The sequence below is a fragment of the Schistosoma mansoni genome, assembly GCF_000237925.1.
Source record: "Schistosoma mansoni, WGS project CABG00000000 data, supercontig 0216, strain Puerto Rico, whole genome shotgun sequence".
Classification (NCBI taxonomy): Eukaryota; Metazoa; Platyhelminthes; class Trematoda; order Strigeidida; family Schistosomatidae; genus Schistosoma; species Schistosoma mansoni.
The window spans coordinates 258,402-330,490 of record NW_017386084.1 but is presented as its reverse complement, the minus strand read 5'-3'; the positions used below and the strand labels follow the sequence as shown (position 1 = coordinate 330,490).

The following is a 72,089-nucleotide window of genomic DNA, read 5'->3' as shown; positions in this document are numbered from 1 at the left end:
TTATTCAGGGTTTTACATATAACCCAGTAAGTTCATGTCTCAAAGTGAGGACTAACGTATATATATATGTATATATATGAATAACGTTTTAAGTATATTTTAGTTTTCATCAGTAAATAGATATTAGATAACTGACTAATACTGTAGTGAACGAGAACATAAGTGGGGACAATCGAATGTGTTTGAACATAAAATTACAGAACATCTTAGTAAAATCTGAGAACAATACAATAAATAATTAATTTGTAAAATGTCAGTCAATTGTCTCAGACTTCACTATTGCTTTTGCAAGTGTCAATCAATCGTCTCAGACTTCACTGTTCTTTCATTTCCACAGCAATCATTCACTGTTTTTGTACTTCTTTCTTTGATCTTCTTAACATTCTGCTGCCAGGTATTTCAATTTCGATTGATGATACACATTACTAATATCTATTAACATTAGTAGCAGACAGCACTATACTATTAATAATACGAACAAATGGGGCGTGAAAGTTGTTTTGCTATTAATTAGCGTAAAATAAATTAAATGAAGGAACCTATAGATAATACATTCTACGGTCTATTTAAGTCGATAGTATTTTGGGAGTCAAATAGTACATTTTACGAAACTTATCATGGATCATTTTTTGATAATATGACGAAATAAAAAGTCATTTCCTCGTTTACAAATCTAGAATGATAGCACGTAAATGGTGACAGAACGATAATGTGTCCTAAATACAGATAAAAAGTTGTACTGTTGAAACACAAGGACTGTGAATATCTTCTTAGATAAAATTAATATTACTCTACGAAAACGTGAGAAGTTTCTTCGAAACTGTTTATATTTGACTGTTATTATGAGTATGAAAAAGTCAAAGGCGAAAATTAAAGCAGAAAGTATTTATGTTAGAACATAAGATAATAAAATTACATATGCTTTAGAAATAATGAATCATCAGTGGAATACCGTTCTACTTTTATATTACATATCGAAAGATTACTTGAGAATAGATCTAGGAAAACGTATGAGAGTGAAATAAGAACTGTTTAGAATTATCTTTTGTTCCGAAAAAACTCATATAAACAATCAGTTTTCAGTGGATTATTCTATTTCGCTTAACTTTTAATATTCTTCTAACCATATTTATCTTATATGAGCTTAATAAAAGTATGAATTTAGCTTGATCAATCATTACTAATGAAAGTTGATGTATCACTATACAACGTATTGTCATAGACTCCATGAATTTTTAACTTGACGACCTCACTGTATGTATGCCGATTTCTACCTCCTTACATCCCATAGAAATGAATGAGTTCTTATCTTGTATTGAAAGGTGGTCTGTTGGTAATGGTCTCTTACTCAATCCATCTAAATGTCAAGCTGTTAATTTTAGCTTGAGACATGGACAGAACCTATACTCTATTTTGGGATCCCATAATGCTTGTACCATTAGAGACTCCTTAATAAACACAGTGTCGAAGGTCAAATATCTTGGTGTCATTTTTTCCTCTGATCTTTCTTGGTATTCTCATATTTTACTGTTATCGAAAAAAGTTTACTGTTTGACATACTACATAAAGAGGCTGCATGCTTTTGGGATTACTCGCCATTTACTCTTACAATTTGTAAATTCCTGCATATTACCTATTATTCTATATTGTTCTCCATTATTCTTTCCCGGGCTTTTGACAAAAGACTTTGCTGTTTTGCGTAGAGTTCTGTAGGCGGTTTGCAAGGTATGTGGTGAATCTTTTGAAGTCATTATTAATATGCTTGTGGACAGACATCTTAGGTCTTGAAAACTCTTGGCAGGTGTTATCTTATCAGATACTAACCATCCGCTTCATTCATATCTTTCTCCTTGTATATCTTCTGGTAGAACGAGACGTAAATACATTAAAATCCATACACGCAAACAAGTCTATAAAAGTTCTGTAATACCTTACCTAGCAAATTTACTTTGTGACGAACAGGCTGTTAGAGTTGACCTAGTAAATAACCTGTACTCTTAAGCATGTCTCAAATTCGATAATTTGTATAAATTCAGTTTTTTTTCTTAAAACGTTTTTTTAATTCGTTTTCTGTTTTTTTTGTTCCTGTTTTTTTTGGTAAAAAACTTGTTGAAATAACCCATGCTGAGAATTCTATATTGTACCAGATTATAATATTGAATAAAGCCATTAATAATAACAATAATCTTTTTGAATAATAGAATAGATAAAAAGCGGTTTTGTGGAGAATTTAGTATTTTCATGGTTGAAATCATGAATTAATTGAAGCTAGACTACCAAGGAAAACCTGGAAGCACTGGACGGCCGTTTCGTCCTATTATGGGACTCTTCAGCAGTCCGCATCCACGATCCCGCACCCGCGAGATTCGAACCCAGAACCTACTAGTCCAGGTCGGTCCAGGTTTTCCATTGTGGTCTAGCTTCAACTGACTCATGATTTCAACTATGAATATAATAGAATAATCAATGGTTACTATAATTTCAAGCTGTTTTTCCATGTTATTTCATAATAAATAATAATATAAAAATTAAAAAGTGGGTTTTGATTTGATTAAACCACAAAAATAATAAAATTGTCTATTTTATTTTTAATTTTTTTTAGAAAAAAATCAAGTTAATCATTAATGAAATAGATACATAAAATAAATTAAAAAAAGGGCTTCACTCATCAATCATTAATTTTTGATTGAATGTAAATGATGTAAAACAGAAAAAAAACAAACAAACAAATATTGTTTAAAATAAATGGTTGTTGAACAATAATTTAGATTTATTACATAATACATTTGTTTTTTTCAATTTTTTTATGATTTCTCAAGGGATATATATATATATATATTGTTGCCTTGATGTATATATATATATATATATATTGCGCTAACGATATTATCTTTTCTGTCCATTCTTAGTTTTATCAACAATATATCACAAAGTAGATATGGAAAAAACAACAGGGAATTTATATCAGGTGATTCAGTGACTTGAATGACTGTGCAGAGAGACTTATTTTGAAAAATTTCATGTTCATAGTTCTTTTTATTATCCTAAAGAGAGCAAGAACGAAGATTGGTACAGAGTAGTAGGAATTCATTTTAATTCGTTAGGTTCTCATCAACTGGTAATATCACACCCTTTTTTATTTATTATGTCACTTATTATTTCAACTCTTCCTGAGGTTTGATAACATTATTGTCATTTTTTTTCAATTCGTATGTGACTGGTTTCAACTCATATCTTTATTATTATTAGTCTGCTTTCAGTTGTTTCATTGTACAAATATCTTATAGCAGCTTACATACAATTGAGTTTGTTCATATCTAATTTAGTTAAGCCTTTTGTTAACTTATTCAACGAACAGAGGCATTCACACAATAACAACCTATCTGTAATATTGTACCTTTATTATGTACGCTTGAGCATTGCTTACTGCCTACGCATGTATTCATTCTGCTAGCCTCACTATTAATCGCTTAATTGATTCAATGATTCATGTATTTCCATTTGTATATATATATATATATATGTACATCTTAATCCTGTTCACTGTACTCGCTTACTCGCTGACTCGATCAATCGATCTCTCGCTCACTTATTCGACTCGCGCGCCAACTCGTTTGCTTTACGGCACTATTCTTTCATGCTTGCTTAACATGCTTGTAATTTTAGATATGTGTGTGGTTCAATAATAAACGCAATCAACACTTCGTAGTAGCCTTCTGATTTATACACCGTTGGGGTTTTATCGAGTAAAGGTCATAAGGACGAATAATATACGAAGTTTAAGGATAAAATCGAATATCGACCACCACGATCCAATGTTTGTTAACTCCATGAGTTCTAATCATTATTTCAATATTCTAGAACTTTCCCTCCCAAACTTTATGCGAAACAAAATTATTTATGACGTTATTAACTCTGTTGAAATCTTAGCAACATCATGATACATATATATTCATCTCTAATCACCCTTGTATTTATAAGTATGTCAATATCTGTAATAACGTTGATTTTAAAATATTATAGGTTGTAAGCAGCTGATGAGAACTTAACGAAATAAAATGAATTCATATTATTCTGCACCAATCTGTGTTCTTGCTCTCTTTAGGAAAATTATTAGACAGTTAAGATTTAATAAGCCTAAATATTAGTTTTCTAATGTTTAGCCAATTTCAGGACCAAATGATCTGTTGATTAACGAAATATGGAAATTATCATTGAGGAAGCTTGTTATATCTGAATATCGTGAGTAAATTTATATTCTGTGCCAAGTGTATATCTTGAATGATGAAAATATAACGATATTATGAAGGAAAGAATTAGCTGCCTTGTACATTAAGATGTATCATTGCTGCACAGTTTGAATCACAATTTCAGGAAGTAGAAAACTATGCTCCTCGATAATGAAAAAATAATTGAACATAGGTCATAGGATTAAATTTAAGGCAGATCTTATAGCCTTATTTGTGAATGCTTAAGGCGATATTCTTAAATTCACAGAAACCTTCAGTATCAGAATACTCACTATTCCTTTATATATAAAAAGACTACTTGTTCTAAGTTTAAATGTATTTTGGTAGTCATTATTTCATTTAAAGGCCTATGTTGGTTTGACAACCCATATTTTTCAAAATTTTACATCATTTTTCTCGCATTTATTACCGATGATCATTATATTATCCAACTGATCATTAGTTTTCATATATAGATTTATTGGTTCGCTATGACCAGACTGTTTGAAATGTACTTTTAGATGTAGTCTCTTTTCATTACACTATCGAAATTCATAGAATGGCCCATTTGTTTTATACATTTGACAAAGCTGTCACTAGCTTATCGGATATTAATAGGAAATCAATTTCTGATGATCTATCTACGCTCTAATATTAACTATTAATTCAGTACGGGTTTATATACTTTAATTTTTGCCTTATCAAATGTGTAGGAGTTATTGATTTTATCCTGTTTATCAAAATGATTTGGGTGGAGTGAGGTTATAATCTCTCACCAAACGGAAGAAAGTTAGATCCTTTACTCATGAGAAACCATTCCACCAAACCTGCACATAAATGCACATAAGTTCCAAATACTTCACCAGAAATATACTGAGGTTAAGCGATACAAATATTTTCGTTTAAACTGCATATTCATCATTCACAAACATGCGGAAGGATTTTTTTCCCTGTACACTAAAGTTTTCTAGCCATTTTCGGAAAATAGCGTCAGATCTTTCCTTTGTTTCCTTCGTTTGATTTACTGAATCACACGCTTGAGTTCACTCTGATAGAAATAGTTTATGAGAATAATTTATATGAATCATTTTTTAAACAACTGAGGTTTGCCACTTAAACTATATCACGAATGTTTTAATTAATAATGGTTTGAATTATTCCGTTGTTGATAGTTGGATTGAATTTTGATCGGTTTTGGTTACCATATGTGGATTATTATTTCACAGTTTTTATACAGAATAAATGAGATGTAATTAGCATTGGAATTTAGGAGATACGTTTCGCTCCATTAGGTTTCGTCAGCTGGATGAACCTCTATCCCAACTTTGTTATCCACCCTGGTTTTCGAGCTCAGTACTCGTTGTACAAATAAGGGTTTATCTGAACGCAGTAGGGAAGTAGACAGAGTGTTGGCATCTGTAACAAAAGGTATAAGCTTTGAATTCCGGAGTAAATAGCAAATGTTGGACAAAGTTACTTCCAGCTGACGGGTCTTCATGAAGACGAACAGAACTTCCCGTATCCTACTGTTAACCATATTCCATTTGTCCTACATTTATCATAATACAAATAAATCCCATCGGTAAAGTAAATAATCTGGGGATCTGTTTGTAAACCGATTCAAAATAAGTAAATCGTATTTTTGTTACAACTTTTTTAAACGCTACACATAAATTGCTCTGTAACAAATCAAACACTAAACTTTCTTTTATTAAAGCGATACTAATATATGGCATTTTATAGTGGTGTAATTCCTAAAGTTCTTGTGAATTTATTTCCTAAAAATAGTCTTCCTCAGTGGTCATGACATTCACTGTCCGCTACTTTTTTGATGAGGAAATAACGGTGGAAAAAACAAGAAGCTTTCTTATAATTACACGCTATATATTCTCTGGTGAATATATAGCATAGTCTTTTGTTTCTTATAATATTAATATATTTAAAAGGCTTTTATATAAACCATATAGTAAACATTATAATTTCTTAATACTAATCTACTTATTTAAATAAATAAGTAGGTAAACATTTGTTTTCTTCCTTTCAATATTTCATTTCATTATTCTGTTATATTATAATTATTGATGCAATAAATACATAAACTACAATGTCATAAATAGGTAAACAACATCAACACTTAATATCCCTTTTCAGGAAAGATAATTACTCTTTGTTATATAAAATATACCATGTAAGAAAGCAAATAATTTGACAAGTCACGATAGATAACTTATTGTTATTAACATTATTTTCACTGTTTTCAATTGAAGTTTAGATACTTTTGTCAAAGATCTGAAAGTGTTCGTTCATGGAAAAATAGTTGAATATAAACAACATTTAAACAAACATATTCACGAAATTCAAAGCTATCTGTTGAACTAAATAAAAAGGGGTATCAATTTACATTATCATGTTGCGTATGGATTAATTACCTGGTGATTGTTTTGACGTATATATTGAAACGATCATGAAATACATATTCTGTTAATAGCGATAGTTATTATTATAGTTATTTAAAAGTGAAAGGAAGGTCATTTAAAAAAAATAGAAAGTTATTAGAATAAAATGAAATGTCAGGTATTATCTGAAACTATCAAACAATGTTATTTTGAAAAGAAGTTTTTATTACTGTCCATTATTTATTTCAATGTAAATAACTATCCAAAAGAAAAATATAAAAGCTTAAATTGTGTTGATATTTCGTCCTCTAAGATAGATGGTTTAATTGAAAACTTCTAATTTCGTTATTGTTATCAATGTACGTCTTGTTATTTGAGATGATATTTGCGTTGCTCTTGACTGGCTTGTTCAAATAGTTTACGAATATGTGTTTTAAATAATATTTCTGATGGATCATCAGCTACGTTCAATCTGTGACAAAAGACATTTTAAACTTTGAACTAATATTCACAATGAACCAAGTAAACATAATTTTAAAGTGGGTCTTGACAACGAAGAGAATGAAGCAATATGTTTCAGATATAATTTGTTACGTCGATAACAAGATCCATTGGAGGAATTCAATAGTTCGATCATGTTTATTCACTAATATGTGTTATTTAAATGTTATGGCGAATAAGAGCCCAGTTTTAAACAGATTTGCATTACAATGATATTAATTTTCATTGAAACCTAGTTTTTCACCTGTACAGGTGAAACTTATATATTTTTCTGATTGTTATAAAGCACATAACTAGAAAGTATACTGACCTTAAGAAGGCCCATTTTTTAAGTATAGTAAGGTGCTGCTAATTTGAAGTAACTTACTTCACTATAAGTGTTTGTATAGTGTATAATCGTTTTATGTATCAATCCATTCAAATAGTACACAGTATTCAACAGTAAAAAATTTCAGCTTTTAACCAGCATAAAACTTTTCTTAAAGAAATAAAAAAATAACTTGTTGATTTTGGAAAGAAACATCATACTAAGTTTGAAATATCAAACTATTATATCTGTAGTTCTTTAGGAAGTTATGACAAAACTGATTATACAGTAAATACTATTGTTATTTGAGCGGTATTTTCATTTCTTTTTAGACGACTGTTAGAGATTTGATTGTTTGTTAGTTTTGAGAAGAAATGTAAGATACTAATTCACGACAATGTACGAGAGTCATTACATATCAGGAAGTTGCTGTGATTACGTTAAGCTGGTCAATTTTTTCTGTCACACATCTAGTAAATGATACTGTTACCTATGGGTCTTACGGTCAAACGTTTACGTAACAAGACTTAAATGATTGTTAAATACTTCCTATTATCGGCTGAGTATGTTATAGATATTAAACTCAAATGAAAATGACTTTGTAAAAGTACTTGTTTTGTTGTTACTATGCACAAATTTCTTAAACCCATCTATAATCAAAGAAACCTTTAAAATATCAATATGAAAAAAGTGATTAGAAATCTTTCTTTGATATATCCTATGTTATGTTCAGTTTTCCTGCAAGCTGTTCTGTCATTTTATATTTGAAGTTTTGTAATGACTTAATTGTTCGTTATTATGTGTACTTTATTTCGGTAGAAACAACTATGTGACCCTGCGTCAAATTGGAGTTCGTTTTTCCATTTTTCAATATCAGTTAGAGATCCAGTGAAAACAAGATAAAACTTCACGTAATTGACACCCAGTCTATGCGATTCCTAACAACACTCAAAATAAGACTAAGGTTCTTTGGGGTTATCACATTCTATTTAAATATCATATTCAAAAACCCGATTATTCATGTCTTTATTTTTTAAATTATACAAAATCATGGGTGTGTCTACTTAATGTCATTTGTGAATAGTATCTCAGTGTTGATGTGTTTGAACATCACTTGCTATGGCTTCCCATTTAAATATCGAAAAGTTGCTGTTGATATTTAAAACATTTATTGCTCGATATTTCAAAACAAATTGAGAACGTCATTTATGCTGTAATGTAAAATAGTGTTGGGTAGTTGGAATCTTTAAAAATTATAGGGAAGAATAAAACTGTCACGCGGATTACTCTATCATGTTTACAAATAGAAAATATGTTCTTAATGTCAGTAAACGTCCATGGATAGGTATCTAACCATATTCTGTATGTCTTATACATTTTACGGATGTACTAGTTAGCTCAGTGATATAATCTGTTGTCACTATTATAAAACCAATTGTTAATAGTTACCAAAAATATAAATCTGATATATTTCTAAATATCTCTCTTGATAGTATTATAGCCTTAAAGGCTCTTTAATTTGATGTTTGATTGAGATTCGTTTATAATTATTTGCATAATAATTATGTAACATTGAATCTACATATATATCTGTAGAAACAGAGAGATTTTGAATATTAAAGTATCCTTGCAGACGAATAATAATGTATTCACTATACTTATTATTAAACAAGAATTTCTTTAAAAAACATATTCAATATTTAAAAAATATGAACTTTTTCACTGTTGAATTGTTGGCTTATATTGTTCCTCACACCCCCTCTTATCACAATTTATTATTCAGTATTTGGAGACCCGTAGAAGTACCCGTTTTAATAATTTTTCTCACTTTGTACACTAATCAATGAGGGATTTTGTTTATTTCATTTGATAAGACAATATGCTATACAGATTTTAAAGGGTTTCAGAGAATGAGCAAAAATGCTCATACTCTTTGAATGTTATAAATGTATACATAGCTTTCTGATAGTTGTCTACAATTTTTGATTATCATTTCCTTATTCTTTCTCTTGGATCTTATGAAAAAGAATTTTTACTACAAATGCGCTACATAATTTAAACATTATGAGCAACGATCAGTTCGAGTGAAAGTTCTTTCTGCCAACATATGAGGTCAACTTATAATCACCGTTTTAAATACAGAAATATCTCACCACTGACTTAAGTCTTTATTCAGAGGTACCATTTTCTGGTATTTGACCGTGGAATTTGAAAATTTGTGTTAATATTAACTTAGAATTAATGAGCAATTTATTTCTGGTTCCTAGAGTGTTTACATTTCAGGCAACATTGCATGTTAAAACCAACTGTTTTCAATATTAAGATTCTAACTAGCCGTAATTAAATCTTATTATTTGAATAACTATTATGATTTGACTTTGGAAACTGATGGCGGTTAACAAACTTGTCGAACCACTAGTGTACATCATATAGATAAACTGATGTAGATCATTGTAAAGTTGACAGTATAACCCATTTCACCTATGAAATGAAGAGTTTTCACATCATTAAATTAGAAGAAAACATCTGAGCGTACCTTGGGTTTCTTTTAGATTCACGAACTTAGATCTTGTTATTTGACAAGATACTTGGCAGCCTATATCGTTGGTAATTCGGAGTATTCACAATGTATAATAATGCATAAAGCAGTGCAAAAAACATTGAAACATCAAGCAGTTTCTGTTACGGTCATTAGTAAATCTAAGGCATTCGTTTTACAAAACTCCTTATTATTGTCGAGATTGAGATCTTCCTGAATAAGCGATACTGAGTACTTTATTGTTATTTTAATAGTTGAATTTATGAGTTAACCTAAGCTAGACCACCACTGAAAACCTGGAAGGTCTGAACGGACTTTTCGTCTTGATATGTGACTCCTCAACGATCCCGCACACATGACTCGAACCCAGAACCTTCAGTCTCATGCGCAAACGCTTAAACTCTAGACAACTGAGACAGCATCTAACGGTGTTAATATCTAATTTTAATCGGTCTATGGTCTTATGTAATCCATCATCCGTTATCTGAAGTGGATAATTGTCTCCACCTGACATGTATTGATTTCCACTTGTCACGGTTTCCCACTAGAACTCCAAGAAATCCACCTTGAAGCTGGTCATTAGTGAACACATGACTGTTGCCTAAAAAATTAAAGAATTTGAACTGTTTTGAGAACACAGTGTCACTTATTCTCTAAACATTCTCTTGAAATTACCGTCATTATTTCATTTAAAATTATAGCAACTATCCTACACTCAATTTCCATTATGCCTAATTTTGGTTCAGTCTTTTATTAACTTACTTAACAGACATTGTCATTTGGATAGCAACAATTCGCATATTTCTTTATATTGTTATGATCACTAGAGCATATGACAGACTCTAGTCAAAACGTTGATTATTTAAATATCAATCGATGATTCATCCGCCCCCCCCTATAAATGTATTCACTCAAATCCTATTATTAGTTTTTGCTTTTTCTTACTGCGCCTTTATACAATTTGACTATAAATTTGCCTAAGTAATTGCTTTCGCTTGCTCGCTGATACTTACTCATGTGCTTATTAGCTTTGTGACTGCGTTATTTGATAATAAACTGTAGTTACAGCTTCTCTTTGCCTTCTGGTTTCATCCACCGTTGAGATTAGTATTATAAAGGTTATCGAAGTGAAAGATGAGCGAAGCATTGCACTGCAAACTACGTTTTAAACAAAATGACCAATATTTTAATAGAGGGGTTTTTTGTAAATAATGTGTATTAACTAAATGATATTTTCCAGTAATTTTACATTGCATACAAATGCAATTAGGCATATTATTATTGAATACGTCCAAATCATTATATATATATATCTCCGCATGAATAAATCTCATAGAGAAGAAAAAAGGGTTGAACTAAATCATAAAGACGTAGAATATTATATCAACATGTAATTGTATAAGGTTTCCTATGTTGCAGATACATCCAGCTGACGAGTCACAAACAGGACGAGACGCGCGTCCTGGATTCCACTGCTAGCCACTGTCCATCTTTGCTTACAATGGTTTCCTATGTTTATTTAAAAACAAAATCCCAAATCAAATATGTTTATCTTTATGAATTATTTCTTACCATTTGTACAACTTAACGGAATAAAACTCAATTTTTATCTTTTAAAAATGAAATATAGAATATGTTAGTTACACAAAACGTTATCCCCTTCACTCTTTATGCGTATCTATACGGTTAACAAAAACCTAGTTTTAAATGAAACTGATGTTAAAAAAGATGTATTAGTTTTAATTGCTTACATAAGCCATTAGTAATCATTTTATTCAAAATTATCATATTGAAAATACATGATCCCTTTAGGTTCCTATTGATCTCTGTTGCTTGATTTGTTTTTTTTTGGTAAATTTATTATTATTTTCATTACAACCAAAGTAAACGAGTTTTGTAAGGGAAAAATAATTCATTTTTTATAAATTTGTTATATTATGACAGATTATTGTTTATTTCTATATTCATATATATACATAGATCATAGTTAAATATTATGTTTTACTTTCGATAGATATAAACTATACATTTTCATCAAATAATTTATATTTGCTCAAATAATTTCATCATATATTTTCGTAGTTGAAATCATGAGTCAATTGAGGCTAAACCACAAAGGAAAACCTGGAAGCACTGGACGGACAATTGATGAACGGTTGCTCAGCTTCGTGGATTGGTTGAAGTTAGACATTAACACCATGGGATGCTGGCTCAGTGGTCTATCGGTTAAGTGCTCTGGCGCGAGACTGGTAGGTCCTGAGTTCGAATCTCGCGAGGCGAGATCGTTGATACACACTGCAGAGGAGTCCCACAATAAGATGAAACGGCTGTCCAGTACTTCCAGGCTCCTCTTGGCGGTCTAGCTTCAATTGACTTATGATTTAAACTATGAAAAATACTGAAATCTCCACAAAACCCCTTCCGATTTATCACATATATTCATTTTTGCCTATTTGATGGAGTTTTATTCTCTGAGATAGATGATTTGGTCATGGAGCTTTGATTGTTATTGTGAACGACATCATCAGCACAAACTTCATGTAGAAGTGAAGTGATCGATTTTCTCCACATATGGCTCACGGCTTATCCTGTAGTCCTCGATGTTAATTGGTTATTGTTGACACCAGAGAATTTTTAGAAACTTTGAACTCAGATCAATCAGCAATCGACATACATATTGAAATCGATCCAAATTATCAGTCAATCAAAGAAATTATGGACAAGTATGGGATGGAAAATCAAATGAACTGAAGATATAATCAATGACAGGTTAAAGGTTAACAATGCCCAATCAACATCGAGATCATCAGGACAAGCTATGAGCCATATGTGGAGAACTTGGAACACTTCACTTCTACATGAAGTTTGTGCCGATGATGTCGTGCAGAATAATGATGAAAGCTCTATGACCAAACCATCCAGCTTAGAGAACAAAACTTCATCAAAATCATCTATCTAATGTACAAATCGTCTCCACCATGTATTTACCTGGAAAAACAATAATATTTTTAATTTATATATATTCTAAATCTATATTGATTTGACAATGAGATGTATAAAGTAGTGTACTGGAATATTTATACTAATAAGAGAGAAAATTTATTATTTTGCATTTGAATTCGGTTATTTTTAAGGTATTATGGTTTTAATGAGTTTGATATTTCTTAATGGTTAAACATTATCTAAAGTATAGTTGGTAGCTAATTTATATATATATATATATATATCATATACATCTACTGCATGATATGTTTTGTTAAAGATTTACAAGAACTTATTTTGTTAGGCTAATTATTGCTAAATGGGTCTTTAATTTCTGATAAACGTATAATCATACATATCTGACCACGTGAATTACATATTATGTCTCTTAACTATTGAAGCATTTATAAAATAGTGTTGTAAAAAAATAGGGAATAATCGAAGCTTTTAGTAAATGAGTCTTATGTGTGAAGACAATTTAAAATAACAAAAGACTATGTATATAAAGAAATCATCATCGTTGATTCATACTACTCACTTTACATCACAGATATCATTGATTTAAATCACTGGATATAAATATTTGCCAACATTTACTTGACTAAGTCACTCTCTTTGGAAGTCTTAGAAAAATTGATTAATGATTAGAAATTATAATTTCTGTTTTTAAAGCAGTCGAAAGTACCGTGATACTGTGATTGCTTTATGATGTATGGAAAGAAAACCGTGTTATTTAAGTGTATATTAGTCGATTCTCATAGAACTTTCAATTTTTCACGAATTGAGGTGGGTAGGTACAGAATTGACATTGAGAGCTTAGTAATTAGTATTCAAGTTGTCATCTATTTTTAAATCCTACGTTCATCATTAATTTCAACCATCTTAATAAGTCGATTATCTTTTCTCAAGTAACGATTGAAAGCTGTATTCATAATTAAAAATTGGTACATGACCGATATAATAATTTATTATAACATTTAAGGATGAAGTAAGTTGACTTACTTAATCTTTTCCGACTGTAATTGATTCTAGAGGCTGATTCTGTATAACGAAAAGTTATGGAAATAAAGATTCAATTAAAAATATCAAATCTTTTTATATTTAGCATAACAATGATAATTCAAATCAATTTTACATCTGATTATTCTAGATTTTCTTAGCAATAATCGTTTTGTTTATTTTCTTTATTTTACAAAATAAATGTGATGTATAAAGTTTGACTTTAGCTAATCAGTGATAAAAGTTGTAACTTGATTTAAATTTTTTAAATTCGTTTTATTCATATGGATTGAATTTGGTATCTGTTCAGTTTAGTATAGTCGGCGGCCTATGCTCCATTGGGAGTAACAGGCGTACGTAAGTAAGTAAGTTAGTTTAGTATAGTTATGCTTATCCAAAAATGTTATTTATCGATTTAAGCTAAATAGAATTATCTTCATTAGTAAATTAGATATACATATATTATTACTACAAGTAAATGTAAAGATATGGAGTTTAATGAAAAATTTGGGACAAATTATCATTAAATAAAATAATTTAACTTGTCAAACCGATAAGTTTTGAGATACTTTGTTTCATAATTAAATTGCCTAGCAAAATTTTAAATTCAACTTAAAATGATTTAAATTATCCGGCTGTTAATATTTTTAACCCCAAGTTAATCAGTATTGCTGAGACGAAACTCGCGCTCCGGGTCCCACTGGTATGTATATTCCATTTATTCTATATCTACCTGAATCATATTTATTATTTCAGGATACATATACATATCAACCAAGATTGTTCAAATTTTAGTAATAAACATTAACAATCGGATAATGTAGACAATATCAAATTTATTTCAATCACATATTGGTTAAATGAGTGAGAGTCTACCTGGAATCAGTAGGTGAGTCAATAATGCGATGGTGTGGCCTGAAATCTGAGATGTAGTACATCGATTTGAATTCATTCGCTGAGATTTTACAAATATATTATTCCTATTTAAATAGGTGAATTATTCGAAACGAATATAGCTACTCCTACATACACTATTGTGCAGAGTAGTCTTTTATTTTTATAAGCTTTACTGTAATTTACTTTAGTATATGTATTCTTATTAACTCAAGAGACCAGAAGTTATAACTTCTCAACTGCTCATATCTATTTAGCACTGAATGAAGGTATTCATAAATAAAAATTGTTAATTTTGTTACCGAAAATTCTGTTCGTGTGATTTCCAGTCTATCGGAAATTCAGCTGACAACCAAGACATTCAAAAATGTGTAAAATAAATATGGGAATATGACTTATCAATTTATTGATCCCAGAACTGTAAGTAGCTACACCGATCATAGAAACAAGGTTGATGTGAGAAATCGTTTGTAGGATATGAAATATTTAAATGATACATCATTAGTCATAGTATCTAATTTTATTAAATGTGAACTCACTAATCACGTTGCAATGAACTCTTGTAACTCAGCAAAATAAAATGGAGTTCAACAATATAAACAAAACATGACTTTCAATACTAATATAGTTTTTACTCTTTGGTATTTATTGCTCAAATCATATATAACTTTGAGAGTGATATCATACAGTTTTAGCTGGCTTTGATATATATCTTATTTAAGACTTTTCATCAGTGCCTGTCAATATTGATACTGAAATCCAAAACTGTTTCACGGAAGCATGTTCTGGATTATCAAAACAGCTGACAACGCTATTAGTGCGGTAAAATTCTTTGTGCTGGATGATTAAATACTGTAGTTTTCATTCTTCTTCTAGACGACATTATTAACACAAATTTCAGTTAGTAGTGAGCTATTAAAATTGCTTCACAGATGGTCAAATGCTTGTTTTGTCAACATTAATATTGTTGGAAACACAAATCCATGAAAATAATTCTTCTCAGCTATAGATATTCATTGGCTGGAACTGTTCCTAGCCCAGACATTTATTAGTTATCATTACGTATGCTAACAAATTTACAGTCGTTTTAAATGACTGAAAATTATTATTGCTCCCGGCAAGCAAGAGAAAAAAATAATTGTGACTATAATAAAAAGACTGAAATATCCTTGGATCAATAGGTAAGTATATTTCTGTCAATCACTTTTTAGGGCATCTTAAATATCTTGAAATTAAAATGTTCAATAAACTGTAATGATACAAACCTGTTTTATTTCAGAAGGTCAACATTAAGTTGGTTAACATTTCTTAAACTATGGATTAAATGACAAATATGTTATGCCATGTTGTATCCCGTGGTGAATTATGAATGGTAACTCTGTGGACTATTTATGGACCAATGTAATATGTATATTTCCTATTGTATAATTGTTACGTAACTAAGCTATTCATATTCGTGTTCCTCTTATCATAAGCTTTATTTTGACCTTTAGACTATTATTATACGATTCTTGAGTTATCATCAGTCTATTGATTACCTTCCCCCTATTCATAGCCACATTTGGCCAATTATTGTACAAATGTTATTCTTCTATTTTTATGGTACGATGTGGTCTGTTTGGTTGGTATAAAAACCCAGTATGTTTGTGAATAATGATTCATATTGCCGAGGCTGTTATTGGTGTTCTGGACTTAACTTGCTGGGCTAGGCAGATAGCAGGACTGATAAGTAATCAAGACTGCTCGTACGATTTTATGTATCATTGCTCTGATCGATAATTCGCACTTCTCTCGTTGGCGGAGAATCACGACGTTCATATATTAAACAGGATATGCACTCAAGCAATCGTTATAACATGCTATAATGGTAAAACAGTTTTAATTACATACTTGACACATATTTGAGCATTTAATTATAATTACTATCCATGTACAACAGAAACAAGTATATGCATTCTTCGGTGTAAAATACTAAATCAAAATACCAACGTGTTTGATGTTTATTATATATATTCATGTCATTTTTATTTGTCAGATGAATTGTACAGATTGAGTGCAATATGAAATACTGGTTAGATAATTATTAAGCTAGTCTGTACCAGCCTTTGATCTTCACGTTGTTAAAATTAAATAATCATATTAAGCAGAGATGGATGCTTGTGAATTAAGGTATATCGAGGCAATACGCACAGTATGCACATATGCCAATTAGAGACTGACCAGTTGCAGTCCGAAACACATCGATGGGAAGATCCAAACAAACAATACCAAGTGAATTTAAATAATCATATGTTCTCAAATGGTATCGTCTAAAGTTTGTACTTTTGTTCAAGTTTCTCATGCAAAGACATCTTCATTCAATTAGTCATTTTGTATTTTCTTAGAACTACAACGAATAGAAATATATTAATCACTTAAAAATGTCTATCTCTAACACATTCATTTTACACTTCAGAACAAGTATTTTGTACTAAGATATGTCTATCACAAACAGAACTATTATTGTGACGATGAATTGCCAATTGTAAGTGCAGATCATAAACAAAATTCTTTTCATCTCAGTCATATTTTCATATATACTGTACCAGTACTTTTAAAAGTCCGTTCATAGTTTCTGGACTTTTTTCAATAATAAATTTATTATTAGTATGGGGTTCTGGAGATTGTTGAGTTTTTTGATTGAGACCAAGAATAGATGAATGGTAGACCACCATTGAAAACCTGGAAGTATTGAACGGACGTTCCGTATGGGACTCCTCAGCAATGTGAATCCACCACCCCGCACTCGAGGTTTGAGCCCAGGGGCTTCGGTCCCGCACGCAAATGCTTAACCTCTGGACCATTGAACCAGCATCTGACGGTGTCAATGTCTAGCTGAACACTGCTGAGGAGTCACATACTAGTACGGAACGGCCGTTCAATACTTTCAGGTTTTCAATGGTGGTCTAACATTCATCGATTTATGATCTCTATCAAAAAATAAACTTAATTTTGCTGACAGTGAAGGTTCATAAAAATCTCCTAAACATTCTATCTATGAAATAACAATGTAAAATAAGATTATTTTCAAATGCTTATAATTTTAAGGGCAAGTTGATCAGCATTATTATTAAGAATTGATAGCACTAGGCCATCAGTTTCAATAAGCAATAATTATAAACAATTATATTAAAGAAGAGTATGAGAAATTGTTTAGCTAAAAACTATACATCATTAGAAAACTGTCTCATCCATATTGAATTCATTAACTAATCACATAATTACAAAGACTTGTAACAGTTTACGAATAAAAATGCCTGTTGATGTACATTTATTCAAATTTATTGATTTTAACAGTAAAAAAGTATAACATAACTTACCATTTACAATTACATGATAACTGATCATTTGTGATGTTCTTCCCATAAGCATACATGTATAAATATCTGAATCTGTTGGTGTTATAAAATCAATAATTAAATCCCATCGACGACGTTTCCAATTATTTCTAATATCATATTTATTTAAATAATTTTGATAAGATAATTTATTATCTTTTAATATAGATTTTTCATTATAATCTTTGGGATATTTTGTTTTAATATTAAATAGATAAGTTTCATTGTGGAAGTAATTTTCATCGCTGATATTTAAACGAAATCTAGAATCTTGCATAAAACTAACTGTAGATACAAATAAAGGATTTTGTCCTTTCTCCCAAATAATTGTCTATATAAATAGAAAGTGAAATATTGTAAATAAATTAATTCTGTCAATATAAAGTGCAATACATAGTAAAATAGTTTAAGTAGTTTCAAGTGAGTAATATATTAAGAAAAACTAAAATAAAATGCTTAGGTAAATGTATAAGATGACTAACTTAAAATCAAGGTTGTGGATGCCATTTTGTAAGGGTTCTTTGATAGAGTGTATGAAAAGAAAATTATGATCACGTTTATTTTGAAATGCATTATTGAGTTTAATTGATTATTGAAAGCGGTTGGCTTTACAAACAAGATGTAATTTTAACTTTTTAATTATTTAGGTATTGTTCATTGGACTAACAGATTGTAATGAATATATTAACCTACATTTTAAATTAAGCGTTTGTTGTAACGTTAGATGTGGAACTGTCAGAAATCCAAAACATCAAAGCAGTTTTCCATTCTACTTAGAATTTTTTTTCGGTATATTCATACAGTTCTACAATGGATCACTTTGAGGATCTTTAAATATTTCAGCTCTAGTGATACATAACCAAAAATTCAGTAGAATCATACTAGTCTGAGTTTCAAAATTAATTGTTCTTCAATATATATTTTGCATATATTAGGTTATTCTAAGGTGTGTGGAATTTCTATACTTTTGGTTATTTATTTACATTTATCATGACATCATCCTAAGATTTAACAAAACCTGTATGCTTTTAAGTGGATAAATAGTACAATAGTGTTAAGATATGAATGTGAATCGACGCCGTTAGTTTATTTATTAAAATAGATATGTATCGAAAAGAGCCATAATTCTATTGTGAAACTATGACTTATTTTGAGTTTCCTATCATAAAACTCGATAAAGCTATTTTAGATATAATATTTAATGCTGGCTATTGACAATAGAAATGATTAAGACGTACTTTTACCTTATCAGGAATAAATCTCGTTTCATATTAGAAAACTTTGATCATTCTTTTAAAAAGAAATTCAATAATACTCAAAATGCTTTTACTTTGAAAATAATTTATTATGAAAGAAAGTTGAAATAGAGTACACCACTTAAAAACTTAGAATGATGTACTCACTTAAATTTTACATGCCCATTAAAAGTTCTTTCATGAGTTTCTAAATATTTAACATAAAAATCGTACACTTTTGAGATAAATGTGAAATGCTAAGAAACTCTCATTAAATCTTATTATTACGTATTAATGTTTTTTGTGTGTAAAGCGATGTATAGATAAGAGTGATTAAGTCGATAGACTATTGAGTTTTAACTGCTGAATAAATAAAACGTTTTAAAAAGTAGTTTTTTTTTATGGCTACTGTTTCATATCAAAATTTTATTGACAAAGATACATTAATTGGTTCTTCACTACACAGATCAATATTCAAGAATACATATATCCTTTTTTAATTCATCCTACAAACATTAAACATCCATTTTGACCGGTAAAAGTTACTACATAAATTGCAAAAAAACTTATACTTACATATATATTAGTAAATGGAATACATTGAAAAATATTTTTTCTTTAAAAGATTAAAGCGAGGAAAATTAGGGATGGTGGTGGGGAAAAAAATGACAAAAATTACAGAAAACGAATTCCTACTGTGTAAAATCAATTTTCTCAAGTTACATAAGGTATGAAAAGTTAGATATATCAAAATATTAGCCAATAAAGTGATCTTATTAAATGAAGATGCTGCTGGCATACAAAATCTGATGAAAATACGTTTTAAAAATGATCCTATTGTTGATATTCCTACTGAAATGTGATCAGACTTAGTTGGTATGTGTGCATTCTGCGTGGATTGCCTCGATATAACTAATGAGACATAAGAACATATAGAATAGATGGTTAAGACGCAGGCGCATCCATGTTGACAAATCTCAAATATGATGAAACCCGTGTCCGAGATTGCACTAGTATCCATATTTCATTTGTTCTATATCAACTTGCGTCATATTTACTATTTCAAGATAATCTGTACAGGAGACATTAATATCAACCAAGATTGATCAAATTTTAGTCATAAACATCAACAACTGTATATTGTAGACGATTTCAAATTTAATTTAATCACATAATGGTTACATGAGTGAGAGTGTAGTTGGACTAAGTAGGTGAGTAAATAATACGATGGTGAAGACATTGGTGATTGATTGTTCAATTTCGTGGATTGGTTGAAGTTAGACATTAACACTGTTGGGCGCCGGCCAGCTCAGTGGTCTAGAGGTTAAGTGATCTAGCTCGAGAATGGTAGGTCCTGGGTTTGAATCTCGCGGGGCGGGATCGTGGATGCGCACTGCTGAGGAGTCCCACAATAGGACGAAACGGCAGTCCAGTGATCTCAGGTTTTCCATGGTGATCTAACTTCAATTGACTCATGATCTCAACTATATAAAATTGCTAAAATCTCCACAAAGCCCCTTTCTGATAATTATTTAAACTATTGATTATTATATTTAGTAGCTTATCATCTGTATTCTTTGATAGTTTCTATGTATTTTACAGGAGATATATTGCCCAATATTTTTTGGTTCACTGTATTTCCATTATCAATATATATTTTGAATGTTTGCTTAAAAACATTGTTAAAAGAAGTTTATTTAACTCATCATAAAACATTCATTTATTTGAATTTCGTATGAACAGAAAGTATAAAATTAGAAAACGATATCATTATATATAAGATTATTATCTTTGTATTTATAACTATCCTATTTGAATAATATATGATCATTATCAACTAATGTGAAGATGAAGCAATTACGTATGCAACTACACTTAGAATTTTGAGAACAAGTACTGATTATCAATATCTTTACAAAATCTCAAATGTTTTTCAACAATTAATTGAAATGTTTTTACTTATATTTAAAATAATTGAGTTTATGAGTCAATTATAGCTAGACCACCATGAAAAAACATGGAAGCACTGAACAGACGTTTTCTATGGTGGTCTAGGCTTTAATTAACTCATGAACTCAACTATTAAATTACTACAATCTTCACAAAAAACCCCCTTCTTATATCTAAAAATCGGTTAATACATATGTAAAGTAAAAATTAAATTACGGTGAACAAGTTAAGTAATATCACTACTAAAACTTTTTTTCTCACAACATGATAAAGTATCAAAATTTGTATTCATTACCATGAACAATCTAAACAGGTGATGTTAACATAATTAATTGTTTAATTTATTTGACCTGATATTATAATCTTTTGTTATAAGGTATACTAACTTTTCTTAAATAGATTAATTTCATTGAAAACATGTTTTTCGTAAAATATGGACGAAATGGTTGTCCAGTGCTTCCAGGTTTTCTATGGTGATCTAGCTTCAATTGACACATGATCGCAACTAGTGAAGATACTATGTTATCCACAAAACCCCTTCTGATATTATTTTGATTATTTAATTCATACTGTTATGGAGTAAATTTTTATTGTAATAAATCAATATCATGAACTTTCATTATAAAATTAAGGACAATTATTGTTCACCTATGTAATCATATATTGTTACTTAGTAACCTAAGGAGATGATTGACTGGATAAATTAAGAAAAAAAATAAGTATAATATATAATAATTATTACTACTAAACAAACACTAATCATGAGAATATAATTTGTCTTTTATGTATGTTTATTGTGAAATCTAAACATTCACTATATGCTGTGTTTCGTTAGAATGAAAAGTGTTTATACGTTATACTGAATGATGAAGTTCATACTTGGCTTTTAATGAAAACTTATTGACAGTTTATTTGTTATTATTTAAAGGGATAATTTTAAAAGCCAAGATTTGATGAAGGTTTTGACTTGTAACGGGTGATTTGATACATTATAAAAGTGGTAAATCCATAGTGTATTAAAGACCTGATATGACAATAAACATCAAATGGCTGTATTGCTTTAGCATGTGACAACAGAGCAGTACTTACCACAATCATACGTAAGATCATATTCACCACTTTCATGTTCATTGGTGAGTCACAGATTAGGAATCCGCTGGTAAAGCACGAATTCTGGACAATGACATTTGCACATAAGCCACTACCTATTTTACGTCATTAGTAGTTGCTTCTGACTACTGAAAAGTTTATAACCGAGAGAAAACTACTATCCGATGTCTTATTTGATTTTCAATGTGAGAAGTGGCTATTAGTTCCTAAGAAGTGTGCTTTTAAATAAGGTTCAAAGACTATTTTGAGTGTATTTTTATCAAGACGCAATATAATTAACTAATTAAAACGTAAAGTGAAATCACTAGCCACACCAACAAACCTCTCTTACTGAAATCGCAGTTCATAAGTGATAAAGCCAGGGAGTTTGTAATATGAAGTATATGAAAAGCCATTGAACGAACATTTAACACAGCTAGATTACGTCCTTTTTTCTTCAGTCAGCTAGTAATGAGTTCACAAAATATAGACAAGTCATCTAGTTCCACCATCTCTATGTGTACTTGCCAGTTCACCTGTTCATGTGGAACGAGTTATATTGGATGTAACTCTGCCTGTAACCCTTATAGAGTTACTGCCATTCTCAAGCCCGAATAAAGGGAAATGGTTTGAAATGGGGTTAGTAACCCTATCTTATGAAGAACAATCTTGCCAGAAAAACGCTAACCAGAAAAAAATCACTTGGACTCCACCCTGCGGGTTGAAGGATCCTCAAAAAAAGAATTATGTTGCCGAGATTCTTCGGAAGTAACAAGGTCAACCTCGCTTTTTACAACTAGAGCAACAATTAATATAGGTACATGGAATGTCTGGACAAAATGAGAGACTGTGTAAACCAATCAAACAGCTGGGGAAACTAAGAGATAGAACATGGCGATTCTCGTAATAAGTGAATCCATTGGACCGAAGCTGTACAGAAAAGATTAGCTTTGATAGAGATGCTGTTGTACTCTGGTCATGGGTAAGAAAATTCTCCGCACACTCAGGGAGTTGCACTGATACTGTCTAAAGAAGCATGAAATGCACTTGATGGATGGAAATCTCATATGCACGGAGTCATCAAAGCATCCTTCAAAACAAAGAAGGAGGGAATCACAATGAATGTTATCCATTGTTGTGCATACATCAATGATAACAACGACGACGATAAAGATCAGTTCTACGAGAGGCTACAATCAATCATAGGAGAGGACCTGACTATCTTAATGAGAGTCCTAAACGCCAAAGTCGGGATACACAACGCCGGATATGAAAATATAATGTGACGACATTAATTGAGAGGAAGAGACGAGAAAGGAGAATGATTCACAAATCTATGCTCATTCAACAAAGTAGTTATGGGTAGCGTCATATCCCCTCACAAATTCATAGACAAAGCTACGTGGATATCACTGAATCACACTACGGAGAACCAGATTTATCATATTTGCATCACTAAAAAATTCAGAAGGACAACGGGAGACCTGAGGAGTAGCTAACACAGCCTCAGATCACCACTAGCCGGTGGTTGCTAAGATGGAACTGAGGCTAAACGAACATTAGACAACTAGGGAAACAGCATTACAAAGGTTTAATGCAGCCCTCCTTCGAGATACTGACAAACTCAATGAGTCCAAGATTACAATGGACAACAGGTTTTAGGCCTTACAAGATCTGCTCAAAAAAGAGAAAACTACTATAGAGGACAAATGGAAGGAGATCAAGGAAGCACCAACTTCAATGTGTCAGAAGGTTCTGGGTCTCAAGAAGCAGAATCATAATGAGTGAATCTCTATCGAAACCTTAGGGGGATTTAAGATTGGAAGTGAAATTGACAGCAATTAAGAACGGCCGAACAAGAACAGAGAAAGTCAGAGCAAAAGCTGAACGCACAGAAGCAAACAAGTAGGTGAAGAAGTGTAAGTATTTATAAACAAGTGTCTACGGAAGAAACTGTCCGTTATCAGATAGCATCAGCAATAGCCTATTGTGGGAGAGAACAAACCAACTTGCAACTGAAGAGAAAATTAGGAAGAGACGTTGGAAGTGGATAAGACATACATTGAGTAATTCATCAAACTAAATGATGAGGCAAGAACTAACTTGGAATCCTGAAGAAAACAGAAAAGAGAAAAACCAAGGAATATTTTGCTATGGTAATTGGAGGCAGACATCAAAAGAAATAATAGCAGTTGGAAACGACCGGAAAAGATTGCCCGGGACGGCGTTGGATAGAGAGTGCTGGTTGAAGGCCTGCAGTCCTTCACAAAGGGTAGCAGGTGTAAGTTCCCAGGACGTATAACGATACAGGTTCAACATAGCATCTCTGAACACCACCTCTCATAGTTAATCAAAAGAGGAAAGAGGACTCTAAGAAAGTCTGTTTAGGAACATTTAAGCAACACTGGTCACCATATCGATACTAATTTATCTTTAAAGGTTATTTATGGAATTTTATTGAGCTAACCTCAAATTTTCAGACTTCCTCTTTTAAGTGCATCAAAGGCATACGTATGCTCATAAACAAATCTGGGTTAGAATTCCGGAGTGGGCATCAACTCTGGGATGTAGGTATGTCTAGCTGACCAGTTCTGAATAGAAAGAAACGCGCGCCCTGGGTTCCACTGTTAGCCACTATCCATCTCCACTTATAATCTTTGTGGCTTAGGATAATATCGTGGCAATCCGCATAAGAGGCACATATGTCAATAAGAGGCTGATCAATTGCAATCCTAAACATCAATGGGAAGATTCAAAGAAACAATACAAAAATAAATTAAAACGAAAAACGTTTTCAGCCCTTTTTCTCCATAGTGACTGATTTTCTCGAAATTTTCAACCCTGTTCAATTTTAATAATTTCTGTTCAATTTTTAAGCCATAAGTTCATTTTGCATGACCTTAATAATCTGATGGCCCATTTTATTATTTATATATTATTATTTTTTTTGTAAATAACATCAAGCATTTATATTCAACTGCCTAATTTTGAACTTACTTCTTTTTCCTCCGCTATAAATCGTAATAATTAGCCAATTGCATTATATTCTTTTTCAGTATAATTTAACATTTATTGTGTTTCTAAATGGTTGCTGTTCTAAAGGAAATATAGCTAAAAATTTACTATTAAACTAGACCCTTAATGAGGAACTAATGGAAGAAACTATTTCTTCATATATAATGTCTTTAAAAATTAATTATAAATTTATAAATTGAAATCTCACTACAATTAATCCTAACTATGTTAACTATACTCAAAGATTTATTCCGAGGAGCCGTCTTCTATAGTGTAACTAACTTTCTGAGGTTTATTCATACACTAACGGAAATCAATGTTAATTTACATAAGTTTTAGTATTATGGTAAAAAAACACAATGACAGAGTAGTAACTTTTTTTATTGTTTTAGGTTGTATATAAAACATTCTACATATATGTCACAACAAATAATCATTAATACAAACAGAAGTAATTATAAGCTATGCTAGATATACAAAGTATATCTTTTAGGTAAATATTAAAACGATACAGAAATTTCATGTGTTCAGTCATTGATAAAAAGAAGCGTTATATCACAGCAAATGACAAGTATACTTTAACTCTTAAATGGTTTCTTTATAATAATAATAATAGTGATAATAACAGTAAGAATAACAACAAAGATAATATATAACGTAATTTTTTTGGAATCTTACATTGACAGCTTTTTTTCTTTCGTCCATAATTCCATCTTATACCGATCAATAATATACTTTACAGTTTAATTCTTATTTCTATTGTATGTATAAAATGTGTAAAATAAGCATCACTAGATAATTTATCAATAAAATCATTGCTCCTGTTGGTTCTTCCACAACATAAAGTATTTTCTCTTGTTATTCTTCCTAAATTATACAATCCTTCTGAGTAGAAATACTACTTACAGACTATTATACTTTTTCATTTGTCTCTGTTTGTACAAAGATATTGTATAGCTTTGTAGATTGAATTTGACAATATTACGTTTTTCAAAACAAAAGTACAACAAAACCAAAGTTATAAATTAATTTTAACAAATCAAAACGAAAGAACAAACAAACGAAAAACTATTTTAGCTATTACCAAATAATGTTTCTAATTAAAAAAAATTGTTCCTGACACTTTTACACAGGAGAAAGAAAACAAAACATCGAAAACAAGTCAAATAATCAATCATTTCTGACGAGAAAAAAAAATACACGCTAAAAGAAACGTTTACAAGATAAGTAATGTTAAATCTCTATTTATATTGTTATTTTACTCATTTTTCAGGTCATTGTTTTTCTGTCTCGAGTACTTGTGTATGTTTGTATCCATGCGAATGCACTGTTTATCCGTTATTCATACTTTTTTTCAGTTTGAAGAAACACAACAAAATTGATTAAAATGAAAGTAAAAATTTTATGATTAGAAACAAACATAGAGTTGAGGATCTTTCAGACTAGAAAAAATTTTAAAAATAATTCGTCGTAAATTGTTTTTTTTAATCTCGTTCACCACCTATTATTTTAATTATTTCTGAAGTATGAAAAATGTAGAGTAAATAACATGAAGGAGGGAAAAACAAACGCACAGTTTAGACAAAATAACATTTGGTAGTTATCGATTGGTTACTCAGTTCTCATTTTACTTTATATTTTGAGGTATTTTCAGTTATATATGTATATATATATGCCATGATTGTCGTATTATGATGAGAATCTCATGTTACTAATAAACATTATTTCAGTTTTATTGTAAACATGATTGATTGGATGTAGTTATTCAGTTACCTTGTTAAAAATATTGGAAATTTGAACAAGAATTCCTTCCATACGAAATGAAAAAGAAATTTTTGCTATCTGATAACATTGACATTATAAATGTCAATATAAGATATCATTAGAGAGAAATGATAGTTACTTATCAAATCTTATGAAATGTGTTTTCATCGTACTGAATAGTGTCAGTTGGCTTTGTATGTTGAGATTGAGATTTCATAATTTCTTTTAAGTAGAGAGATAAAAATTCATTGAATTTCTACATGCTTAGCATCTAAACCATATCATTTGTCTATTTAAATTCATTCCCTACTATAAGCAAAGATAGATAGTGGTAAGCAATGGAATCGAGGGTGCGCGTTTCGTCCTATTTCGGATTCATCACGTGGATGTACCTGTATCTCAAAGTTGTGACTTCAGGCAATATCGAGGCAGTTTGCATAGGATGCATATATGTCAATAAGAGACTGATCGATTGCAGTCCTAAATAACAATGGGAAGATACAAGTAAACAACATCAAGTGAACGTTCTCTAATATGTTTTTGAAAAAGTGTTGAAAAGCAGATGATCTAAAGGATATGGAGAAAGATACCGACAGGATAAAACTATTTTATACAAAAAGCAATTTGCTGCCTTTTATTGTAGGATTAAATAAGAGATGTGTACATTTCATTTAAGTTCCAAGCTGTTTATTTACGTTTGGTTTTCCCAGATTTAGAAATATATATCATAGTAGTACGTATTACAATGTCTACTGCTTCACTAAAAGGTTTTTCAAATTTCTTTTGATTAATGATAACTCTTGTAATTTATGGTTATTATTCCTAATTAGTCGATGAGAAACTGAGAACCACCGAAAAATTCCTTCTATTCATTAACCTGTTTCCAAAAGACTACATATGATATTTGTTATTGTTCCATATAATAAATATGCACCGCTGCTAACACTTTGTTCACTTTCAGGCTAGTGTCAGATACTGCAGTATTAACATACCTGATACTTACTAATCAATGTGGGTGAATTATTTCTCATAATATTCAAGTGCATCAATTATTTTGGATTTAAAAATCTTATATCTTAATTGTGAAATTAGTTTGCATCTTATTAACGTTCTCAAGTAGCACTCAGAATAATTTATGATACTCGTTTTTGAGTAAGTAAATCTTCATCATTAATTTTATTATTCATATGTCGATATTTTTGGTCCAGCACAATTAGACTGTGGGCTAGACGTGATTATGTTGGTAGATCTTACTTTGCTGATACTGTTCGCAAGTGAAAACCCATTTTCTGATGTTGACTTGCATCCTTGACCACTCAAAACTTTCAGCTATACGTTTTATAGAAGCTTGTATACCTAGATATGATAATTAATGAAGGTGCTGTAAAAATTTTTGGCTTCATTGTTATTCGGGAAAATGAGAGTATAATAGCAATGTAAACTTCTCATATAATGGTTGAATTTCAGGATGAAATAAGAATGCTTCGGAAAATTAAATTAGATTTTTTCACATAATCTTGTAAGTTTGTTTCATTTAGTTTAGCTACATAGTCTGAGATAATACATTTTTGTTAAAATACTGAGTTTATTTCTTGTATAGATGGTGAATCTGCTAATTTATTTATGTACCCATTGACGAATGTATTGTCAGTGGAGAATTGTGGGATGTAGTGTAGTTATCTAATCTCGCGAAGTTGGTGCTTATTCGAAGTTTCGCTAAATGGGAAAAATGACGGTTTATTGGGATAGTAAACTGGATACTTTGTAGATGACCAAACTATCTGACAAAAATGAGATATCGAGTATTTGCGATTTTAGGTGCTATAGCGTGTCTTTAGTGTATCCAAGAGCTTTTGGAAAAACACAAGAGCAGCAATTTAGTTATTTATTCGTTGTTGAAAAACTGCTTTTGCCGTATTTTGCAGAGGATCTGAGTGTTAAGAAGAGCGCTTTTCATGAGCAAACCGGATGCCTGAAATGTTTAACCTGTAATTTAGAACCATACGTTTTGTTTGGAGATTAATTTTGCTAACCAGTTATTTGTCCTGATTCAAGACTTTTTTACAGAATTCATAAAGGGTACCCTTGGGTTTAAAGCACTCACATTAACTTCAGACTATCTAATCAAAATACAGTGATTGCTATTTTAACTTTCATTCATTTTGAGATTCTAATATAATTTCGAACTTCATTAGCGTGCGTCCAGATGATATCTAGATAAAAGATTGTTTTCAGTTTTACTAAGTGACTAATTTATTTTTACATTTCATTGGGAAAGATGTATATAACCCAGAAGAAACATTCAACTGGATAATATGTGAATAAATCTACACCCTGCTGTAACTAAACTGGTGGAAACTTTATTCTTAACACTATATGAAAGGTTTGATTAATAAGTATTTTCGAAAAGTTTCTATAACAAATAGAATATGATGGATCCACACAAATAGTAATCAATAAATCAAAGAAAGATTGATACAGTTAAACGTGAAATTACCAAAGTATTTCCTTCATCAGCATTAGTTTAATGGAAAAAGTAAACAATAGGAAGATTTTCAAAATATTTTCCACAAAAAAATTCTTTCTACCCAACAATAATAATAATAAATGTGTCCTTTTTTGTTCAGAGTAGAAAATAGGTAAACTAATAAGCCAAAGAAAAATGAATAATTGATGTTTTTTTCTATATGTATATATATTATCCTGTTATTACATATGTACAAACAAAACTAGATGAAGTCCAGTTGTTTATCTTGTTTTCTATTTTTTTTCCTTTTTGCAGAGAACACCCACAGAAAAATTCATTTCCGGTCCTTTTTTTTCCCATTTTAACCAGATGAGTAAATGTGTTTTATAATGAAAAGTTTTTATTTTAGAATTTTTCAGTAATTATTTTACTAATAATATACATTTTAAAGTTCAACTATATCAGAAGTCATAAAATCATTATCGAAAGCATCCAACAGTAAATGTGTCAATCATTAGACTAGGATTGACCAAATTTTATACATGACTGTATAATAAATGAGCAATGGTAGGGATCTTCTAAATCAGGATAAAACAGCTCTTCAATACTTTCTGATGTTCCATGGTTTTTCAACTGATATTGGTTATACTTATCATAAAAAATGAAATATATTCAGCTTATTGAATTTTTAGGATATTAGTGAAGTTAAAATTCCATAATGAGAAATTAAATACCAAATATGAACCATACAAATGTATATTTCAATTCTTTGTGTAATTTTTACTCCTCCAATTCTAAACGTATATACAAACTCTACAAAACTTCCAGTGATTACGAAGCCCTGCTAGATGATTTTATCATTTAATAATTGTTGTTTCAATATCGATGGTTTCAGGACCTACCCTTATATATATATATATATATTGAGAAGTTTGCAGATTGTTGATGAAAGCTGATGAAGTAATGAAGAAAACGTCTATCTTCCCTCTCTTGTGTTTGCTTGCTTTATTAAAGTACAAATTTACAGTTATTTGGACCAACTAGCTTTATCAGCGACCATGTGAATTAAATCGTTAACTTCTTCTTGGAAAACATTCTATCTTTTTATAAAACATTTCTTAGAAATGTATTCACAAATCTACCAGCAAATACAATAAGTATCGACGAGATCATGATTTTTGGACGAACTAATCAGATTTACGATAAAAGGTCTTGAATTTTGGCGCGAGATTCATTCTTCAACTTGGTTAAACAGCGTTTGACACTGTAGCTGGTATCGATTCTTGATGAAGATCCTAAATTTCATTCTTAACCCTAACCATCAACCACAAAATCATAATCTTAATTACTTACATTGGTATATAACTCTCATTTAACACTAGTGAGTGGGTGAATTACTCCAAGGTCACCTAAGCATCTCTCAAAGGTCACTCATAAATCATAGTCTCACATAAGTATCTATTAATATTAGATCAAAAGTATTTCTTTTCCATTGAGAACTTAGTTTTAAAAAATGAGAAAATAATGAAAGCCTAATCCAAGAAGAATAACACATTACTTGGAATGTTTACAAGAAAATGTTTTTAATCAAAAATTGCTGAATTATTTACGAATAACTATGCAGATGAATGATTTATGAAAGATGAATAACAAGTTGAAAATTTCAGTTGAAAGAAAGCACGTCATACTAAGGATATATCTTTATGTTTTCTTCGACATAGTATGAGTGAAATTTTGTCCTGTAATCGCTTGCAACATTTCCGAAACATATATTTCATTATAGTATGGCAGACTAAAAATCCTCCTATCATGTGTTTAAATCAAACTAAAACATGATCACAACTTTTTTTATCAAACAAAATCTGTTCTTCATTTTTGTCACATACTACAAACAAAACTTTGATAGTTACAAGTAGCTAAAAATATTCGAATTTTTAAATTAAAACAGAAATTTGATCATTTATCACTGAACAAGCATGTGTGGGCATAACAACAGGCTGGAATATAATTTAAGCGGTATACTTTAGCCGGTGAATTTAAAATGCTTATGAAATTTTTGAAAAATGGTCTTAAAGTAAGGTTAAACGAATATACATATATATACATATACATGTATTCAATGGGTGTTGAATGACATGAGAGAAATTCTATACTTGTTTTCTATTATAATCTACTGACGAAGTTCATACTATGACACTGACATAGTTTCTAACTTTAGAGTATTCAATTAAGTTTAATACTGTTAAATAAGGATTATTATTCATTATTTTACAAAAATAGTTTTAATATTTATTTGCTTCTTATGAGTTTATAAATTTTCATTTTATTCGTATTACCGACAGTGTTGAGTAAACTTCAAAGTGCTGAGACATTTGATAAATGAAAGTGTTATTATATTATGCATTTTATAGTGCCGCGAAATCCATCTCATAAGTGAAATATTATTATTTATTTGGTAAGAACTATGTACAGTATACAGTGGATTATAAATAAGAAGCATTTTTTAATAGCATTGTCCAATGCACAGAATAGGAAAGCCGTTTTGTTAAGACACTGATATTCTTAGAACAAAGCACAGATATTGGAAAGTTATTGAATAGTTCTTTTTTTTTATTCTAGAGTAATGTATTTTCTTGATAACCTAGTCAAAACATTCAAAATAAAAAAACGTATGCTGTATTCTTTTAAGTCATAAGCATTTTTAAACAAACAAGATCGAATGTTCACTAGTATACAAATACGCTTCTCTTAAAGATAATAAAAAAACATGGTATTTCATTTAGACAGGACTTGATCTCTTTGGTAAAAGATAAAAAATGTTAATTAAAATCAAACATGGAACGAATTAGAAAAAGAGAATTAAGAAGTACTCAACTGTAAATATTGTATATATTCATAATTCAACAGACCAATGATTCCGTGTTCATAGTAGTTAGTTTCATCATCGGATTGTGGATGAAAATTTAGCTTATTTTACAGATACACTATATTAGTTTCAGTGATAGGACTTTCTCATATGGTTAATAATAGTAATCATTTGAACTGCGAAAGATCACAAAAAATGATGAATTTATTACTATGAATAATGAACTTAAGCGATGACCTAATGTAAGTTATGCTGTGAGTTTCAAATTATTGAAAAGCTAAGCAGTTATGATTTTAAAGTACCACTGGGAGAAATTCTTGGCATATATATCCTTATTATCAATAAATATATTTTTATTGTATCCCATAGAGTGAAATATGTGTTTCTGACGTTTCGTAACTTAATGTAAGCTGCTTCTTCAGGGCAAATAAGCAACCAACATTACATTACCACAAGTTTAAATATTACTGTTTATTTACTCTGAAGAAGTGGCTTGCATTAAGTCATGAAACGCCGGAAATACAATTTTTCTACTCATTGAGATATAAGAAAAAATATATTTATTATTAATTTTCTGCCTAATGCTCAATTCGTTTGAAAATATCAAATCCAAGTTTGTTATTGATACCTATATCCCTATTAAGTTCAAAGTGAAGTAACATAGTTGATAGTTTGATTGTTTTCATTAATTAGTATGAGACCTAATAAATGTTTTCTTTGCTGTGGTGTGTATTTAAGCGTTGTTTATCAGTATTTTCATACTGTCGCAAATGCAGTGTAATAATTTCGATTTAAATTTAAATAAATATGTATAAGCTTATAAATGCTATAATAGTAACCATTTCACAAGAAACTGAATTTCGAATATAAGCAATCTTTATTACTATCCTTTTGTTTCCAAGGGAAGTTTTAACAAATAAAGATATACTAAGAATTTGTTTTTTATAACTAGAATAATCAAATAGAGTATTATCATAAGGCTAACTCAGAATGATTAACTGAAGTAACTCAGCTAAAAGATCAATCTGGACTAATGACTTTTAAAGATACTTCTCAAATGATCTATACAAAATACATTGTGAACATTTGTTTATTTGTAGTATATTATGTTATTTATCACAACAATTCACCATTATGATACGAAGATACTATTGTATTACTTATTTATGTTTTCAAAACGGTTGTTCAAATCGTGGTAATTAGATGTTATTAAGAACAGAAGTAGTTTATTAATAATTGAATCTGATGTATAGCAAAATTATTGTAGATTGTTATGTGTTTTGTTTGTGTATATTATTGTCTGCTAAATTTGGTGTTTCGTAAGGAGAGTAAAAATTAGGAATTGTTATTCTATGTATCCGGTAGATATATAGAAAATGTTTATTCTAACTCCTTCTTAATAAGTTAATTTGATTCGCAAATGAATTTATATTTTATTAGTTGAAATCATGAGCCGATTGAAGCTAGAGTACCATGTAAAACTTGGAGGACCTGGACGGTTATTTCGTCCTAGTATAGGATTCTTCAGCAGTGCACACCCACGATCCCACCTCGCGAGATTCCAACCAAGGACCTATCTGTCTCGCACGCGATTTCCTAAGCTTTAGACCACTGAGCTGGCATCCAATGATGTTAATGTCTACCTTTAACCAACCATAATAATTTAATCATTCTATGAGAGGCAGAGTTTTATTTATTCTATTGGTAATTTTAATCTTATTTAGTGTGATTATTTGAATAAAAAGAATTGATGGTCATTTTCTATTTATTAATATGAAACTTACAATTGTGAATTATTGTAAAACTGAATGTAAAATTCAAATGTAAGATACATATTTCATAAGTTACATCATAAAAAGCAAATATTCAAACCCAATATTTATAACTATACTACAAATATATATTCACTTATTATTGTTTGTTTGAATCTTCCCATTGATGTTTAGGACTGTTGTAGTGTGGTCTACTTATATCCATATAAGCAGTATATTGCGATGGTTAGACATAGAATGTATTTCGGCAGAAGACCGATGCGTAGAAAAATTGGTAGGAAAATGCATAGACAATGGAATTAGAGAAGATGAACTGATATTTGCACAAGGAAGAGTGAAGATTGAGACAATTGATTGTTAATCTGCAAATTAACTGTCTGTTGTATGACTATCAGAATTTAGTGAGATAGTCTGTAATTTTTGCTTAAATACATTCGATTGTCCCAAACCGGTGTTCTATTCACTACACTGCAACTGATCAGTCTCTAATTGGCATACGTGCATACTGTGCGTATTGCCTCGATAAAGCCTTAATTCACAAGCATTATAAGCAAAGATGGATGGTGGCTAGCAGTGGAAACCAGGACGCGCATTTCGTCCTATTTGGGATTCGTCAGCCAGATATACCTGCATCTCAGAGTTGGTGCTCACACTGAAGAATCCTAAATAGGACGAAACGCGCGTCCTGGATTCCACTGCTAGCCACTATCCATCTTTGCCTACAAATATATATGTTTATATATGGCACAGTCATTATTTTATGGCTTATATTATCCAAAAGTTAGAAAAAATGGATAAAAATGTTCAAGCACTCAATAACCATTAGTCCAAAAACAAACATCAGGAATAAATAAACCTCACAGGGATTTATTCACTGACACATTTTCTCTTTCCAAATATATCTAAAGATTATGCAAATTTTTGTTCATGTTTTCATTTCATTAAATTATAGTGACAAAACCTTTTGAAAAATCCGATTGATTTTTCGAAATGAATTTCCATTTTCTGCTAGAAAATAGTTTTGCTCATATTCAGACATTTAAATATTCAATAATCACACTTACGTTTATTGTTTTATTTTATTTAACCTATTTACATGTTTGTGAGTATCATTACCAAGGTTTGACATGATAATTTTGAATAAATTGAGCATGGGGTAGATTGTTATAAATAGGTAATATATTAGTAATGTCCCATTGAGTAGAAAAAATAGGTTTTCTGATGTTTCGTGACTCAGTGTAAGCCACTTCTTCAGAAAATAAGTAACCAAATTAAAAACTTGGACTGATTTTAATTTGGTTATTTATTCTCTGAAGAAGTGGCTTACACTGAGTCACGAAACGTTAGAAAATCTACTTTTTTTACTCGTTGGGATATTACAAATATACTATTCATTTATTCACATGCTTTTCTTTGTAATCATATGTATTTCAACTTTTAATACTATTTTTTTCAAAATTTTATATCCAGTTTTCAGCTTGATACTAATTCGATAAATACGTGTTTCCAGTCATTATGGTGTAGTAACATTTTTGTATTAAATAAGAGATGCAGAGAACAATAAATTTATTATGTTCTTAAAAGATCACTGACAATCTTTGTATGAAGATGTATTTTTTTATGTTTGTGTATCTATACGATCAGTATAACAGTGATCATAGCTTGCCGAATTCATCGGTAAAAATTGCATATAGTTATTTTTTAGATAGAAAATTCAATGGAGACTAGTATATATATATATTTTTTTACCTTAATTTGTGCTATGGATATATATCGACTGAGGAATCATTGAAAAGTAAGGAGAAATAGACAGCAGTGGTTACTAATGATTTCACCAGAGATCATAGGCAAGATCAACATACCTAATTGAATAATCATTACGTTCTAACTGTTCAACTGAAATCCGTCACTTCATATTTTCATTATTTTGCTTTATAGAAACACACTGTCTAATGAGAAAGTTGAAATACGGTTTCATATCCAACTTATGCGACAGGATATTTCAATTGAACTTCAGTAGGTAAGCGATTAATGTTTGATTGAGGGACTTGTAGTTATTGTTAGTTTATCAACATTTTTCACATATACATCATTGCCTACACGATATAATGATTACAGAAAAATCAGATTGCTGTTTTTGTAATTAATACCAGATTCAGAATCCTTTGAGACTAATTTCGAGAAAATGTTTGTTCAATTTAAGTAGTAGAAGAGGTAAGCTGTATAATTTTTACTGTTCAGCTAAATTATATAATTAAGTATCTCTGTATATTATTCATTATAATAATCTTAAAGAGTGACTATTGCCCTCAGTCAGTATTGATTTTCTACGGTCGTTTTTAATTTGTTATGACTGATCGTCGCTGATTGTCATATCGGAATGGCTTATTACTTATACCTGTAAAAGAGAAACCACTGCAAACAACATAATTTCTCAAGAACTATGAGGACATTTATTTACTTCCATTAAATACGACGATGTAAGTGAGGGTTCATGTTCATCATCTGAAGAAATTGATCTGAAACTATACGAAGAAAGCTCTCATTTGATTAATTTCAATGTTTTAGCAAAATAATATTTGACTTTTCTAAAAAAAATAATCAAATTTTCACATAAATGGATTTGATTAAACTTGAACTTGTAATACGTGTTCGTGAATATATATACGATACATCTAATTAACCTTAAGTGTTACTAAAATAGTTATAAAAATGAATGTGAGTAACTTAGTTTCTAACTATTCTTTTACAGTTGGATGAATTATTGAAACAAGTCACGTATGTAAAAGTATCTTGTCACGTACTGACTTCACCCGTTAAAGTATAGGGGAAATTTGTTTGAAAACTAATAGACTTTCATATTTTCTGTTTCATAACATTATCCATCTATAACCAACCAACTCATATTCATGTTAAAATCTGATAAGACACAATGAATAATTATAGTCTAAGGATATTTTCAAACTTCTTTGGTCATTTGTATATGGGATAGTTCCAAAAAAGAGGTATTACGTCTATCTGAGCTCAATTTTTGTCATCGATATTATTTTTAATTAAACACAATAATTTCACAACTGGTTTTTTGTTTATAATCTGGTGTACTGTCACATATGAATAACTTTGTCTAATATCTTTTTTTGAGACACATGAAATACTTCAGACTTCTAATATTTGTTGAATGAAGCAGAGTAAACCCAACGTAACAGATAGTTATGCATGATTTACAGCAATAAATTAGCAGTTTGAAAAAAATCTCTATTCACTGAACTAATGGCAATGAAAAGTGTAAAACGTCACATTATTTTGTCGTAGTTTATTATTCACAGACGTCATAGATATTTGAAGTATCTTTGATTAACTTTGATTATTTGGAAAGACATTCGTATATCTAATTACATGAAATGATAAGGTCTAAATTTAAACAGTGGGACTATATTAGGGTCATTAGTAATCGATGAGTAGAATAATTATACAACAGATGGGATAATTTCAGTCGTAAATGATGTCAACAGTCATTAAATTGGATTAAGGCAATAAAAGATTATAAACTCAAAAGAAATTGCACTACTGGTTTGGAGTGTAATTTATTTGTTGAAAATTATGGTAATCAAACTACATCAACGTATTCAGTCTTATAGAGAAAACACATCACTGAATGATAATTTAGTAAACGTCTATTGTATAAAAGATGAGAGCTGATAACCTTTCAAATATTATTGCAAGCTCTTTATTCAAAATCAGTTATTGTTTACTGTCAGTTTGGTGATATCTTTACTTTCTTTATAAACAAATAAGTATTCTCAGATATACTACTTTCATTCTACAACAATATGATTTCACTTCTTTTGACATGCTATGAGTAGAGGTCTTAAGTAATTCGTTAACAAAGAAGGATAGTATTAGGAAAATTTTAATAATTATCTTCATACACCAAAGTTAACACAAAGTATTCCAATCCTATCAGTATAGGAGACCATAAAATATGGTATGGGATTTGATGCACATACTAAAACGTTGCCTTTAAAATTTAATAACAATGAGAAATTCTACTTTTACAAATAATTAGTAGACTAATTAATTACTGAGTCAGAAAAAGACATAGCCCTTAGAACTCTCATGTATTGACTAATGGTTAAGGTCGTAAGTCAATGTGAGTTAATATACATCCAAATCACTCAGGGCTACCATTTGAGGTCGTTCTATCAGATCGTCCTTTGCAAATATAATAATTAACTAAAAACGAATGCGTAGCTATTTTGTGATTGTATATTTTCACAAGATTCATCCATACTCTGTGAGTTAATCTTTAGTAGTATTAGGCTTGCTTATATTAGAGGAAGACCTTCAGCAAAAATAGTCAACATTATTTACATTTTAATAATGTTTTTGTGTAAATGACTCTTTCATTTAAAAAATAATTGAAACAGATGAACACAGATGTGGTTTTCTTAAAGAAACTAATAGTCAGAAGCTAATTATTTTGTTTTAGTATAATGAGATGTTGATTTGATCCCAGAGGAAATAATTTACTTATTGGAACGTTATACAATTAAGCATAAATTCTGATGTTTTCAGACAATTTTTTTCCAAGGAATTAGAATAATTATGTATATGCTAAACAATCTTTATACATCTTTATTTGAACGTACGTAAAACCGTAGGTTTTCTCACAATTAAGACGATTTGACCACTATTATTTTATACATTTGTGTGGATTTTGAGGCTATATGATTTCACCATACAAAGCGTATCAGTTAGAGAAATATTACAAAAGTGAGAGACGATAGACAAATCTGCAGCTCATAATGACGAACAAAGAATCGAATCTAAAACCTTCGTGTTTCATGGTTAGCATATTAACCAATATCTTCAGTATATTGGAGTTTATTTTTAAATTTGCACATTCAGTAATGATGCATAAATATTTTGACTGGATTTTTGTACGATTTTAAAGTTAGTTAACCTATTGATCAATGATGATTCATTTGATCATCAAAAAATCCATCTCGAATCCAATTATTTGGATGTGAACTGTCAACTGACAAATTAAGAGTTAATTAGATCGAATGGATGTATGCTTTTTGATTTCAAGGATTTAATAGCTTCTGTGCTCATAAATAAATAAAAAGGTTTTTAATTAGGATTAAATTTTCTGTTATACCAAAATTAGAACTAGTGATGAAAAATCCAAAGCTATTTCAAAGTCATTATACTACCACATTGTAGATATTAACGAACATGGTAGTCATATTACTTAACTTGTTTTAATAATGAAAACTAAGAGGTCAAACTGTCAGGTAGCATATATCATACTGGGAAAATTGATGGTGCATAAAGGTTAAATAAATCATGGTAGATACCTCACGTGTTTTACATGATAAATATATGATAGAAATAAATGTATCACCTAAATAAAGCCAATGTCATGTAAAGAAGATATGAGTTTATTTGAATTTAAAGCTACAGATCGAAATTTTCAGACAATGTACGTTGAAATTATATGAATTATTAGCTTCTTCCGTTTCAAATACTCTAGTCCCGCACTAAAACATTAGCAAAGAGTCGTATAAATAAATCCAGATTATTTGAGTGTAATGAGGTCAGTTAGATGGACATGGTGTAAGCTAATTGTCTATTAGTAGCTAGTTTTATTTCAACTGAAAAACAGCTCTTGCTTCCTCAAAATTCAAGCGGCGTCTAAATGATTGTGTCATATTGAAGTGCATGTATTTTCACATACATATAGAAGATTTATTAAACAGTGATCGAGTAAAAGACGTTGTCGAGGATTTATCTTTGTATTTCATAATGAATATAGTTGAAATGCATCGGAGAATTCATCCATAGCTGTTTTTCTACTGTCATATGAAAGTAGAATTAAAAAAAGGCTTATTCTCCTAAAAGACCGAGATTCCCTTTATGTTTGAAGCTGTACGCGATTGTATTATTCCTGGCCTTCCTTGAACCGATTTTGGTTTGTCGTTGAAAATGATGTGATTTAAGGTCTTTCTTGATTATTCTCGTATTTCTCATAATTACAGCTTGAAATTTTAATTTCACATACATATTTTGGACAATTGATGTATGGTCAAATATTTCGAAACAATAAGCTGTTAAATAAAAAGTATCTAAAAGATTTGTTATCCCATTGAATTTTCGAGTATTATTTTAATCTTCAGAACTGTGATGGGATATTTTAACCAAATCGCTGACTAACTCGAATGTTTATATTACCATCCTATATGGATTCCTGTCAATCAAAGTTATGTCTGTCAAATGCCTTAAATAATATGTTTCGATTCTGAATATTAGTTCATGACAACGTTAGTATATTAGCCACTCATAAAGATTAAATCAGTAAAAATAAAAAAACTCACCTCACTGTCCTCTGCACCTAAAGTATGACATGGAAGATAAGCATTTTCACCAGTTTCATAAGTTAGTAACATTTTAATTAATTTCTGTTTATGATTGAAAGGCTGAGACAAACTTATTACAGAATTATGATATAATTTATGTATATCTACATTGGGGAATTTTCTAATCATTTCATATAATGGATATGGATTTAATATACATGGGATTTCTTGTCTACCATCTGTATTCCAATAGCAATCTCTGTGTACTTCATATCCATTTATTGCTTTCATTGTGGATGTTTTATTTGGTAAATAGTGCATAGATAAATTCTTTGAATGATGATAAACTTTCGAAAGATCCTTGTTATACGATTCAAATGCAGGATACTTAGAATGCAATCGATTTGTGACAGTAGTGGCTGAATCATCGTTCAGTAAAACATGTCGTGTTATCATTTTTGATGTTGATGGTAAATGTCCAAATTTTATAAAACTTTGTTGTTCTCCATTTTGATATTGTTTGTTAACTTGATAGCTACTTGGTTGTTGTCGTTTATGATGTTGAGTGTAATCTCGTAATTTTTGAGTGAAATTTTGCTGATGACGACTTCCATGTAACAATGGGAGATGAAATATCCAACAAGGTATAAAGTCTATGGTTTTGTATAACATTATTTCTTTTTGTAAATCTTGTATAATAAAAGTTTGGGAAAAAAACATAAAAAACCGTCATTTATAAACTGAATTTAAAGAATATTATTTGGTTGATATACGAGATTATATAATGTCTTACTTAAATAATACACCGGTGACAATATTAAATTTTGACAAAACCAAAAACAAAATTTTAATATGCCTGGGTCATAACTCATCGCTTATCGGAAAATCCAAAAATTTTTTCCTAATCTTAATTTTACTCTAGTAGTAGTGTGGATTGCAATACAATACCAATGGCATTTGTTCTCTTTCATTCTATGCATCTTGGGTTTTATTGAACATCAGTCGTTGACTGATATTAATTTGACATATATATATATTATATAGTTGAGATCATGAGTCAATTGAAGCTAGACCACCATAGAAAATATGGAAGCACTGGACGGCCGTTTCGTCTTATTATGGGACTCCTCAGCAGTGCGCATCCACGATTCCGCCTTGCGGGATTCGAATCCAGGACCTACCAGTCTCGCGCGAGATGTATGATGAGTTAATATAAGTCGTTTATTCCTCAATATTTCTTTTACTCAGGTTTTAATGCCTTATACGGAATATTTGTTTAACTTTTAACTGTAAGTTCTATTTCGTAGAAATGTAGAAATTTCAGATAGTATATTCATCAAACAAGTTATAATTACAAGCCATTTACATGATTTTTTAGTCAGAGTATTTGATGAGAATAACTTTATTAGGATCATCATATTTTACACAACTAAGTAACACATTTACGTCAAATCGAAATTTATTCAACGATGATTTAGGCGTTTTAGAATATACTTTTGCGAATTAGATATATTTCATGCGAGTATAAACTTGATTGCTGTTTCATTTCATATTGGTATTGTTTAGTAGAATACAATATCTAGGTAAAATGAAATGAAACATATGAGGATGGTCTAACAATTAATTTAAATCTGACACTATACACTTTCAAGTTGTGATATAAAATTCGTCAAAATCTAAAAATTCATGACTTTTTACTGTAATTTCAGAATATCTGCCTAGAAGATAGGTCATTGGAATATGTGGTATAAATAGTTTTTCTGTTCTCTATGAACACTTGCAGTTCTACAAACGATGCAATCGCCTGTCATTTATGTATAATAATGTGTATTGTGAATCTCAATGTTGACCCATATTAATAGAATTTGATACATACTGGTTAATAGAAGTTAATAATAATCTTTACACTCAATGACAATGGGAATTATTATTGTACACTAATCAAGTATTACTGCTTTTTCACCTTGACAATAATCATATGATCTTATCTAACATTAAATTTTGATTTTGGATAGGAATGTTGATATTATTTGTAAAATTTATCCATTAATTAACATGAATATATTAAATAATTAAATCAAGAGTAATAAGTTACACCCAGTGGTTTAGTAACAATCTATCACTAAGTGTACTGCTTATTTAGAGGTTGTTTCCATTTTAAAGAATTAGTTGCAAGTATTATGTCGACAGATAAAACTATCGTGTTAAAGTTTCACGCGTACAACCTTTTTCTGACGTATGAAGAAGGATGAGATACTTTCAGTTATAATTAAATGTCAGTAAAATATATGATTTTGATTGCGAAATATCCTATAACATACCTATATTCTTCAAAATTATTTACATAAGTTTATTTTAATGTTGAAGGAGAAAAATATTTCAGTCCACGTATTTCTCACTTTTGTTACTAAACTTACCTAACTTTATCTCACTTTTATTACTGTAGCGTAGTTAGTCTTAAGTGCGTGATGGTAGAATTTCGGTAAAACGGGTGAAAATGTCACATTTAGATCTCTAAAAGCAGTCCACATTCTCAACTTCATTTATGTGTTCAAAAGTGATCAACTTTGAGAAGACTTCCGAAGGTAGCTCTTCAAAACCATGGTGAGTGGGGTGTAATCAAGTTGGATGTAAAATAAAAACTTCTGTAACCAATAATTTAATGTCGTTTAGCATAGGTAATCAAAAAGAAATTGTTTTGTTAATCATTATATGTAATCTCAAATACAGTCCACTCAGAATTAGACTTTAAACTCTAGGTTTGATGAGTGTAGTTTTTTGAATCCCGGATTTCAATGGCTATCTAGTGATGTAAACTAAAATCATATATATATATATAATTTTAGTTTAAAAGCTAAAAATATTTTTCCTGACTACATTATTCAGTTCTCCTTTACAAAGAAAACATTTTGATTTGCAATAAATGATAACATACCATCAAGTTTCCAGGGTTAGTCAAATTGAGAAAAATATTCAGGTAAAAACAGTACCTTTTTTGAGTAACAAAATTCTGGTCGCAAATCATTCATTAGTATCATCAGTAAACTTTTTCGCTTTCATTCCATATTTATAAAACGATGATCATGAAGTCATATTTTAGGCGTACACGTGATATGACTAAACATTTAAAGAAATATCCTAATATTATATAACAGATATCTTGGTGAAAATAAAACCAGGGAAAGCTGTATGACGTCTCTCATAATCTACTGCACTTGTTACTGATGATACATTATAAATCAGAATAAATGGAAGATCTTTGCATTCAGATAATTTGTCATGATCAAATTCAACTAATTTTAATTTTGACAAGATCATGTTTATACTGGGAAACAAATATAAAAGTACATTATATTATATACCTTGATCGTATCATAATTTTATTAACATGTATAATCTATACAGTTTAATAATTAAAATTATTCTGCTACAAGAATTGAGATTTGCAACTGGTGGTCACTAATTAACATAAGTTTCTCGGTGAAAATTATATGACGTTCAGGGTTATTGACATCAAGTTATTTATCTACATAGCCTCACTAATGATAAGCTCACTCTTTGTAAAATAAAAATTACATATTTATGTTATGATGGGATAAAATTACGGAAAAACAATCAATACAATCACTTCATGTACACGTTCAGTTATTTTCCAGTAAAGTGTCATGGTGATTAACCATATGACAGAATTCTTTCAGTCTGTACAATAGAAGAATTTGAAATATCAAATATACAAATAAACGTTACACCTTTGTTAGTTTTTATAGAATTCTATTCAGATATATCATGAACCATATTCTGTACGTTATTCAAATATATTTTCTTATCACAACAATTATACTAAAGTTATTTTAACTTTACTGGTTCAACTAAAATATCGTCTATTCCCAATAATTAGCTGAACTATTTTCAATTAGATAATTTTACTATTCTATGTAGTCACTTAATATTTGACAATTAAAGAGATAGGTGAGCGAAAAGGCACTTTCTGTTGACAGTAGCCGTCTCGTAGATCAGTTTGTTCATCATTACTAGGGATTAAAGTTCTTATTTTTAATATCAGATTATTAAATTAATTTTGTTCAATTTTCCATTATTTATTAGTTACGTTTATAAGTGACTATTTAATTGGATATCATTTCTTAAAATGTTTTTTTTCCGAAGACAAATCTAATTATTAGAACAGATATTTGCTAGTTCGTGTTATTTCTAGTCAAGTTATACAACAAGAGTATAATAGTGTTCAGTTATCAATCTACAGATTTCGAACATGTATATTGGTGAGCTAAGAACAGAAATAGATGATTGATAAAATATATTTCTTAAAATCTGTCTATAATTATATTATTAATTGACTTTTGATTCAGATAAATGGACGCGATCTCAATATGAATAATCCTGGTGTAATAAAACTTTTCAGGTATTCGAACTGTGAGAGTCAGCTGATTTTAAAGTTATCTAAGTAAATTATTTCTATTGATCGATAAGTAACGGTAGTTTAATATAATCATGCTATCAATCATTGGTTTTTTACTGAATCAATTTTGACTGTTTATATGAATGAGATCTTCGTATACAGCGCTCCATCGTTAAATCTAAAAGTGTATGCATTAAATATAACTGCCCTTAAGTCTTTCGAGGTAGTTAACAAAAACTCCGAAAAAAAGTTTTGAAGCTGGGTGGTATTTGTTAGTAATTCATAAACATAATATTTAAAGTACTGTTGGCTACTACGATGAGTATCGATAAGCAAAAACACTTGGTACAAAGCTTTTTGCTGACAACATCTAACGACTTAGAACCTCAACATGGTGAGTGCTATGTCAAATTTTTCGTTATGTTACAGCTTAACTAATAGAGTTTGATCAAATATAAAAAAATAGTCAAACAAAACCACTGGTCACTACTTTGTGGTGAATCAATCTTAAAGGAACTATTGTATAGGTTATTATAATTTCTGTATTATAACTATTGGTTTTACTCGAGAACTGATGTTACACAGCAGGACATACAAATACTTAATATGATAAAGAAAACATGCTTCAATTTCCAAAGGAAATTTGAAACGTGTAGTAAATTACATTGATTATTTATTGATATAGATACACAGTCGGTCATTTATAAATAACTTGGGACCCAATATTAAAACACATTGGTCAAAATCAAAACACATAACATCAACACTGTGAGAAAGGTAATTGACTTGATACGAATTGAATAATTACTCTATCATGTTTAATTAGATTTTTCAAATGATCATTTCCCACGAGGTGATCATAAAGAATGACTTTTAGGTTATATTTCCTTCGGAAAGATAACTTATTTCTCCTTTTCTCAGAAATTATTATTGATCAATATACCTCTAAATTTTGAAATCTTTATTCTGTTCTTAAGATATAATTTTGAGCAAGTCAATGGGAATTATTTGCTTTCTATCCATCTATTAATGGTAAGCAGTTAATATTGATACAAAACGGCATCGAATACATATGCACCACAAAAATCACTTGATTTGTGTGTGGGCTGTGATACTGCCTGGGTGCCTAGACCAAAGCAGGTGGTCTCCTTGGGGGGCCATAGCCAGAGCCTTCGACCTGAAGGTCTATTCTACAAGGCAGTGAAGCAACATCACAAGATGCGGACCTATGGTAGCCGGTGACCAATAAATGGTTTATACGCCATTTATTCCTTCAGGATTCTAAAGCTTATGTGCACCAATGGTTTGGGATTATGTTTTACACCTCCCACAGATGAACCCTCCATGGAATAAAACATCAATGTTTGCAATATGATACACTTCTAAAAAGAGATCATCCGTCAATGAAAATTTGATAATGACTCAAAAAAATGAGTATATATATATATTTCGAACTATACTCTATATTTGGTATTTATATTTCAACTAAATTATTGCTACATATATAAACTGAACTTATTCATATACTTTACTGTGTGCTACTCTTATAAATGTACTGTATTCTTCATATTTGGTCAAGTTAACGATTTTGTTTTTATTTACAAAAGATCATCTATTCTATGAAAAGTTCATCAATAAACTTGTGTGTTCTAGTTGAAAATTTTGTATAACATTTTGTCGCTTGAAATCATTAAGACAAAATAATGATAAAAAGAAGATAGGTAACTAAGTGAAAATTAGAAATGTGTTAGTAAAACGTATATGACAAGTTTTATCATGCTATTTCTAAAGTGTTTGAATATCATTATGCATAATATATGAGAAATGGAAAAATACATTTTCCCTATATTTAAGTACATTTACGGTAAAAATTGAGAAATTAGCCCAAATTATTATTATATTTGATTTATAATCCTTTTTTTGTTTTCCAGTAACTTCATCCTTCATCTTAAAAGTTAGTGACACATGTTGTAAAAATGTCATCTATTTAAAGACTAGTAAGTTATTGTGAACATGGCTTATATACAAAATATTGTGGAAGTTTGACTGTATACCCTTTGACAAATCAGGTGGTTCATATTGAATAATGATGTTATCATTAAATATCATTACTTTTTAAGGGATTATTTACCACTCCAATTCCAAAATAACATAAATTTATGAATTCACTGGAAAGTCTAAAACATAAAAACTTTATCATCACTCTGATAGTCTGTGGAGACTATGTTATAGTTAAAAGTAACTTTGATCACAAAGTGTTATCGGCCGATGAACTACTAACAATTCTGAAACTTAAACCAATTACCTAATTGAAATCTAATTCTTAGAAATTTCACCGTTAATTACCTTATGGTGAGTGTTGCTTTAAAAAAATTTATTTATTTTCAATAAAATGAATCAATTAGTCACCTATACACGAAGTTCATCTTAATGAAGAGGATTATTTAGGTAAAACGTGAAAACATCCGATATTGTTTATAACTAATTTCATTCTATCAATATTCATCCAAAAAGCCGGTATAATATGTGAAGTCTATTTGAAACAAGGTGCATATGATTATGGTTAGTAGGTTCAATTGAAAACTATAACTAACATATCATATTGTTAATCATTCCTAAATCATATGGAAAAACATGACGTTAAATGTGCTACGGCTATTTATGTAACAAGCGATTTTGAAGAATGTATTGAAATTATAATCAATAATAATTGTTCCATTACAAACATATTTCAGTTATTCCATGTTAATTTGTTTAACCTAACGAATAATATATCAATAAATAATTTTAATAGTTGAATTCATAAGTCAATTAAAGCTAGACCAACATGGAAATCCTAGACGCACTGAACGGCCATCTTGTTCAATTATGAGACTTCTCAACAGTGAGCATCGACGATCCCGCTCTCGGGATTCGAACCTATGACCTCTATCGCGCACGATCGCCTAACCTCTAGACCACTGAACCATCATCCAACGGTATTGATGTCTAACGTCGGTCAATCCACAAAATTGCGCAACCGTTCATCATTGTCTTCAGTGGGTTACCATCTTGCAACAGATCTGGTTGAACTCCATTGGTCACAGCTTCTCACTAAAACTCGAAGAAATACCCCTCATGAACTCGACTACTAAATTACTACAATCTCCACAATAATCCACTTCTGATAATAAATAACTGTCTTTAAATATGTTATAATAAGGACGTAACGGATTTCTTATTATATAATTATCCAATTTTAACAGGTGTGGAATTTTGCAAAGATTTCACATAGTCACTAAATTACTCTACTAGATTTAACAATTTGTTGTCTATTCGATGTTCTAGTAATGATTAATAACATCAACTTTTATTCTTTGTTCAATATTCAAACAGACTACATTATTTGGCCATAATTGTTTATTTATAAGATTATGAAGGCATTATTTATTACTATGTGTAAATTAATCAATTGATTTTTTGGAATTGTTCATTTTCCATCTCATTAGAATTCACTAGAGTTAAAAACTTGGTTTTTTTTTATTGTTTTATATTTTTATTATTTATAAATAATTAAATTTATCCTTCCACTATAACTGAAGTTATTTTATGTTGGACATTACGTAACACTTAGAAAATGTTGAATTTTGTATGGTTAATGATTTAAAAAAAGTTTATATCAGATTGTTAACATTTATCAGTAAGTGAAAAAAGGTAACTACGTAATGAGCATACACTATGTAATATGTATCATTAACATTGATAAGCTATATGTGTTCTGTGTAGATGATATGTTTAAACATATCATTTACTTGTTATTTCAGGCATTTCATGCAGTATACTTATCCATTTAGGATACATTGATATGGATATATGTATACTGATGTCATATTTTGAGAAATATTTCTTTTGGAAACAGTCGTTGGTAAATGTTTTTTTGTTTATGCAAAAAGAATCTGTACAAGTCTTACATAGTGACCATTAGGATAAAGTCATACTAAGTTCATATAATATTCTCAGAGGAAATAGTTACCAATGATTACCATTAGTCAAAGAACAATTGGTTTTATTTTCTTTTGAAACTCCTTATAAGTGAACATTTAGAAATTCAAATGAATAAAACACAGACACATTGAGTTTAAAGATGGGTGATGATTTTAATGAAATAACGTCATTTAAATGTAAGTTTCCTTTAAAAACACAACAAAATCATAATGATTAAATTTTTAGTGAGAGAATCATACCAAAAATTGAATTGACTTATCTTATGTCCATTATCAGTAAGTGTTTATCAACAACAATCTCTCAAAAACCGTCTAGAAAGTCAACATATAAACAAAAGTAATCCTCAGAAGTTAGAAAACAGCTCGTTCTGTCATATATGAAATAAACTTTAAAACTACAACAAGAATTTTAAAACTTTTTAAAATCAAAGTCGGTCACAAGTCTTTAAAAACATTTTATTTTATGTCGATGCAAAGATCAACGGAAAAAGAAGATAAATGTAATATAGTCTTCAGAATAAATTGGACTAACTGTAACAAACATTTTACAGGATAAAGTAAAGATTCCAATCCTTCTGCACATGTGTGAATATAAACTGGTCGGAAAACAATACAACCACAGTCATCTTAATTCGCCATGATAACCACGGATATGAATGTTTTTGGATGACAAAATCCTGAATTGCGGAAACTCAAATTGTAAGAAAATCTCCAGAAGCATAATATTCAATTGAATTTGCAACTGAAAGACATTTTGATATAAACTTTATTTATTTATCAATTCAGAAACATTAACTCTTTGCGGAAAAAAGCTTTGGAAGGATAAATTACACTACAAGGATTCAAAGACAAACCATCAGAACTGAATGTTTAAGCACTTTTGAACTTACTAAACAGTCCATTTTCTTGTGAAGTAAGTGCTAATGACCTTGCCCGGAACGACAGTTAAACAACTTAACTCAGAAAACATAATACACTGAAAAAGATTACATTTACTTTAAAGAGTTCTTTTAATTAGATTAATCGTTTTTTAAATCTTGGCCTGGGTATAATATATCACTTTAAATAATCAAACAATTTGTTAGAAATTAAATAAACTTTTTTATATATACATAAATCAATAACGATCAAAAAAAGGGACACAAAAACATTCTAATGATCAAAACAAAAGACTCATTAGAAGTTGGTTCATTATTGTATTAACAAAATACAAAGGAAGAATTCAACATGAATTGACGAAAAAAAATGATATTCATATTATATAGAGAAATTTAGAAAACTTATTTTTCTTGTCAATCCAATAATTGGCTTCATATAGATTCTTATTAATAACTTCAACTATTTGTATTTTCGCATGTGTTGTTGATATTACTTACTTACTTACGCCTGTTACTCCCAATGAAGCATAGGCCGCCAACCCACTCTGTTCTGGGCCTTCATTTCTAGTTCTATCCAGTTTTTGTTCATTCTTCTCATGTCTGTCCCCATTTCTCGGCGTAATGTGTTTTTTGATCTTCCTCTTTTCCTTTGACCTTCAGGATTCCATGTGAGGGCTTGTGTTGTGACGCAGTTGGGTGATTTCCTCAATGTGTGCCCAATCCACTCCCAGCGCTTCTTCCTGATTTCTTCCTCCGTTGCAATCTTGTTTGTTCTCTCCCACAGTAGCTTGTTGCTGATAGTGTCTAGCCAACGGATCCTAAGTATCCTGCGTAGACAACTGTTAATAAACATCCGTATCGTCTGGATGATGTGTTGTTGATATGTTAAAAGTGATTTCGATCAATTTTTCCGTTTAAAAAGGCCTTATCATTAACTATAGAACCTTTAGTATCATAAATTTCATGGACATTGTCAGATTCAGAAAATATCATAAGAATTTTCATATGGATTTCTTGTTTCTTTCATGTAGATTGTAGCTATTTATTTCATTGTATAAAGGTCATAGTTAGGTAAGAATATACTTCAGAGTTCCTTTCCCTTAATAAAAACCTTTATTCTGATAACAACCAGACTTGTGATAAATGATTAAGTATTGACAACAGACTGGTAAGTCGCACTTACATATGTTCAGTGTTGTGAATCCGTAATAAAAGTTTTGGAAATAATTAGTCACACTCCAACAGGGGCTCTTCAAGTTTCATTTAGATATCAAGCTATCGGAATCAAATAAATAGGTCTACTAAATAAAAAAATATATTACATCTAAGTAAATTATGGAGGTTTAGCAAACTGTAACACCTTTGATAATGTGATAAACAGAGTTGATCTGAAAATGATATGTGGTTTAATTGCACCATACGTGTCTAATGATCTGGTCATAGTTACACATATCAAAACATTTATATGTGAAAACTAACATCGAAACCCAGTCCTAGTTCTGTTTCAAAGATTTGGGTTTTTAATACATCATCTTTTAGAGGAATATTAAACAGTGTAAGTTTGTTGTAGAGACTAAAATCATCGATTGAATAACATAATAAGCAACAAAATTGATTATCATTCATTCCATGATTTTACATGAACACAGACATTGTTTTTGATTGCACTACATCCTACTACATCCGTTTATTTCACGAGTGAAATTAGACACGCACACATAGGAATGAGATAATCAAACGAGGCATTCAAATGCGATCGAACACAGTGTCGAACAACCTTATTCATGCATTGGCAGAAAAACGTGCTACTTGATAAGCAAATGCATAATTGAAACGTATTCTGGGATTGACCTTAAAACAGAATTCGGAGACTTCGTTATTAATTGTTATGAGCATAATCTTGAGTTGATAGAAGTATTAGACATTGGAAAACTAAAAACTTCTTCTATCATGGTCAACTTTAGTCACTTTACAGACCGAATCTAGTGTGACGGCCTCCTTTTCACTCCAAAATATATTGTTCTTCTTATCCTTTATTTTTAATTACCACTTTATGTGCATTGAAATGTAATCTAATTCGTTTTCATTATGTTGAATATATAAATGCTGTGTAATCAGATTGATCGAAGTATACATGGCTCAAATACTTAACATTTTTTCAAACCAACTACATTTTATCATTACATTGACGTAATTTATGAAAAGGGATTTATTATTTTAAATTATAACACATAGTAAATTGTCTTACTACACCAGATAAAAACAAATGTCAAACAAACCTGGTCATATTCAGTGCATTTGCCTTTACCAGAATAAGCATTAAATTTATTTAATTCATTTTTCTGTCGGCTATTCAAATCTTCCTATTGAGGTTTAGGATTACAATTCATCAGTCTCTTATTGGCATACGTGCATCCTGTATGGATTGCCTTGATGTTGCCTCCAATCACAAGCATTAAATGTAGAAATGAATGGTGGCGAGCAGTGGAATCCAGGAAGCGCGTTTCGTACTATTTGGGACTCGCAAGCTCAATGAAAATGTATCTGAGTTGATGTATACTACGGAACTCAAACCCAGTACAGTTTGTTTCTAACACCATCGCGTTATTCACTTAGCTACTGAGTCCATCTCTACTTATATTATATTTAATTTATTCAACGTACGAGATCATAGGATTTATTACAATAAATCAACATAAATGGAAGCTACATAATATAGCCATAATATTTTAAAATACAGCGTAGTAAAACAGGGTTCTTCATGTGAAAATATACATCAATCATTTGCTTAGTTAGTTGCACACTGATTCATTGCTTTCTTCATCAATGAAAAAAAATTTAAATGACTGACTGTTATTATTACGCTTGAATGTGTATCCAAAAATAAAGATACAGTATATTAAACAAAATTTTTAAGAAAAACAAAAACTATTCTTTTTCTGAGATGTTTGAAACAGTTGACTATTTAATGGATATGGACCACACACAAACACATGAGAGTTTTTTGTTTTTCGGGTCATTCAATATATTGTTGACTGTTTATCGATTATAGTAAATTCATTGTTTATAAAATTAGCATGATGTTGTTTGAGTTATATCTACAGTCATTGAAATTATTTTCTAAATGTCATAACCAGAGAATGTTAATTGTGAACATGAGTACAAAAGTAATATTAAGTCTGATAGTTATGGAAGCAGAAATGATCTGGTACTCATTTTCATTATTTTATTCCATCATAAATGTTTACTTTTTGTAATATTTATTAATTGGGTTATTATATACAAGTTTGTGCTTTACAGGTGCTTTCTTTACGACTTCGGATCAGTCAGAATACTTTGATGGATGAGTGCTGTGGCGTGGTCTACTTATATCCATATAAGTAGCATATGGTGTTGGTCAGACATAGAATGTATTCTGGCAGAAGACCGTTGAGGAAAGAACTGAAACGAAGCGCAATCGGTAGGAAAATGCACGAACAATGGAATTAGAGATGAAACAGTGAAGATCGAGACTATTGGTTGTTAATTTGCAAATTGACTGTTCATTGTATGGTTTTCAGAATTTACTGAGATAGTCTGTTATTTTTGCTTAAATACATTCGATTGTCCCCTCTCGTGTTCTGTTCACTACAGTACTACTACTACTACTACTACCATCCAGACAAGACGAAATATGGTACTTCACGTTCTGACATTAAACAAGTCGACTTTAAACCACTTAAGTGGTAATAAAAGCCTTATATTTTCAACAAGAAGACCTAATATACCGCAACGATAACTTCATTCAGTAATTGATGTATCTTTTTCGACATGGCTAAGCTCCATTGCTTATGATTTCCTACTAGAAATTCGAAATACTTTCTTTGAAGCTGGTAAACACAGAGCATACGATTATATTAATGTTAAAAAGGATTTCACATAACTATTTTTAATTTTAAATGCTTATTTTCTAAATTTCATTGAATTACTATCTAAGTTTTAGTCCATTTAGATTTTACTGAGTAGTTTGCCAACGGAGAGATACTACCTTGAGTTTTATCAAACAGACTATTGTATTTGATAATATTATGCAACTGCTTATATAAGATGATTACTGAATGTTCATATTTTTTGTATCATTATCGTTTAATATTAGACAAATGATGAGATCATATGCATATGAAGGTGTCTAGACCGTCTCAACTTTTCTATATGATAAAGGATAGATCACTCTAGTTTTATAGTCATATTTAATAACAATAATAATACGGTCAATAACACGTAATATTTCAATCGTGAATCTTTAATATTTTGAAAGATCCTATAACTTAGTAGTAGTATTATTATGATAATACAAAATTTCGACGAGGATTATATTATGGTCAAGTGAAAAGATTGACAAATACCTATCATTTCTTGATTGTAAGAAAAATTTATAACAAAATTAAGGATTTTATATTGTTTGAACATTTTGAGGTGTGTAATATGAATCAAGCACTTAGTTCACAGAATATTGAACCTTGAAAGTAGCTTCAGTTGCTTTACTGAATTCACAAGACAATTTCTTCACAATTTCTAAACATAAGAAGACCTAAATCTCCTTTATAAAACAAAACAAAACACTGAAGCTGTATTAAATATATTTTCTCTTTTATTTCAATATCTTCAAATACAAATTACCAATGAATTATTGTTATTCAATTTGCGCCTTTTTTTGTTTTAATTAAATTATAAATCAGAAATACTCTAGATATTTTCTTAGTGAGTTTTTTCATTGATTCTAATTAATCCACTACTATGAAGTTTAACTAGAGTTAGTTCTTTGGTTAAACATAATATAATCACTTTATAATTTCCTTTACATTGAATGATTTCATAGAAGTTAAATTAAATTAGTAAGCATAAAGTACGTATTAAAAAGCTAATTAGAACTGTCTGTTACATTTGTTGCTAATGTACTTGTCTATTTTTTTAAAAAAATATTGTCTAATTGAATTACTTTGTCACTAGGGAAAAATTCAGTTATTTTTGATAAATCTTTTTTTTTGAAATTAATGTTATATTACTGAATATTAGTAGAGACGGAACTATTTTACAGTCTAAATAATGAGAGTTTTAGTATTTTGTGTCTACTAATTTGAATTTAGTTTTCATGACAGATTAATATCAGTTTAAGAATCATTATAGACTAGAATTTACTAGATGGCCATTGTAAACTAACTTACATTGTATAAATGTGAAAACGAACGATTTTTTCAGTCCTACATCGAGTTTGATATTCATAAGTTAGTTTGTTAGAATCTTGTAGAGAAAACTTCCAACTTCAGATAAGTCGCGTGAGTCCATTTGCTTGCTAATTATGATAAGATTGATATTTATTAATCGGTTAGCTATAATAAATCAACTAGGATTAATTCGTATTCGTGAAATTAAGTTTGTGACATGCCTGTTTATTCACGATTAAATGTTTTTACTGCTAACATTTATTTTACTTTTTAATAAGCTAGAATATACTACAGTTGCTTATCAACAGTGAGTAGTAGGTTGAAAGTATTCTACACTAATCATTATTTTTATTATTAGTGGCTTTATTTAATACTATATTTTTGGTATAATACAGAATTCTCAGGACAAAGCATTTCAACAAGTTTCCTTTTCTTGTTCCTTGATAGATCTTGACGATAAATATTGAGTGATCGCCAATGTGATGTTAGCAGTTTAGGCATAGACATCTGAATAATGTTCATTCTTTTCAATGAATATTTTCAGATATCACAAAGTCGCTGATTGTTCTTTTTTGTAAGTTGTACAAAGAAAGATCGTAAACCTTTCATAAACGCTTCTGCACAGTTCATGCGATTAAAAGACATAATGATATGGTAAAACAAACAAAAGAAATGGATGATTTGTTGAAATATCTAGGTGACAGAAACAGGTAGCCCAAATATTCAAGTAGGCCGCCAACTTGTTATAAGATAAATAAATACTATTTCTAGAACTTCTAGTCAGTAGTTAATTATAATCTATTGAGATAACTGAAGATAGGATAAAAATTATATAAACTTTTCATTATACTACATTCAAACGTTTATAGAAAACATTGAGTCACATAAATTTATAGGTTTTTAAATTTTTATATCATTGAATAACAAATGGAAACACGAAATACTTAAATGTACATTGGTCATAAGAATAATATTATATCAACAAGAGATTAAACAATGATTACATAATCCAACATCAGTGTCTTTAACGAAAGCTCTATACTATACTTTAATATACTACATAACATCACTTAAAAGGAAATTAAACACTTTAATTATTCATATGATATTTAGCAACATAAATAATAATAATTAAACTACTGTTTTTACATTCATTGATATGTATGATACAAGCCATATTCCTTTTCTTATACTGTTCATTAGGTCCTCAAATTACAGGGTAGTAAATTTGGTTGTCATTTATGTTACATAAATATCCAAATAAATACTAATATACAAAAAATGTGTTTTATTAGAATCTCAGAGTACATAAATGAAAGTTGCATTAAAACTCTATTAAAACAATAAAGAAGATATGAGTAGATAGCTTACGAAAGTGAGAAGGCTGAAAAATAACTTTCAACAATTCAAACCCTTACATCTAACTTACTACTATAGTCATGACAGTAATTTCATAGATGTACGTAATTTAGGTTCTTCTAAAAATGATTAGGTGAGTAATTGTTGAGTAAGAATTTTATTCCTTAAGTAGTCACTCAGTCCTTAAAAAAGCTCAGCAGTAATGTCTTATGTTATAACAGTTGATGATATCGGTTTGAATCTGACAAGTAGCATAAATTAACTCAAAACGGTAGTTACACCTTATATTCACTTATTAGTAACTACATAATCAAAATCCTGGAGTTCAGCAGATTCCAATCAATCTTTCTACATCGGATTGCTTATATTCAAATAATGTTTGGTTTTTCTTAAAGTAAACGGTCGGCTTATTTTTATTTACACATCATTTGACTGTTATTGAAATCTTTCGTTAAACTAAAGTTCTATTCTGTTAGTACTCCAAATTACATTAAAAGAATGTAAGTGCTATAACATGATGATATGCTAAATACAATTCACAAGCAAGCATTGGTAGGATCAAATCACAGAAAAAGATTTAATGTACAGGATTTAACCTGGGCTTATCGATGATTCTTATAGGTAACTTTATTGTATAGTGTAATATCTCGAAGCAACATTCATATGAAATTTTATGTTTCAGAATTTTAGCCCTAATGAGCTTCACTTATCCGTCTAAACTATAAATTAGAAAGTAGATACTGACAATACAGAAATACTTTGTCAAAATACTATGACTATTGTTATTTTTAAGATTCCATACTTTTATTAGGATGTTACGTTATAGTCAACCATAAGCTTTGATCATGAAAGCACGGATACATAGATTTCTAGAAAATCATTCAATTTATTTAAAGAATCAAATATGTTTACATTGCTCCCCTGATTCAAAGAGTCAAGAGTTCATTAGTAGTTTCTATTCTATTATTTTCACATGGAGAAATTCAGAGTAGTGATAAAGTATATTATTTTGACAAACAACTTATAGGTATAGTCAGACAACGATGAAGCTTTTACGGTAATACGTAGACCACGATACATATAATAAGCATCTTGATTGTTATATAATTTCAGGTCTGAAAGAAAATAATAAGTAAACTCTATAAATAAAAAAAGAACAAATGACCAGAAAATCTCCCACCAAAGATTTTTATCATCGGCTTACCATGTTTATCATGTTATATTCAAATTATCTGCTTCGTATGTTTAGCATACTTTTTCGGATAATTATGAATAGATTTTTTGAGTCTCAATGATATATTTTTAAAACATAATCGATAATAAAACATAGGAGATACTAATGACTATTTTATGTTACAAGGAGCAATCATAGCAGTTATCAGTGTGACGTAAAAGTATCAACGTTTATTACACCTATCAATAGCACATTTCCTTAATTTAGAAATGGAGGAATTCTCTAAAACTTAAAAATTGAACCAGATTGTCATTAAATTTAACGAAAGTAATAATAATAATTTTGAGTTTCCAATGGATATTAGGAGGATACTCAACGGTGATAGAAACAAATTCATATTGAAGAATCATAATGAACCGTTCAACTAAATGATACTTTTGTGACCATTGGAAATGAATTGATACGATTAACGAAGAGTTATTATTTGTCATATAAAGAATTTAAGCAAACAGATGAATAACTTATTGGTTATATTTTATTGTACTCACAATAAGATCTAAATAGTTTGGTGAAAACGTTGAATGTGTCGTGATCCAGCATTACTGAATAATCTTGCATTACATTTTTGAAGTAAACTAAAAATATTAATGTTGCTAGTAAACACTATGTCTTTATTAAGGAAGTCATCTGAATCTTTTTAACCATTAGAAAACATAATTTATTCATGCATTAAATTTTGAAAATGTTTTGCAATTACCAAAAGTTGGTATTTTATACAAAAATCATTTTCAGATGTTTCCTACAAAGTTTTGCCATAAATGAAACTTTAATGAAAAAGCTTTTAAATAACCAATTCAGACACACGGAAATGTTTTAAACTAGTAAGCTGTAATTATGCTTTGACTCTTTCACAATCCAATATATAGCTAAATCTGTAACAAAAGAATACTTGTATCTTGATCAATTTTAGCTGACTATATTTAGTGTTTAAATCTATAAAAATATTTCATATTTTTAGACTGAAAAACCATCGAAATTTCTTAATATAAGCTTAGTATTGGAAGTGCTTTAGTTATAGTTATATGATAACTATCTACCAGACAGTCTTTTACCGAAACATGATAACCAAATAGATTTTTAACAGTTTTTCTCCATGCCTAAGGCCAGTAAATGGATCACCATTCTCATTACTAAACATAGTTAATGCTCAAAATCTTTATGTACTTATGTAAATATATATACCGTTTCACAACTGAGTATCATCCAAATCTATAACAAATAACTTACTGTAATGATGATTGATTGTTGTAATGTATAAAGCGAAGAACAAACAGGTTTGAATCAATTTTAACACATATTCTTCACATTTAAATAAAATCATACTTTAACTAATTCACTATCTATCATATATAATTGAAATGTACCTCATAAATCATGAGATTATTCAGTTTCATTTATGTTCATCTTTTATGTCCCCCATCAACAATAATAACATAATACATTCATCCAGATTATATGAAATCCAATTCATTATCACTGTCATTTACACTCTTAAGAAATCTTGTTGTTTTTCGATCGTTTACAAATCAAAAAATTTATTCAATTAAATGGTTGTAATTCAAATAAACAGAACAAACATCTAGTGGATCCATGTCTTCTTGAATAACAGTGAAAATTCCAGTTCAATACATTCATACATCTAGTTAAAAATAATTTGATTTTTATTCGTTTGACAGACATTAATGTTTTTGTCTTTGGAATAGTTTAAGATTATTTTCTTTTCCTGTTTCTTCCTTTATTTTTATTCATTTATGATGTTTTGTTTGTTTTCTTCTTCATAGATATGACAAGCGTAAATAGAAGAGAAATCTGTTCTTCCATTCGTTAATTTAAATAAACTAAAGTGGGAGGAAAGCACAAACATCAAATAGTAAGAAAACAGCCATCATAATAACGTTAGTAGTAATAATAATAATGATAATATAAAAACAAATTTAAGTAGGACTTGAGAACTTCTACTACTACTCCTATAATCACTATTGTTACTGTCGTCCAATAAATACATGTATTTCCTCATTGGCTCATTTTCCTTGCCCTAAACGTTGGTTGGTGAATTCGTTTTTTTTATGAAATTACTTCAAATAAATGTACTAGCCAAAATATCAAGTTATTTTTTGTTGTTATACAACACAAATAACATAGATTTGTAGTCCATGTTGTTTATATGTACTTTATCACTAAGTCGTTCTTATTTATCTGTTCATAATACTTTAGCGAGTGACTAAATTACAGTGGTAGGCAACGGAATTCTAGTGAGAAACTGTGATCGGCGGAATTCAAGCGTTTTGAGTGTGAGTCGGTCAACCAAGAAGGATATTGGAAGGTGGTTGAGAGATATCACAATGTGATTGAAATGAAACGTTCAGACTGTCAGATTTGGATATGAGACTGCAATTCCGAAGTTCTATCTATGGTTGGGTGTTGAATATGCACAAAACAGATGCTCTTTTTAGTTTTTAATGATTGTTTAACTAAGATAAGTCCTTAATTTTAACTGAAAGTGACATTTTCTTAAGATTCTTATACTTTAATTTTTTTTTAAATTTTCACTGATGCTCTCAATCTAATTTACTCATTCAACATCAATCCTAAGATGAAACTTGTCCATGAATTTCTCCCGCTTATGCAAGAAAAATACTTTGAGAAGATAACACGGCAATTAATTAAAATAAAGATCAAATAAAACTTGACTTTTTATATTTTCTAACACATACATCTTATGGAAATATAATTGACACTACGTATTAACAACATAGGATTTAAGCAAAGCCAGACCATCACAAAGATAAATGCATTTTTAATTATGCTGTTAAGCTTATTATTAATTAATGATACTGAAGTCTAAAGTAACAAATAAAAAGATTGCTTCAATTTTGAATTAGTTTTGGTGGAGTTTTGTTCTCTGATCTGGATGGTTTGGTCATGGAACTTCCATTGTTATTCTGAACGACATCATCGGCACAAATCTCAAGTAGTTTACGTGTAATTTGTAAAATTTGAAAATCTATATAACTCACTACACAAATATCAATTTGTAGACACCGCGTATAGGTACTGATGAAGAGATACATAACTGAGTGTTTAAAACTACGGTATAGTTAATACAATTTCATTACTCATCTGCTAAAATCTCTATAAGCTATTAATTCAATGCTAATTATGATATATTGAAAACAAGACGAAGAAAGCCAAGCGATATTTCTTTGTAATGAGCTTAACATCATGGCCCTACACTTATATGTATGTGATGGTGAAATCATACTAATAGAGTAGTAGTGTATAATAATAACACTACAATTTGACGATGATTTATGAAAATATAGTCAAATGTCTAACTAAATAGTTAAAAGAAGAAGGTTAACATGCATATGATAAACAAAAAATTACTTTTTAAATATTGGAAACATTTGATTCAGTGGTTACAAAATTTTATTAGACTCATACATTTCTTTTTGTGTTTCAATAAGTATCAATACACACGTTTTGAGTGATTTTAGCCTATTTTAGCATTAAAACGTACTGTTCATCGGGATAATTCTACTATTAATATATTATTAGTAGTTTGCATAAACGTTAGCTCAGAAATTCTCCTCGGAGAAATTGAACTCTGGTATAGATAAAAAAATATTTCATGGCACTCATTAACTGACATATTTTCTCAAAATATATGATACAGCATATAAAAAGATACTAGAATCGGCAACATATTAAAAGTTTGGAAGTAACGAGAAAAAACTTATTAAGTGTTTATCTAATATGTACACACAGCCTTTGACCATCCTTTTACATCTTGCCGTATATTATACAATCTAGTTAGTTTTAAAATGTCTCCTCTTCTTGTGTTTAGATGTTCTGCCTACGCCCCGCTCTTAGACTTATCGTGTGCCTGTTGTCTAAAGGAATATTGGTGATCAATCATTATAACCCATTCCTAACCCATGTTTAACAACCACACATCAACTTCATCAACAAAATACGTAAGTGTTATACAATACAAACAAACACATATTACCTGTTTCACGCTTTACAGTTTAGTAGACGTATTTTCTCAAGTGTGGATAATCAAATCGTAATCAACAGTGTTCATCCTATATCTTTCTGTCTTTCAGGTAAACTTCACAACATCCAGCTAACAACCGATCGGCTTTGAACTATCATTGATTACAGTTTTTTATGACGTTAAGATAGTTAAATGTTACTTATGGAACATAAAATTGTGAGTTTTATTGATGAACCATGTACAGTAAACCAACACAAAATGAAACTTGACTTAAAATCTATTTTCAATAACAAATACTCATTTGACCGAGTGATGGTGGCAAAATCTTATATCTTAACTTATCGATCTAATAGTGCAACGTGGCAACTACTGTTTTGGTCACTTGTGATATCCAACTCTAGTACAATAAATTTTATCGCAGCTGAATTTTCCTGGTCAAAATGAGCAACGGAATTTCATATATTTGATAGCATGTAACTTTCTCTTTTACTTCATTACTGCAAAATTATTATTTTGTTAGAATCAATCTCCAACTAAACAACCGACTATCATTCCAATTAATGCCATTCGTATTTTCCGGAAATGTTTTTTTATTCGTACTAAAGTGATGCATTTAATTAACTAAACTCAACCAATATAATATCCTCTTTGCTTATCTACCATTGCGCGTTCCTCAATACTCTTGTTTTCACTGAGCAATATTCTCACTCGTTCTGATAGTTTGTACTACATACCGTTGATAGCCATTCACTTAATTTATTTATAGATTTTCACATAATTAAGCAAATATACTATATTTCTGCATTGTCCTAATCAAAAAGTACATGCCAAAAACAGACGCTGGGAGTTTTCATGAAAATGACCTAATTACTCCACCGAAATGATTTTCTCAAGAACATAAATGAAAAAGCTCATCACTAAGCTCACGTAACAAGAATCGATGACCTAGTGATTGAAGAATCGGAATTCCAATTTTGAATCCCCCTTTATTTGATTCTGCTTAGACAATATCATTGTCACTCACATCAACTGTGTTTCAAAGCAGAATTAATAATCATGTAATCAGTAAGTAAATTCTATTATCTATAAACTTGTGTACTTATAATACAATATGCAATTGTTTGAACTATTCGATTGTTGATGTTTACAGACTGCAGCTGATTAGTCTTTTTGACATATGATCGTCCTGAGAGTATCGCCTCAGCAGTATCATTGGGAAGAATATTCAAACTATTACAAGTAAAACTAAATGTCATCTCATTCATCTGAAGAAACAAGAGCCCTGGATCCTACTGATAGCCGATATCAAACTTTGTGAATTAATTGCACTATCGAGACAATTCGTTCGAGATATATGCCAAAAATGACTGACTAATTGTAGTCTATACATATCATTAGAGAGAAGATTCAAATCCCTACGAATAAAATTGTGCTTATACATACCTTGTTATCAAGTTAAAAAGACAAAGTTGTATTTTAATAAAAACAAATATCGACAGAATTTGGAAACATGTGAACATTATGTACTGATGTTCTGAAAATATACACATTTTAAAATCTTCAGATTTGTTTTTGAATAACTTCCTACAACACTCGTATCTTTATTGATCTAAAACTTTTTTTCATTAGTTTTGTGCGATAGGGTGTTGGTAAAGCTTCACTCATTAAAGCCGATTGGCTTATTTGGATTAAAATCCGCTTCCGAGGCTACAAACTTACCGCATGAATATGACTTCGTGAAAACGTCGCTGTAAGCCCCGAGGTCTTGGAACTCGAACGTCGCATCAGGGGCAATTATAGTCTATATGCAAACCGATAACACAAATTTTCATCCATGGATCCCTTGGCATACACATAGGTAAACTTGTCCTGTGAGCAAATATGCGTTATATGCACACCAGTAAGAGATACATTTTCACTCATGCGTCCCGTGGCATACATATAGATATATTCACCCGCCTAGAAGGGTAGATGGTCACTGCTCCATTCTAGTGTGATTGTTACGGTCGGCTGTCTCTTACACACTACACGCATACTACTGGTACAAGGACTTTTGTTCATACACTTCATAACATACTCATTGGCATAAGCACTCTCTAAGGGAGGATTGATGGTCACCTCTCCCTAGTATCTGCTAGTATATCTTTTAATTATGTCTTTGACCTGATGGTTTAGGCCTGTGACTTTATTAGACATAGGGAAGATATTTTTACATTACGTTCGTTGTGCTAACCAACGCGCGTACTTCTTAAACATTCCTACGTACATAAACTACATAAGTTGAAACTCATCCAATTCATAAACATAAGCATCTACATCGAGCAGACAGTCACAATTTTCAAAGCCTGGAAGAGTCAACTCCGAGTAATATAAGGTCAGCATAGGAGCGGTGGATTAGTTCGGTAATTGTCAATCACCCAAATTAGCTAGTAAGGTTGCCGTCACTACTCAGCAACGTCACATGGAGGCTTTGCGACTTTGTAAACATTTTCACACTAGATAAAATGCCGTAAAACTACTCATGTTTATTGTACATCTTGTGTTTTTTCATAGAAATACTGATTCTTTCCGATTACACAAGTCGAATGAACTACATTTCCAGATAATTTTGCTGACGTTTGGATTGAAAAAAATCTTAACAATAATATAATATTTTACAAATGTAGATTTATGTGGAACATAAGTGGAGTGAACCAACGCACTGATAAAAAAATAATCATAATTACTTTTCAAAATCACACAAGTTCTATGCATGTTGAAATGGAATGAGAGAGAGAGATCATGACGTAATCGCCTAAAAGGAACATTTATAACCCATGAATTATGATATAGATAAAATGATAAAGTGACAACAGTAGCGAAGTATTCATGATATTGGTAAATACTGCTTTTATAACTATGATCCAATTTATCGATTTGTCTACTCTACTATTACCAATTTATAGATGGTCTTCTTAGTTGATGACGTCATTATCTCTATGTCTCTCTCATTTCATTTCAACATGCATAGAACGTGTATGGTTATTTTTTATCAGTGAATTGGATTACTCTACTAATATTTCACATAAATCTGAATTTGTTAAAAACTCTCAATTATAAAATTCATACGTGGAATATTTGAAACATAATAAAATGTATTCATTTTTCATTTTTACGGTGTTTTTTGCTCTCGTTTTGCAATAGTTTTTCCAACGAACTCGTACGAAATTCAAAGGGCTTGTGAAAGACTCTAAGTGTATTTATACTTATTTATAAACGCGAAATAATAGATGTAAGGTCCTGAGTTTTTCCATCGTTTCTTTCAAGGATCTCGGTACATCAGAACTTATTAGGATTTAAAGTAAAAGGTAGTATGTTCGAGTTTTGGTATAAACATCAAAACAGATGTTGGTGCTCCTAACCAACAGTTCGAAAACACAGTGAAATGCATATCCTGGATTCTTCTGCTAACAACAAGCCGACCACAAATATATTATATAAGAGAACACCTAGTGGAAAATGTCTTGTTCCATGCAATTAATTTATGTGCTTAGTCAGAAGATAAGCCTCTATGTGAACTTTTGCTTGGTTTTAACAATGTTTATTCATTCTTTTTGAGCAACCTTAAGGTTCCTTTATTTCGAAAAACATTTATTCTTTAGTTTAAAAGTGTCGGTTTATTATGAAACGAAGATATATCATATCACTTTAAAATAAATTTCATTACTTCTCGATCATTATGAAATTTTCAGCTAATGCAAGCGGCACATTATAATTACCATGCTAAAACGAACTAATTTGTGTAATTTAAATTAAGCTACAAATATTCAAATGAGTTGTGGAAATTCATTAAAATAATTGATTGATCTGAAGCAGGATTCATTTAAAATCTACAAAACATTTTCACTTCGTGTTGTTTACTTGTATATTTCCATTGCATAAGCAGGTGGCTATCGGGACTTAGTAGCTAAGTGGATCACGCGATGACGTTTGGAGCGGATGGTGCTGGGTTCGAATCCCAGAATAAACATCAACTCTGAGATGAAAGTACATCTAGCTGACAAGTCCCAAATAGGACGAAAAAAGCGTCCTGGGTTTCACTGCTAGCCACTATTCATCTCTACAAACTATTTTGCTTTAATATGGTGTTCAATTTTACACTGATTATTAATATGTACGCATTAGTCATTAGAATTTTCACTTTCATCATGAAATAGTTTCATCGGGACATATAATCTTACACTGAATGTTTAGACTAATAATAACTCAATAATAATGTGTAGCTCTAATACAATAAACCATATAAAACTTTTGTCTAATATGTTAGTCAAAATTATAGAATGGTGTGATGACATCTATCAAATTTATTATCCTGCTACTAAGCAAAGGATGTGATAGAATAGTTTATATCACTAAATTATTTATAAGTTTTTACACACAATAGAGGAATATTCGGTTTTCAGAATCATCATAATGTTAAATGTTTTATTTGTTTCATCATGCCTCACTTCTAAATCTTTCAACACATTCTTATTATTCAATTCTAAGCAGACTAAAAATTGATTGAATGCTTATTTTTACAAATGTTTTGTAATGCAAAAAAGAGAAGAATACTAATGTTGTTTATCAGTTGTAGGTTATTGATTATCAGAAGGAGCTTTTGTGGAAAATTTAGTATTTTTATAGTTGAATTCATGAGTCGATTGAAGTTAGACTACCATGGAAAATCTGAAAGCACTGGACGGCCGTTTCGTTCAATTGTGGGACTCCTCAGCAGTGCGCATTCACGATCCTGTCTCGCGAGATTCGAACCAAGGACCTATCAGTCTGGCGCGAGAATTCACTTTGACACACTTACTCAAAGATACCTAGAGTAATTTCAGATATAATCAAAACAAGGTCTAATAACCTATTGTAATTAGGAATAGTCTACACAAATGAACTGAATTAACTGGTGTTTATGTATTTCATACTACTTTCATTTTGAGTAGTATAATTTCATGTTTTTCCAAATAATAATAATTGTAAGTAAAGTTTTGGGTTTGAAAATTAATTGGCGTACGCTGTTTAATAATCAATAAATTTGAACCAATAAATATTCCGGCACACTCAGAAATGAATATTTAAAAGAAATCACTAATGATGGGGAAATATTAGTAAATTATGTAAACGAGATATGGTTAACATGAATGGCGAGTTTTCTAAGCCGTCATTTTCAACTGCTATACTAATATCATGGAAATATAATTTATGATAGCATAAAGTGTTCAGGAAGCATAGTCCTTTCCCTAGAGAATTTCTAATCATGCTAGATAGATAAATTAGTAATTTAGTTATCACTAATCAGTAAACTTGATCATTTGGTTAAAATTTTAAGAAATCGATATAAAGGTGCATATATTCAGGTTATAAAAGCAAAGGTCAGCATATTTCACAGAAAACTCTATGATATGTTTAGTTTCAACGTTATCTTCACACCATTGTTCCAACTTTGGATTCAAATATTTCCCACTTAGATAATAAGCGTTTTAATTTGTCATTAGGAATAATTTTCAGTAATAGTTAATGTTTCATTTTAGCAAACAGCGAACATGGTTTACGACATTTGGATTGACCAATAACTATCCTTGACTCTATTTACACACGCCTCGAAAATAAAGCCAAAATTGTAAACATGGTTTTGTTTATGAAATAAAACTGGTGAGAAAACCCATGAGTACTAGCAGGCATTCAAAAGGTGTTTTAGTCTAATTTAGGACTTCAGACTGCGCCCGATTACCGTCTGATCATAAAGCTGAACTAACAACCACCATAGCTACAGGGATTGTAGTCGTCTAGGTGGTATTAATCTGTGACGAAACTGACTAAGCCAAACATAAACAACGATTACGAAACATTTGGCGACTCTGTGTCAGTTTGTATTTAACTCAACAAACAAGAGTTGACAGTAAGAATCAACAAATAATCGCATTTAAGTTTTCACAAACTTTTCATTCTCTCCTGTCAGCAAACAGGCATGTTTACTGCTCGATTAAATAAACACATATGCTTAGGTGCATCATTTCTATTTGCCATAACATATTTTCTCCAGTTTACCCATCCTTTGAATTATCGAAATATTCTTGAGTCTTCTCTGTGATCAGGAACTTCAGTTTTGTTATTTCTCCACGTCAAGTGGTTTACCAAAATTTGGTATACAGAGGTTTTTCCTGGATCGAATTTGTCAAAAATCATACAGACAGTAAATAAAGAAGCATAAGTTGCAAATTATGTCAAATAATGTTTTCACAGATGTAGATGTTTTAGGTCAACGCAGACTTCTATAACCCTCACAAACTTCTAAGCCATCACTGAAGGAATTAATCTACTTGAATATAACTATATATGCGTTACTTTCGTAAGTACCGTCCAACAATTCATAGAACTTTCGAAAACTCCTCCTGAACTTAATAAAATATCGTAACAGTTCAGTTTGCTTACTTATTATGTAAAATTTCATAAACTTCTTTGTTTTCTCACTACTACTTTGTATTCATGAAGTGTAAAAATATTAAAATTATGGTACAAATACGAATTACAATTAAAATGGTCCATACTAACAATACCTACAATTATCTTCTTATTATTAACTAAATACCATTCACAATCTATCAACTCAAAAATCAAACCATTCCTTCTGTCGTTCAATCTGAAAAATGGCATTTTTCACCAGTGAAAAATACCAAGTTTGATCTAATACACAAAAACGTTTGATAGTAATAAAGCGATATAAGAGAGACATATTCTTTCCGCCTTAACTATTCGAATTAATAATAGATGACGGTGAATTTGGGAAAAATATTAAAAAAAATACCTGGCAAAGAAGTTGGCAAACCTATTATGTTTCAATGTTCATGTTTGTTTCAAATTACTAAGTTAATATGAATTTAATTATTTAACATGTTTAATATCTTTTTCTCATGCATACTACGAATATTATTATTACCAACACTACTATTACTGTTACTATCATCATTATTATTACATGTAAACAAAACAACATGGTGATGGTAACAGTTAAAATAAATTGAATGTTTTCATGAGTGTTATTAAAAGTTTCTGTGTTTATTTTCTCTAACAAAAACCACTTTAAAGTCTTACCACAAACATTAATGTAGATAGGAGAGAAAAATTCAGTACAGAGATAAAGAGTAAAGAATCTATTTTATGTTTACAGAAAACCAAAGAATTATTCTTAAAATTTAGAAGATATCGATAACACTCAATGTCATATCACTTCTAACATGTCTTACAATCAAAAGATCTTGAAAATGATTGTTCCGTTGATGTTTTCCCACTATCAACATCCTTTCTGTCTCAAGAATTATGTTTTTATTGCGATAATGATGTTGTATTCTTCAGTGTAGTAACAGCCATCGGGAATATCTAACCGAAAAATGTAAATTATTTTTTTATCGGGCTTGAAATGAATTAGCATGCATTATGACTTCTAGAAACCGGGTTGTCGTTGATGTCATTAAATCTACTTTGATAATGATCAGTGTCAATATATTAGTAAACTGCTTACTGAATGATTTGTTGGTGATCCGAAATTAAGTGGTCGTCCATCTTATACATTCGCTACTTGATCAACTTATTACTTAATACGAATAGCTTTCGTCACTGTGAAATACGATTTTTCAACAATGAAATATTTGTGAACGATGACTGAATTTTCATAAAAAATTTGATGAATCTTTAAACCATTAAATGAAACAAAATAAATATTTACTTTTTTCTGTTTTTTCTCACTAAATTAACATAGTTGTTGTGCATTCTTCATATTCAGGGTTCAGTATGTGCCTAAAATAAGTGCAGAATTACAAACAAGCTAACTATTCTGAAATGACTGGTTACATTGCGCAATTTAACAACAGCAACTAACACTCAACACCTCATCACAATAAGCTGAGTTTACACTGTATCAGTCGGAGGCTACAAAAACCTAGGTATTTTTCTATCTGAAACGTTCCTTACAAATTGGTCGTTTGGTCTATCCATTATTCCTTCAGCTGTAAATTATATTTAGAAGAACCATTTAATTATTAATTTCTTGTTCATGAATTACAACAACACCAAAAGACTTATGATAAATGTTTTTTTCGGGCTACTTACATGACTGATTTTCAAAAATCACAAAACTATTCATTACAGACAAATATTGATTGTTCTAGCTGGCAATGGATTTCAGTTATTTATAATTAATTAACTAGATGAATTTTGTTATGTAGATTAGTATACAGAGATGATTAATATGAATGATAAAAGTGTCCCATACGATTTTAATAAAGAATCATATCAACAAGTTTATAAGATATAAAAAACTAATTACTACTGAGATATCAATTTCGATTTTCGAAGGGTATTATATGTCTTTTTTATAAAGACGTAAACATATTACGATCGGCTATCTCATTTGGTACATAGACATATTATTAGTTCTGAAAATATTAATAAATATGATGAAGATAGATAAGTTCAATTTTGTGAGTTACAATGTATGATTAGTCGAACGAATGATCACTTTTCTTGATTCACTTAAATGGCCTTTAATTTACTAAACATTATTCATAATTTTAATATCTTTACATTATTTTAAATACTTCACAAACAATACCAACTTTATCCCGTTTTTTCAGTGTCAGTTAATAACGAACATTCTTGATGTGAACTATGTTCACAGAAGAGAAGAGTAACAAGCCCTATTTTCGCCATCGTGATTATGATTGTCATCAAACAATCTTTATCACTTCTACGATATAATTGATGTATACAAAATAGTTTAGTTTTTCTTATAATAATGTTTATTAATTATTCGATCACTTACAATTTTCTTAAAAATTATTATATAAGAAGGGGGTTTTGTAGAGATTGTAGTAATTTTATATGGTTGAAATCATGAGTCAATTGAAGCTTGATCACCATAGAATACCTGGAAGCACTGGACGGCCGTTTCGTTCTACTGTGGGACTCCTCAGAAGTGCGCATCGACGATCCCGCCTCGCGAGATTTGAACCCATTATATAATCTTTTTTATACATGATTTTTAAAAAAAAGGTAATCTAATCTCCACTCATTTTCTTGAATATTTAATTGGACATCACTCTTAGTCGCGTTTTATGCTCCCTTTTTATGGTTCCTTGTTTTATTTCAAACAACGTTTTCAACCTTATTAGTTAAATTCTGATTGCTTCACTATAGCAACAAATTTAAACTAAATATGTCAACTTACGAAAAATCTTTGCTTAACAGTTAACTTACTACTAACAATTTTGTTTCTTTCATATTAATACACCAAACAGTCAGGAAAAGAAAATCACAAACTACCTAGTCTTGTTAGTACCAGTTGGTAATAAAAGAATTATAAATCAATATACTGCAATGAAGCTTTAAATAATAAACCATTAGATTCGTGTATTAAGCGTTAACGGGTAATCTATTCAGTTTTTATGAAAAAGACACTAATAAATATATGTATTATTGATATTGAGGTTTATGTAACCAATTACATCATTGTTTGTATGTCATTTCACCATTTAGAAATATATTTCTTTTTATTTCATTAACATTTAACTAAATATCTAGACGTATAAAAGTAACATTTTGTTTCTCTGTCGTTGATTACTCAATATATATATTACGTTTAATCACTTTTATATCATGTCTAATTTCCAACTTGACAACAACTTTCTCTCTATTAGTTACGTAGTCATATGATATTTCCTAAAACACAATTCTTTTCTCTATCCCATTATCTTATTATGGTGATCATTTATTTTCAATAAGTAATCTAAACGTCATTGAAGAAGAACACATTTTGTTGTTGAAAACAAATTGTATTTATGTTAGATACTGTCCATTGAAAATTAGTTAAATGATCAAAATCTCGAAACTTTAAGTATGAGCATAACTTCAATAATGTAATTTATTAGAAATAAATAGATTTTATTAGTTAACTCATAATAACAACTCAAGTATTTTATTTGTTATTTTAGTTTATTTGATAATAGGTACAACATATAAATGATCCGGTTCAGAACTTAGTAGACATTGTAAAGCTGTAATATAATATTTATCTCAGCTAGTTTATATGTTCTAGATATGTTCTCAAATAATTATTGTGTATCCATTTGTATGAACAGATAATCATTGAAATGTAAGTATGGATGTGAGTAGTAGGGAAGAATGCAAAAAATAAATAAATAAATTGAATTTATATTATTCTACTTAAATCTTTATTTTTATTCTGTTCAAG

At 30.0% G+C, this 72,089-nt stretch overlaps 1 protein-coding gene across 1 annotated transcript; it reads right to left on the bottom strand.

Moving 5' to 3' along the window:
* Positions 1 to 28,456: 28,456 nt before the first annotated feature.
* Smp_180720 (hypothetical protein) lies at positions 28,457 to 41,461 on the bottom strand (the record flags this gene model as incomplete). The annotated part of the gene is made up of 2 exons (XM_018792421.1): positions 28,457 to 28,606; positions 40,760 to 41,461. 2 exons carry the CDS (start codon positions 41,459 to 41,461, stop codon positions 28,457 to 28,459), a joined length of 852 nt encoding a protein of 283 aa, XP_018647244.1.
* Between the last annotated feature and the right edge of the window lie 30,628 nt (positions 41,462 to 72,089).